Source organism: Tinamus guttatus, unplaced genomic scaffold (genome assembly GCF_059628265.1).
Source record: "Tinamus guttatus ecotype Peru unplaced genomic scaffold, ASM5962826v1 Tinamus_guttatus_pri_ptg000274l, whole genome shotgun sequence".
In the NCBI taxonomy this organism is placed as follows: domain Eukaryota; kingdom Metazoa; phylum Chordata; class Aves; order Tinamiformes; family Tinamidae; genus Tinamus; species Tinamus guttatus.
The window spans coordinates 312,703-373,650 of record NW_028288808.1 but is presented as its reverse complement, the minus strand read 5'-3'; the positions used below and the strand labels follow the sequence as shown (position 1 = coordinate 373,650).

The window sequence follows — 60,948 nt, the reverse complement described above, 5'->3', positions numbered from 1 at the left end:
TACAGACATACATATACATGTTAGCTGCGATAAAACAGAGCATGAGGACAAGGTGGCACTGACTGTACTATTATAATTTCTGGTTGGAAGGAGACTGAAATGAACAATCCTGTTGATTTCCTTGTCTGCATGGAAAAATTAACTAGCATGATTGCAGTAACAACCTAGAATTATCTTAGTCCTCAGGTGGACACTTTGTTCCAATTTTACTTGCAAATAATTACTCTCAAAGCAGAGCAATTTTCTGCAACAACCATATCTTGCTCTGAAAGAGCATCTGTCTTTACAGCTTCCACTGAATGCAGCCACGGCCCCGCTCTTTGCCTTGCATGGGCAAAGCCCGAGAGGGAATACATGTTGCCCATGTTCCCACTGCAACATATTGCAGCAAATAAGAGACTGAAAAGGCTGAATGGGAGAATTCTCCAAAAAGTTGGATGAAGCCACACACAGAATATAAAAAACATTGCAATGTTTCTTATACGATGACTTTGCAATGGCTTTAGTTTGTGTCAGCTGTTGCAAATGGGCACAACAAAAAGAAATAGTGGTGTGGATCCAACCCTTTTTATGCCGTCTTTTGTAGTCCATCTGCATCTTCACAGCAAAGGAAAAATGAGCTAATAGCTATGGATCTATCAGCAGAGATTTGTCTCCATTTACACCCTTCTCCCTGCATTTAACTGCTGGCCTTGCTATGATGCAGAGTTCCCCAGACACCATGGATTTCTCTCAGAGCCCCGAAGCAGGTCGCCACTAGGAACTTCTTAGTTTAAACTGGCATCAAACTTAAAAGAGCAACTTATCATCTGCCCCAGACAGATCAAGCAGATGGTAGTGGGTGGGGGAAGATCCAAAAATGCTGCTATCAACAAGATCTGAACTTTAAAGTGAAAAAATATACACCTGGACATTTTTACTGAAAATGCCTTGTGGATACTATCCATTAAATTATTAATCATCTGCTGCAAAAATCTGAGTTACATACTCTGCATAAGTATTACCTTAACAGACTAAAATAAGTCAATGGTAACAACTTCAGTGTTTCTGATTTAAACATTCAGCTATCTCTCTTCACACAAACATTCGTTTTCCAAGCTCCTCAGAATAAAAACCTCTCCAAGATTATTTTACAACATCAACAAGATACGATTCTCTAAAATATCTCATAGAATCATAGAATCGTAGAATGCTCAAGGTTGGAAGGGACCTCTAGAGCTCATCTAGTCCAACCCCCCTGCACACGCAGGGTCACCTAGAGCACGTGGCACAGGACTGCATCCAAGCGAGTTTTGAAGATCTCCAGAGAAGGAGACTCCACAACCTCTCTGGGCAGCCTGTTCCAGTGCTCTGTCACCCTCACTGTTAAGAAATTTTTCTTTAAGTTCCTGTGGAACTTTTGGTGTTTCAGTTTGTGGCCATTACCTCTAGTTCTGTCGGTGGCCACCACTGAAAAGAGACCAGCACCATCCTCCTCACTGCCTCCCTTGAGGTACTTATAGACACTGATTAGATCCCCTCTCAGCCTTCTCTTCTCCAGGCTGAACAGGCCCAGCTCCCTCAGCCTCTCCTCATAGGGCAGATGTTCCAGGCCCCTGATCATCCTTGTAGCCCTGTGCTGGACTCTCTCCAGCAGCTCCACATCCCTCTTGTACTGTGGAGCCCAGAACTGGACACAGTACTCCAGATGCGGCCTCACCAGGGCTGAGTAGAGGGGCAGGATCACCTCCCTCGACCTGCTGGAAATGCTCTTCTTAATGCACCCCAGGATTCCATTGGCCTTCTTGGCCACAAGGGCACACTGCTGCCTCATGGTCAACTTGTCGTCCACCATGATGCCCAGGTCCCTCTCTGCAGAGCTGCTCTCCAGAAGGTCCGTCCCCAGCCTGTACTGGTGTCTGAGGTTATTCCTCCCCAGGTGCAGAATCTTGCACTTGGCCTTTTTCATCTTGGCCATCTCTTCAATATGCCTTCCAAAGTCATCACATGCCTGGATTTCAGCAGTCTAGGATATGTTAGATCAAATTTACCTATTAAAAACAATTGCCTGTAGGTATATTTGCAGAAACCAAACAGTTTGCAAGATATAGGTATGAAAAATCTAAGGTGGGTTTTAATGATCTTCATAGAGCTTCTCATCAAAACCTGCTTTTTCCCCCGATTTCTTTAGCAAGTCAGTCATTCTACACTTTATATTACTATACACCTATCACTATATATGTGAAATTATTCTCACACACCTGCTCCGATGCTTATTATTTTTCTTTGCTGGAATAATTTTTGGAATTCTTGGATTTCTATTTTTAGGTTGTCAGTCCGCATCATTCTCCTCTCTGCCTATAGCAGAGCTCCTCTGTAGTTTATAATTGATGAGATTTCATTGTTAAGTACTTGGGTACATGCACAGCATCATTTACTAAAGCACCTTTTAAAGCTGAACATGATTTTTGCACAAAAATCCGTATCTGCACATGCCTTTTGGAGAAAGCAGCATATTTTATTTACAGTGATTGTTGAATTCTCTGTGTGCTGTCTCAACAGGATAGTAAGAAAGGCGCTGAAGAAAGCTTTTCTTGCAGAAAGCTGGCACCAAGGACTTATAAAAATCTGTATAAAATCTGTGCAATAGATATCAAGTGCTGCTTTAAGGATACTTGTTTTCAAAGGAAGAAGGCCAATGTCACGCCAGTCTTCAAAAAAGGCAAGAAGGAGGACCCAGGCAACTACAGGCCAGTCAGCCTCACCTCCGTCCCCGGAAAAGTGATGGAACGGCTCATACTGGCTGTTGTCTCCAGGCACATGGAGGACAAGAAGGTGCTCAAGAGTAGTCAGCATGGATTCACCAAGGGAAAATCTTGCCTGACTAACCTGATAGCCTTCTATGATGAAATGACCGGCTGGATAGACGAGGGGAGAGCGGTGGATGTCGTCTATCTCGACTTCACCAAGGCTTTTGACACCGTCCCTCACAACATCCTCCTGGGCAAGCTCCGGAAGTGTGGGATAGATGAGTGGACAGTGAGATGGATTAGGAACTGGCTGGATGGCAGGGCCCAGAGAGTGGTGATCAGCGGTGCAGAGTCTAGTTGGAGGCCTGTGGCTAGTGGGGTCCCCCAGGGGTCAGTCCTTGGTCCAGTCCTGTTCAATTTATTCATCAATGACCTGGATGAAGGCACAGAGTGCTCCCTCAGCAAGTTTGCTGATGATACCAAACTGGGAGGAGTAGCCGATACCCCAGAGGGCTGTGCTGCCATCCAGAGGGACCTGGACAGACTGGACAACTGGGCGGTGAAAAACCTCATGCAGTTCAACAAGGCCAAGTGCAAGGTCCTGCACCTGGGGAGGAATAACCCCAGACACCAGTACAGGCTGGGGACCGACCTTGTGGAGAGCAGCTCTGCGGAGAAAGACCTGGGTGTCATGGTGGACGACAAGTTGACCATGAGGCAGCAGTGTGCCCTCGTGGCCAAGAAGGCCAATGGGATCCTGGGGTGCATTAAGAAGAGCGTCTCCAGCAGGTCGAGGGAGGTGATCCTGCCCCTCTACTCCGCCCTGGTGAGGCCGCATCTGGAGTACTGTGTCCAGTTCTGGGCTCCACAGTACAAGAGGGATGTGGAGCTGCTGGAGAGAGTCCAGCGCAGGGCTACAAGGATGATCAGGGGCCTGGAACATCTGCCCTATGAGGAGAGGCTGAGGGAGCTGGGCCTGTTCAGCCTGGAGAAGAGAAGGCTGAGAGGGGATCTAATCAGTGTATATAAATACCTCAAGGGAGGGAGTGCAGAGGACGGTCATGGTCTCTTTTCAGTGGTGGCCACTGATAGGACTAGAGGAAATGGCCGGAAACTGAAACATCAAAAATTCCATAGGAACTTAAGGAAAAATTTCTTAACAGTGAGGGTGACAGAGCACTGGAACAGGCTGCCCAGAGAGGTTGTGGAGTCTCCTTCTCTGGAGATCTTCAAAACCCGCTTGGATGCAGTCCTGTGCCACGTGCTTTAGGTGTCCCTGCGTATGCAGGGGGGTTGGACTAGATGATCTCTAGAGGTCCCTTCCAACCCTAAGCATTCTATGATTCTATGATTCTATGAAAGCAATCCATCTTCAGAGAGGCACTCACATCTATAATACACAAATAGCAGAGGTAGGCAAATCAGCATCTTGTCAGTATTATATTAATTATGGGCTGCACAAAAATAAGTTTTTTAAAGATTAGACAGGTTTTTGAGAAATTCTGCCACACAACTTGCCAGGTGCCAACACTGCCCGGTGTTGGGGTACCAGCAGCATTCTTGCTTTCCCCAACATAAGGCCATATTCAGAGACTGCCAGAAAAAAGGGGCATCAACCTAATTTCAGAATTACTGAATTAGATCAGGGTCACCCTAATCTTTTACAGCACTGACGTGCAGCCAGGGAAAAACCAAACCCCAACTTCCATGTTCTCTCCTCTCTGGAACAGGAACCACTTGCTGCAGACAAAGAAATCCATAAAGAGCCTACTCCTTTCTTTTGTTAAAAAACCTTGACACATTTGTTATTCATGATAATCTTTTGCAGTCAGACAGCAGTGTTCATATGAGGAGCTAAATTTGTAAAATTTACCTTGAGTCTGGCCTGGCCTCTGCTACCAAGTATACTTTGACTTGAGAATTATGTCCAAACTTTGCCTTCAATTGTTTGGGTGTGCATGTGGATCTGTGGATGGAAGAGAAAAATTCAGAAAAAAAAAAGGAAGATGTATTTTATTCCTTTTTCTCATAGTGAGTAACCGTTTCTCAGCATATTCAGGCAGCTTTTTGAAAGAAGGATAGTGTTTCCAAAATCAGATCTAGTCATTAAGTTCTAGTCATTAAGTTCCTGACTTTTTTACCACCTGATATACTGGACAATAAGATGTGTGGAATAAGACAATAAGATCTAGATAGTACCTGTGTGCAGTTGCTTGCAGTTGCTTTCTCTGTTTTTAAGGGATCTCGGATGCACTGTACCAAAAAAAGGCAATGTAATATTGTTAAGTGATGGCCAGGGATAATGAAGTGCAATGGTTAGAATATCTTTGTGGCTCATGAGGTCTCTTTCTAATGTTGCATACATAGATGAGATATTCAGGAGAGACTTTTCATTCCATGTGTCGGCTTTTGCCACAACGATGTGTGCAGCACCTTTCTTTTTCCCCTAAAGGTGCTCAAGTTTCTATCCAAGTTCTATTTGTTGTGCTTGAAAATTCTTCGTCAGAAGAATTCTCTGAGAAAAAAATATCCCTAGTTGTGCCACTGTCAGTGTTTCTTTGTGGTCACATATCTATTGCACTACCCACAGGAGCCTGTTCTAAATGCCTTTACCTTTAGGCTTTCACTCTGTGATTTTTCCTTTTCTATTACTTATTTAAAAGAGATACAAAGGTAAGAAAATACAAGCTGGCTAACATAAAAATACTGCACATCTGAATATTTGTAGTCCTACAGAGCATGTAGTCTTCAAAGGCCTGAGGAGCAACAAAATGTTCTCCTGTAGGTACCTTAGTGGCCACCTTAAAGCACTCAAAGTCCAGTTTCTTATTCTGAGTTGCTGGTGTTATTCACCTCAAAGTACCTGGGGTCTGGGATTCTGAATAAGCTAAGAAAAAAGTTTTCCATGCAGTTCTATTTTTATATCAAGTCCAAAGCACCGCGAGCCAAAACTGTTACTTCAAATGAAAAATTTTTGTGTCATTGAGACATAGATGCATTGTAGCAAAGCAGAGGAAATCCAGAGGCCCAGTGAATCAAATAAATAACTAGAAGTCCTGATAGAAAGACAGAGACAAAGAGACAGACCTAGAAAATTAAAGTGTTAAGCTGTCCTTAAAGAATTGCAATTTATAGCAGTTAAAAAAAAAGAAAGAAAAACCTTTAAAGTAACATCACTGAAAACTTCTCAGAACTGAAATGTCAAATACTAATGCAGTTCAGCTAAATATCTCATCATATAAATCCCACTTCTGTGACATTAAAGAGTCAGAACAGAGAGAATTACCGTCCAGGGAGCCTGGTACCGGGGTGGAGGAGGTGGAGATGCACCCAAGGAGACGAGGATGCAGTGACGGGCCAGACTCAGCAGCCTCTTACATTCCCAGTCTGGTGAACTCGCACACGGAAATGAGTCAGTGCCAGAGCTGTGGATACTCCTGTTTCTCTCCAAGGCTGGTAAATGATCAAGCCTTTGCTCTGCTGTGGATCCGGGGGATTTAATGGAAGAGGTGCCCCGGTTTGGGGGTAATTTCCTTGGAGGAAAGACACCAGAACACCAAAACCACCATGAGTATTAAAGGGCTCTAAGTGAAGCTCAGGTAACTCAAGGGACTGGTGTGTAGTGGGACAAGGCTCACAAATCAGACTGGTGCCAGTCCACACGGAGGAGGCTGCTGGAGCATGGCCTGCGGTGCTGCAGCTGGGCATGGACACTAGGCTGGGTACTGACTCCAGTGTTTCTGAGACTGGAATTACAGAGCTGATGGAGACCTGCTGAGCAAATGCCATTTCTGATGACATCGGCTTGTGCACTTGTGTTGGAGTCACTTCCAACCGCTCCCATCGGTCCTTTTGGTTCTTCTGCCCTTGATGTTCTGCAAAGCGCCAGTGCTCCCTCAAGGCCTCCTCGCCACGCAGCTGCCCACGCGGGCACAGAGCACTCGCCTCCCTGGCCAGGCTGTCTCAGCCTTTCCTGTGCGGTCACCACTCATGCACCCGTTTGAACATCAGTCAAGAGCACGTGTGGCCCCAAGACTATGATTCACCATCTGGGACCAACCCAGATATGCTGATGAGGCGACTGATGGCATTAATTTAAAAATTGCTAATGTGACTACAAACTTGTGGGCAAACTAGGAGTGACTGGGACAGTGAGAGGGCTTCTCAGCTCCATTTCTGCACAGCACTTAGCCCTGGGCAACACTAGTAAGAGACAAGCAGTCTGCTATGGACCACCTGCACGACAACAACACCCTGATTGTTACCAGTCCATCTCTCCCACTCAGCCGAGCTGGAACGGCCAATGTTTCCCAGCGAAACAATGCCATTGTGTCCCACACTACAGCTATTGTTGTGGGCAAATCCATCGGTTACGGCACAGACGTCGCTCCCCAGCAGCTGAAGCGGAGGAGCCCCAGCCTTGCTGTGCCTTTCTCTGCCACTCAGCTTCCTATAATGCAAAGAGCAAGAGGATAGAGGGGTGCTTCTGAAACAGAGAACTTAAGAGGAACTGCTGCTAGACAGCGTCAGTGCTGCCATCCTCCCCCGGCAGCAGGCCTGCCCCCACCTCGCTGCGAGCTCTGCCTCTGCACGGTAGAAATAGCGACTGTGAGATCCTTACAAAGGAGGGAGAACTAATGGGATATTGCTATTTCTGGAGCTGCCCATTAGAGAAGCTGTTCTGTGGTACACAGTATGCCAGGGCTCTCTAAAAAAATAAATAGGAACAGGAATATTAGCAGAGGAAGCATATGTGGCCCCAAGACCGTGACTCATCAGGTTAAATCGACCAGCTGAGGTCAGTGGTTCTATTTATCAGCTTTTAGCTGAGAATATGGTGATGGGGCAGCAATTCTACTACTTAAGTTTTACATGTTGCGTATAATATGGTAGTGATTAATGATCTATAACTTCAGGAGCTAGCTAGCTACCTTCCAAAGTCTAAAAACAGTCCGTCTATTTCAAGGTCAAAAGGTTTGGTTTTCCTCCTAAAGCGGGCTTTTGGCTGATGGAAGTGGTCTTTCTATAGATTTCAGGGTGCTTTTATAGGCATTGAAAGTATTTAGTGCTCTCATCAGCATCTACAAACAGAGCCCAACGGCAGTTTGAGGAGAAAAGCCCAACTAATTGCACTTCCACAGTTGCACATCCTTTGCGCATCCTGGGACGGCGGAAGCATCGGGAGGGCTGCCCGTAAGCCGCTGCCAACCACAAGGCCACTTCAAGAAGTGAGGACAAATGATCCAACAAGGTGTTCTTTTTTGGTTAAAGGCGAGGTGTCCCAAATTTTGATGTAGCGTCTTCCTCTTTGGCTAGCCAGTCTGCTAGGCACTCCTACCTCCGGGGCACACGGCTCGGGTGAGATGATGCCGGTGGGAGGATGGACGGTGGATTTGCTCCTGGACGGCTGCACCGGGGCATGTCTGAGCATGGGCTTAGACGAGCAGATGGCGGGAGACCACCCACTGCAGGGAGATCCACTTAGGCTGCCGGGATGGCGCATGCAAAGTATTAGAGCAGACGCCGGTCACATGAGGTTCCCACTATTTTGTATGCAAGTCGTTACCCTTTTATCAACTTTCATCCGACTGTAAAATTCTGCCATTCCATTTCCACTGTTGATCAGCAATGACCAGCAGCTCTGACAGGAGGACGGTGCCCCCCTCCAGCTGAGGTGGGCCCAGGAGCCTATACACACACCTGGGTACAACGCACTTGCGTGGAAAGACAGACCCTTGTCTACTTAGAGATCTTTTCCCAGGAAATCAATGGAGTATCAACAGGCCAAGCCTTGAGCAGGAGAACAGTTGAGTTATTTCTGTTCTTTCCCCTCCATTTCCCAACAGAGGTAAGGAAACACTGAGCAACTCTGCTCAGCATGATGAGCACGTTGGCATCCCCATGGATGCTCAGGATGCGACCCACCATCTCCTTCCCCCCTATCCCAGACAGATTCCCACATCTGGAGGCTCCAGGAGACGATTTCCAGCCCCTCCCGAGCCCACGGGCACCCAGCAGCCAGGCCAGGCAGGACTTGCTGGGCGAGAACCCCCAGGGCCAGTGTAATTAGTAATTGCCAGAAAGGCGATAACACCTCTGCACAGGCTCAATAGCATCTTCCACTGCGATTCTGCTCCACATCTGTCTGAGCAATGGATTTCATCCGGCTTTGCCCACCCTCCAGCTCTTCAAGTCTTTTCTTAAGCAGACTTCTATACAAGATATAACTGGCTAGGTTTTTCCTCCAAAGCCATTACTAAACGTTGCTCCCAAGGTTCATGCTCATGAATCCCATCATTTCTGATTGAAGTCGCATGTATTCCAGGTCCCTGGAGCATCAAGGAGAGGCGATTTACCTGCTAGTGGCAGAGTGATAATTTTGTGCTCAGGTTTGGAGGCATCCTCTGCGGCTGTTTCCTCACTAAGTGCTTGGCCTCTTGAATATTTCATGGCTAAGACAACTATGACTAAATCCAGAAAGATTTTTTTTTCTTTTTAAATACAGGTTAGCTTCTCTTTTATTTGATTTGTGTGGGTGTTATTTCACTCAACAATTCAGTGGCTTGTGACCCACTTACAGGCTGGAACAGGCTCTGGTGAACTTTCATGTCTTGGTATTCAGGTTGCTCTTAATATTAAAACAAAAAACAAAAACAAACAAAAAAAAAAAGAAGAAGAAATGGAGGCAACTATATCCCTGAGCTCTAGATCCAGGATTGCTGTCCAGCTGAAAGAGGTCTGAAAATATCTTATCAAGTCACATGAGCTATAATGGGCCAAGTGGAGTCTAAACTGGACACTGACTGGGCACTGAGTTGCCATGAACTTTCTTTTAACTCTTGTCCTGCATCCAATCAGGCTGAGGACTCTCCAAGGCTGACTCCTGACTTGTACCCAGAGCAAAGCTGCTGAGGAGGCTCTGGGGGGGGGTCCCTCAGCCACCCCAAAGATCCTTCAGAGCTGAGGTCCCTTTAGAAGAAGTTGCAGAATTAAAAAGCTTTTGTGTCCCAGCACGAAGCTGTCCTTGTGAAGAGCTCAAATGGCAGCTGCCGCTTCATTTCACAGGGATATTTGGGCCTGTATAGTGTCTGCTCCTCTCTACTGACAAGGCATCGGTTTGTTTTTGAAAAGGCTGCAGAGGGACTTGGTTACATTATCAGTGCACCTTCTCAGGGGAAACTTCACAATATATCAGCTGGGAGTTTCTGTCAAAATACCAAACCTAAGACACAGCATTAATGCCAGGTTAATCCTATTTAGTGAATATTAGCTAAATATGAAGCAAAGAAGTGAAAGGTAGGCAGTCTCTTTTTAGCTTCACATCAGTGTCTTATAAATGATAGTATCAAGGCACACAGGGGTACAGCATAAACTGTTATTCCCTCTGGGGATCTCTCTTATTGTGCCATTTGCTCCTCTCAAATTTACACCATGATTTTCAGCATCAACTCTTAGCATCTTTTATATGTTGCTCTCTATTATAAAGATGTCTTAATAGAAATCCCAATTTAGCCAAAACCTGGGATGCACCCAGTGGGAAACAGATATAGCCTTGGGCCAGGAGACTGGACCAGTGTTGCTAGCAGCCTCACAGGCTAGCATCTCACAGCAGCAGGTGGGGACCTTTAAAAACACCTTAATTAACAGCCATTTTACTAGCTTTTACAGCTTTAAAGGAGGAATTCAGTTATCTGAGAGCAAGACAAGTGAAGAAGATGTAGAAATACATAGAAATATCCTAACGGCCTTCTGTAGCCTGGACTATTTAAGTTACATGTTGTATTGTTCATTTTATTTTTTATTTTTTATTTTTTCCAAGAAAAATAAATAAAAGACACTTGAATCTGATGTGCAAGGAGCACCAAAAGACAATGTCTCTCATATAGAGTTTAAAAAGACCAGTTCAAGCATCAGGAAACTCAACAGGCATGCAACTCACCTATACTGTGGCTGAGAAGCAGGAGAACTTGCATCAACATAAGCAGAGGCTGTAAAAACACCACCTGACTTCCCAAAGCACTTAGAGAGTTGTTGGCTTCCGAGGATGCCATGGATCTGAACTCACCACCACATTCCTCCTCACCTGTCTGAAGCAGCTGAGGAGGTGACCATGTGCCCAGAAATTCTGTGTAGAGGGAAGCTCTTCCACTATCAATCAGCCGCAAATCATGATTTACACCACATCTGACACTTGCTTTGAATCTTTTCCCTTCTTTTTCCCAAGTTTTAATGGTCTTTATCAAGGTTGCTTCACATCTGTGATTCAAAGCCGACAGGGCATAAGACTGAAAGCGATTTGTGATTTCTGAAGAAATCCCAAGAAATGTCTCATACTTTTTAATTACTTACCAATGTATGTACTTAATTAAATTAAAAAACAATTATCATTCACCACAACTGATGATATGAATCAACTCTTCAGCAAACTGAATTTGCACATGGTTTTCTCCACCCCCCACAGCTTCTGTTTATATAAATGATTCTGGTTAATGTTTTGTTGTTGTTGTTGTTGTATCAGAGAACTGAAAGGCTGTGATCCTGCTGGTGCTCCAGGTGTTCAGCTAGAAGTGATACTAACTTCATTGCTATCTAGTGGGAGGTCAGGTGGAGGTGGCATCTGAAGACTGAGATGCTAAGACTCTCTCTGAAAAACATGGTGTTAAATTAGAGAGGAATAAATAGACAGTGGGATAAAGAGAGAGTCTACCTATGGAATAAAAGTTCATGCTGCACCACTGTGTGTCTTGATACTTCCATTTATAAGACATTGATGTGAGGTTAAGAAGAAAGAGGGAAGCTTTAATTTCTGCTTCATACTTAGGTAGTTTTATCTGAATAGGTTTACTTTGGTGTTGATGCTATGTGATTGTCCTATGCCCTGTTTTATATTTTGACTGAAACTTTAGTTTTTCTAAGTGGTTGCCACCCTGGTGCTTTCCCTCTGCTGCCTGTCCCACCCCAAGTTACTGGGACCACACAGAGCTCTAGGAGCAGCCTTCCCGGGAAGGATGAATCCTTCAGTCATTTGCATCTTCTCTGCCACTTGATTGTCCCGAGTTTGGTGACAGCCCCAATTGACTTGCTCTGGGTTGCCCCATTTGCAAGAGGAATAGGTGCATGTCCTGGCAGTCCCACCAAGGTGCCAGTGCTGCATGCGCCGCACGTTTGGGCCTGCAAGCATGGAGCAACCTCTGTTCAGAGAGGAGAAGAGCCTGGTGGGAAGAGCTGCGAGGACAGTCTTGGCTGTTGGCTGCACATCCAAAATCTTCCAGGGGCCAATCTGCAGGATCTGAGTTGCTTTGGGAAGCGGATGTTGGAGGGGAGGACTCATCTGCCCATGCGACCAAAGGGCTGAACACCAGCTTCAAATGCCCTTCATGGGGCAACTCACCTGTTTCTGAAGCCTTTCTGTGCAGCTGGTGGCTGTAACTGAACGACATGCTAAGGGCAGGACAGTCACTAACTGCTCATAGCTTTAGTTATCTTTCAAGCAATTGTCTTCCAAAGATGCACTTCAATTACGGCTCAAATAACGTCTGCCTCTCGCCTTCACCGCACAGAGTAAATGAAAATGTGCCAGACATTTCTGCTGTTCATGGCTCACAAATTCTTACCCCTGATGTTGACTGTCAGCCATATGTGATGTTGGCAGCATGTCCTTTCCATTCTCTACAGAAGAAAGGGAGAGAAAAAGAGGTTATTTTAGTATGATCAGAAGTATTCTTTGCTTCCCAATAAAAAAGAAGAGGCAAGAAGCTAATTTAAATACCAATCTACAAGTGCTGTGCACAAATTCCTCTGTATGTCAGTGCTGCTTGTGCAGAAGGGATTCTGTACGTCTTTGCCCAAATGTCTCTAATTTGAGAATATTAAGTTGTGTATCAATCTTGCACTGGATCTCAGGGGGAAGCTATCAAAAGCTAGTGTCTAACATCTGGCAACATATTCGCAGAAAGCAATTTATTAATTCAGTGGATTCAGCTCCACTTCCCGTTTGCAGCACATCCAACAAAACAGACCTCCATTGTTATTCCAAACGTGTGCACACTTCCGTTTTTATTTCAGGCCTGTTTTATTTGTACATATTCTTGGTTAAAGAAGGTCACAGGCACTCCCCAGGTTTAAGCACAACTGTCCCGTCACATGGTGTTTTCCCGTCTGGCTGAAACCTCTGTGAAGAGCTGACTGCCGCACAGGCATGAACACAGAGCGGATTCTTCTGCAGTGCCTTGGCTGCAGGAGGGAGAGCTCCCTGAGTTCAGCTCTGCCGTTCTTGCTCAGCGAGTCTTTGCTACCCTACAGGGTCCTTGGCATGATCGGGGCAGGTTCCCTGGGACAGAAGTTTCCAGGGAAGGACGCCCAGCTCCACCAGACTGCTCCCACGGTGCAGAGCCTGCCTGGACAGAGCCGTACCCACACGGCCTGGGGAGCAGCAAGTCTTCCCAACCTCTGGCCCACTGCCAGCTCCGCTTTCCTAAGGGGAGAAAAAAGAGTAATAAAATATATATCTTTACAACATCTTTCTGAAATGTCATAACAGTATTGCATAAGATTAACTGTATCAGGAATCTCAGACCTTTTCAGGAGAGGGAACCTTCTTGGACCACTTCTTGCTCAGACATCAGGGTGTATCTCCATAAGAGCTCTGCCACCTGACGCAGCTGAGGTGGGTTCCTGTGAGCGTGGCTTGCAGAGGTGACCTGGTTCTGCTAATTTTCTTCTGCAAGGGCTCTGAATACAAGACCTGAGATATTTAATGATGTGTAGGCGTTGCTCTATTTAGGATTGCAAAACTTTCATGACTTAGCTCAATCTTATCTTCAGAAGTGACTGAGGTCCTTGGGAGCTTGGAGAGTCATAGAAGGATTTTAAAAACTGGTTGTAACATGATTTGGTTTCACTTGCACAGGCAGAAATGTCTATAAGGGCTCTTCGCTGTTTATGGACCTTGCTAATATTCATAGCTCTGTTTTGTGCTGCCATGTGGGACACGTTCAGCATCTGACACAAAGCCCCAAGATACCTGCCCCAAGAAAGCTGCCCACAGAACGGACTAATTCTCGACAGGACCTCCAATGTATTTCATGGGACAGTTATCAGCCAGCTGGAGGACACCAATCTTGTTGCATGGTACTTTACAATAAACCAAAGCTGCCTTATAGCATTTGCTTTCAAGATCCATCCTAGGGAAAAGGGAAAGAAACCCACAGACTTGAAGGAATACTTAAGAGGAAGGGGTAGAGAATGTCTACACACCCTAAATCCTCACAGACTAGAGCATTAGCTGATGGCAAAGCCTATCCAAGCAGACACCAGATGGGAAGGAGCTGAGTGATGTACTGGGAGTCGAAAGCAAAAGGGAAAAAGCAAAACATTTTACTCTATTTTGCCAGGAAAAATGGAGTTTATATAATCACTTTGTAAGTATATCTGTGCTTCTTTCTTTTTCCCACTTCTCCCCTTTTAATCAAAATGAAGGAACTTTCCAAATCACTGACATCTCCATAACTTCAATAAAAATAGATGGCCAAGTGGAGAAGATGCTCTTCAGAGCTGCAGCACAAACATTTTTTTTCTTAGCAAAGAACTCAGAAGGAAAATTAATCCTGTAGAAATGCCCTCACTAGAGGAAAAGTTCCAGTAGGAGAGAGCAAGTTCTTTGAGCACTGACACTGGGCAAGATCTGCTTACAGGAGACCACTGGCAAAATCATTATCCTCCACTGTACACCCACCCTGCAGCGGGATAACAGCTCTGCTTTTGAAAGATACAGACAGCAGTTTCAAGGTAAATCAGCATCAGCTCCTGTTCATCCTAACAAAATGTGTGTTATAAGCCATAGCAGAGACACAGATTCTTTACGTCAGTCAAAACCGGCAGAATATCAAATTTCAGTTTCAGTTGGTATTGGTATTAAAAAAATATTTGCTGAAGAAGAGTTGGTTCCTTGAGGCAACAGCAGGGAATTAGAGAACAGAAGGGAAAGTGACTTGAGAAGACGGCAGTTGAGTTGAGTGACTGTAAAAGTGAAGGAAGAAAAAAGTTAGTAACAAAGATGCAAGAGTGGAAATAGCCAAGCAGCAATAGAGAATCAACAGAGAATCAGCAGAGATTGTTTATGAGCGTGAAAAGAGGAAATCACCAAGATATGAAATAGGGAAAAGACAAGAAATGAAGATGACCAGGGGCCAAAGTTCAGAGTGAAAACAAATAAACAAAAAAGAAAAAAAAAGAAAAAAAAAAGAAGAAGAAAAAAAGAATCGTTTGGAGGCTACTTCTCATAATTTCCTTGCCAATCCTTTCTGCTTTGGAGCAAGCTTTTCTCATCACCATTTCTAGAAAAGCTCTTTCTGCTGAATCAAAAGGCATTTATTCTCCTTGACTTTCCATGGTACTTAGTGTTGCTGCTTTGTAGGTGCAAGAAAACAAGATTCAAAAGGAGGAAACTCACACATTATTCAGAGATGAACTTGGGCAGTTCACAAGGGTTCTGGTCTGGAGCCTCTTTGCCACCCAAAGAGCCTCCCCTCCTACACGTACCTGAAGGCACACATCTATATCTGGCACTTACACAGTATTTGAAAACACCTGATTTCCCAAGTAATTAAACTGTTGTAAACATTGCCACAGAATAAATGTTTCTGCTTTTGGAAAGCATCTGTGTTCCTCTCAGTCTGGAAGCATACTTTCATACAGAAAGACAGATGGACACGACAGGGGAAACAAGGATGTAACAGACTTTGACTAGTCAAACTGCTTGAAGCCATTTCAGACAGAAATTAGGCTTGATGGAATTCTTTAGCTCTGTTCCCCAGGGAAGTGTAGACCAGAACCTTACGAAAAATACTTGGAAATCACTTGGCAGATGAATCCTTCAGCTATTCTATGCACGTGACACACACTAACCATTTGCAGCTTGTTAACATGAAAGGGTGCTTTATTTTGTTTCATTACAGATTCAGTCCAGTTCACAGAGAACAGCTTAGTTAATACATATCTTCACTTTGTAGGAGAAATGGGCATGAACACATGAGCACTCAGTCTCCAGTCCTTTACAGCCAATTTACGCCATTTTCACCTGGAAGCAGATGCAGATCTCAAAAACATCATGCATGGCACAGAGTTTTCATGAACATTTCGAATAGCAGCACTGTCATGTCATTGCTGCAAACACAGGAAAGGAGGATAAAAATCTCAAGGACTGTAAAATTTGGGGAAAAAATGGATTTATGTTTTGAATCCCATTTTTGACATAAGCGGAAATTTTGGTTAAAAAAAAAAAAAAAAACCCAACCTAAAGCGTGTTTTTCCTCGAGACACCAGTCCGAGCTCAGTGTATGGAGGCAGCCCTCGCCCTCAGCTGACATAGGGAGAGACAGCCGAAGACTCGGAGCGCCCAGAGCCGCCTCCAGCTGGAGGGAAAAGCAATCCCAGCCCAGCAGAGCTCCTACGTTAAACCTTCCTAAACTTCCTTTTTTGCAACAGCAACCAGTGAGGAAGGCGAGGGTGTCTGCAGCTCACCCTGGCAGCGCGGCCAGCACCCCTTCGCTGTGGGCACCCCGGGGCGGTAGCGCCGGCCAGGCCTCCCAGCGGGGCCTCGCGGTGCCCCCAGTGCCCGGCAGCTCCCTGCTCCCTCCGCAGCCCCAGCAGGGTGCAGGGAGCGCGGCGAGCGCAGCGTCGCCCAGCGCCAACGCTCCCATCGCACACGGGCACCCGCTACTCTTCCCTCCGCTCAAAGAGCTACGGAAAACGAAAAAACGCAACACGGGTGAGAGAGATGGACAACAAGAGCAACCGGTTAATTTAATCTACAAGGTACAGAGAATATTCTGCAACCTGTGAAATGCAAGCGCAACACAGCAAATTCCATTAGCCTCCACACATAAAGTGATTACATTTTGAAAAAGTTTTGAAGAAATGTCCAACGTTCATGCCCAAGCTCCTCAAAGTTTTCAACACAGCATCTTACAACTGAGAAAACACTGTTTTAACTTTTTATTTGTAAACCAGATTCAAAATACTTTGCAATATACCTTTTATTTTAAAGAAACAGCATTTAAGAACTGAAAGAACAGCATGGTGTTAAATGTTAAGGACTGTAGTTTTTTAAAAAACTTTGATTTAAAAAAAAAAAAAAAAAAAAAAAAGGTTATAGAGGTACGATGAATTTAAGTTGCATTTTAAAGTCAGCTACTTGGGCACCTAAGTGTTTTTACATGAGGTGGAAGTCCGGTCACAGCTGGGCTGCGCTCAGGGGGAAGGAGGTTCTGCCCTGGCAGCCACAGCCACAAACTCTCCAACCTCCACAGGAATCCTGCACGTCCGAGCGCACCCGAGGAGGTCGGCTTGATCCACCTCACACAAACCCTCCCTTTCTGGTAAGAAGGATATTAACTAAAGCTTTCTGTTAAGCAATAAATCCTTTCTAATTAGCAACCCAAAATAAAAATGACATGTTCGCTCTGTTTCAGGCACTTTCAAGATCATAGTTTATTTACTGTAGGTAAAAAGCTAGTATACAGATTAGGGGATCCCTTAAATTTCAACTCTACAGTTATACACCATCTAAGTATTCTTGCTTTGTATAGTAACCAAAAAAGTTGCTAGACACCTGTAAGCCCCGCTATAAATCTGTGCTGTTATGAGGAAAAAAATAGATAAACCAATGCTTAATTTGTTCAATGCATAATATTTACATTGTGAAACAAGAGAAAGATAATAACAAGCAGTGGTAAAGAGGCAATAAATTTTAAAAAGCCGAAGTTTTTATATATATATATATTTTTACAATAGTGTGCTAATCAACATAATTGTATATAAAAAATTAAAATATAGTAGAGCATCCCGTTACAGAAATGTTAATCACCTGAACTGCAGTCATTACTTGCTAACCATTTACATGCAACACCGGCTAGGACTGACTTTTTGTTTTTGAAGTGTAAAACAGATTATGACACTTAGGAGACAAACATTAACTCATGTACAAACAAAATTAAAAACTGCACTCAAGAATTGTACTGGTCACAAGCCTCTTCCATATGGGAGAAAAAAAAAAATTGCAAATGATGATAGAAAGTGGTCTCTTTCCATACACTAATTATCGAAGGCAATGCATAGAGTGAAAGTACCCGGATAGCAAACGCTGCAGACCCTGGAAATAAACAGCTTTCACACAGAGGCTCTTTATAAGAGGCCTTTCCTTCCACCAAATGGTGACGACAGAGCGAGTAAAGGGGCACCAGGTGTACAACTAAGTAAATCTTGCAAAATACTAAGATGGGGGAGGTTGTTAATATACATTTTGAACTATATATACAACATAATGGAATGTATCCCATCCCAAAATTGTTTTATGAAACAACTGGACCTCTCTACACTAGCCTTATGACTCAGTTATAGTTCTAATGAAAGCATAAGTACACAGGAGATTTACACGTAAAGTGAAATTCACGGGGCGTTTAACAAGAACTATTGACAAAGCTGCTTAATGGCATTTCTGCTTTCAAAGTCATTTTGTTAAGTACAATTGAAACTTTATCTGTGCACGGTGTCCTCACAGACACTTCAATATGGAACTTTGGTGATTTAAGAAGGCCCTTTTCTGAACTGCTATGAACTGTACTGCAGACCTGTTGATGCAGACACACATCTGCGTCAGCTAAGACTAGTGATCCAACTGCATGCACACTTCCTCCTCGAGGTGCTTCCCAAGTTAAACCACTGCAATAACAAAAACATGAAAAATGGATTAAGCCAAGTATTTCAGATAACTGCAATTTAATAGAAGTGAAATGCCAATATGGCAGTAAAACGATTTTCTGTTGCTTTTAAACAGGAAGGTCTCTTGTACCAGCAGAATCCTGTATACAGATACACAGAGAAGGAGGGAATATACCACTTACAATTCCCAAGAAATAAGAGCCAATTCATCATGTGAGAAGGTACAAATTACAGAAAACATGAATAGTCAATAGAAGAGAAACAACTGGTTTACATGTAAGAAGAGAGAACACTTCAGTCTGATTGCAGTTACTTTGTGAAAGCTGCTACTACAGCCCACAGAACCTCATTCGTGTTGGCTTTCATACATTCAACCTCAGGGTCTAAATCCAGAAGCTGTCGCACTCTCTTGGTGGCTAAATCATACTGCTCATCCAAAAGGGGGGCAAAAGCGTTCTCCAGCACATCCGAAGCATGGGCTAAGTACACGAGCGCCAACAAGCGCTTGTCCATGCGGTGAGGGTCGTTCACCCATTTCTCAAGAACTGCTTCTTGCACCTTCTTGATGAGGCGTTGCTTGATGTTGTTGTTGGTGAGGGGGTGCGTGGTCATGTCAAAAAGGAGGAAGTTCTGTTTCTCTGTTGTCAGTACGCCTTTTTCCACTAGATTTTTAGCTAACCGCTCACGGACATTCCGCAATTGGTAGTGCAACTTTAACGGGTTCCACGTTTCACCTAAAAAAGCAAACAGAAAGAAAGCCAGTCAGGCCAAGTTTAATCTGTACTGTTATTTTTTTTTATTATTATTATTCCCCATCCCTGTGGTGCAAAATAAGCTGTCAAAATCATATAGCTGAAAACAGGTTGCTGTGCTCGTGTCAGCATTTCTCTGGTCGTCTCAGACACACATGCACAGGGAGCCCCTAAGAGCATCTCTGAGGAGCCTCAGTGCACATGTAAATTTTGGACAAAAAGGCCAGCTATGTCATGTCCTTCTTAAGAATATGGCAAATATACTGAAGGAAACAGATAACAGTCATGAAGGAAGAGATTTTTTTGGTTGTTTTTAGATAAGAAACAAAGAATATCCTCCAAGCCTGACCATTTGCCTCTTCCCAGCCTGCATCACTTCAGGGACTGGATGAGGTGTCACTGCCATCTTCTCAGCCACAAGGACGAGCTCATGCTCACCTGCCCCACATGTCCTTCTCTCTTCTTTATGCTTTTTCAGATTTACATTCTTCTCTCTCTAAGCTACTGTGTAGATGGGGAGTGAGGGCTTCAATGTTTCTACAGAAATTATTTTTACTGTTTTTTGTTAAGGCAGAAGAACCAGGCGCATGCGTATGTGCGTGCTCACATGTGCGTGTGCAGGAGGGAAACACAAAACAATATAGTGTGTGTGCTTCTGATAAAGCAGAAGTTGTTAATCACTTGGACAAACCTACCTTTGGTTAAAGTTTACATAGCAAGCCAAGTGCTTATCATAAACATTAAAATCCACCCCTGATAAAAGGTAACTTACATTTTAAGATGCAAGAGATAACAAAATATTTCTTATGTAGGTGGCTTTTTCCATAAGAGATCTGAGAATTTCTGTAGCATTTGTTTTGTAGCTGGAAAGTCTTTAAAAGATCATATTCATAACAATCACAAAAAAAGAACTCTGAAATTAGTTAAGGTTTCTCCCATTGCGATGGAAGTTGATATGCAACATATTTAATAAAAAATTCAAGTTCAGTAAGTAAATAAAGTGACACGGATTGCAGAGTGAAAGGCAAAAACTCTGTGAAACCATCCAGGCCCATTTAGCACACTGAACTATACAAGTTTCTGTATGACCCACACTGTACTGAATATGATTCCCCACACTGACCATGAACAAAGCTTTTTAGATCGAATCTAAGAAGTGAAATGTAATAAAAGCAGATTTTGTAGGGTAGTGATTATTTCCTAGATGTGATTTTTTTTTTTTTTAAATTTGTTAGGTTGCTATTTCTATATGCTAAAAAAAAAAAAAAAGAAAGAAAAGAAAAAAATTGTAGTGTGGTGACACCTTGTGACCATTCCCCTCAATTACACATAAATTTGCTTGTGGATATATACACAGATGTTTGTTACATTTACAGAAAGACCTGACATTCTGACCCGAATTTCAATACTCCCAGCTTGGGCAGCAGACCGGGGGGGAGGAAATCAGCCTGGCAAATGTAGCCTTAAACATCTGTGCAAATATTTCCATGCATGCAGTGTAATCTTAAGCAGTATCTTAAGCAGTATCACTGACAGTTAGATGGAGTAGCTATCTACCAGGATCAGGCTCTTAGCTAAAATTCTAAGTATTTTTTCAGTGTAGTCTATCAAAGCCCAATATAAAATACCAAAATATTTTTCTTGAAAGGGCATCTGTCTAAGTCGTGGGAAATGCAGAGGTTCCTAACCCCAACTAAGAAATAAATAAGAAAAGAGGACTGATCCAGATCTCAGCTACAGCACGAGAGATAAATACCTACCCAGAGCCAAAGCTTGGCAGCATCAGGCCTCAAGACAAACCTACAGCTTTGCTGTTCATTTGCTGACCTTCTCCTGACTTGGCACTTACCTGATGTGCTCCGCACTGGGAGAAAGGTGGAATGTCAGCACAGATTGTGTCGGGGGGTAAGAATCACGCAGTGCTTTTGCAAGCTGCAAACCCGTGGCGGTTGGGCCACACGTCCTTGCTGTCATGGAGCACCTTGTTCTCCCTTCTTCCTGGCTCTCCTCGCTCTGCCCGACACACAGCGGGGAGGAAGAGGCAGAGGATGGCCAGGACATGAATGAGGAACCAAAGTGGTGGGAGGGCTGGCTCCAGTGGCACAGGGTGAATGGGAAGAACACAATCAAAACAGGAAGGCAGGAGAAATTTTGTTGGTCTTTGAAACTCTCGGGTTGTTACATTGTTAAACACAGAACATAAATTCAGGCAGACAACTTCAAACTTGTGACCCCTCACCTAGTGAAGTCACCTTGTTGACAAAACGGTGTTTTTCTTCCCTGTACAACAGCTCTGAACTAGTCTAGGGAAGCTGTATGTGGTGTGTTTTGTAAACCCGGGTAATGAGCCTATACTCAAAAAAACAATAAAAGCCCAATGATTAGTGGACAATGGATGTTGTTCATTTCAGTTTAACTTACATATCCCAAGAATACAACCATGGTAGAAGAATATGGAAAATGTTAACTACAACGATAAAGATGAAGTCTGTCTTTTCATCTTTTTGGCAACAATTTATTAGCACTTACCAGAACAACTGCATGCAAAGCACCCATCATGAAGCCTTTGGTTTGAACATCGATTCAAAAATACCACTCACATTTCATATCAGAACTGTGAGTTCCTCCTTATCAACGAAGCTGAGTACTGAGGACACGCAGCTGTACCCTGAACTTTCACTTCCACTAGCCCTTCTTTGCAATAGAGAGGGTTAGTGAGATGGAGAGCCACGTCTCCAGGGTACAGGCCTGGTTTACTTGGGGCTCAGCCAAGATGCCTCCTTCAGAGTTGAGATGTTCTCCAGCGCCTCCATTTAAATCCTCTCCATACCCAAGTTGAAGCCAAAAGTGATGGTTATTTCTATTCAATTAAAAGCTACAGTCAACAAGAGACTACTCTAGAGGAAAGACTAATGAAGTGTTTATTTCTCCGCCCAACTCATGCAGCATACTCTCTAGTGATGCCAGATAATTAGTTTTACTGCAAGGGAAAAAAAATACACACACGAAAAGCAAATGCATTGTGTCTGAGTCTTACCACTGAGCAGCTCAATCCAATTTTGTACAGTTTCAGGAGGCTGGGTCTCTTTTATGTGTTTCAGAGCTTCATCAAGTAGAACATCCCCAGTAGGAGCATCTGACTTACAAATCACCTGAGGCAGAATAAAAAGCAGTCAATAATTTGACTTAATCTACATGCTGTAATCACTCAGCATTTAAGGATTAGAAAAATCTACCTGTTATCAAAACCAAGAAGAATTTAAAAGTTCTCCTTTAAGGATGCGTAAGTTCTAAAAATATCTGATAGTTAAAAAAAAAAAAAAAAAAAAAGGCCTTGGTTACAGAGGCTACCTTTCGTCTTAAGTTACATGTAACCCCTTAATCAACTAAAACATAGCACAAATGCACCCTTAACACCTATTTTTTAAGGAAGATAATCCACTAATGTTCCTCGCTTTCCCCTTAAAGGTCAGTACAGGGCAGCATTAAATTGCTTTCTGACAGCAGTCATCTATTGTACAGCTTCAAAACAATTTTTTCAAAGACTACATTTAAACAACTAGGTCACATGAAGCTGAGAAACCAATTAAAACCAAAAATGCAGGAAGCTGGTTTTCTTCTTCCATGATTTATGGATAAAAGCAGGTTCAAGAAAACAGCTTGGAGCTTTGCAGCTCTGAAGAACACACTGACCAGCAACACTACATTCCATTTGCTAACAGATAAGACACAAGTATTAGGCAAAATATTTATGTCATTTTATTTGTTTCCATAATTTTTTTATATATGATGGATGCTTAAGTTTATTATTTAATAACTCCTAAAAATGATTTAATTGAATGCTTTCTCCCAGAGAAAACAGAAGGAATTTTTTTTCTCCGTAATAAAATAAGAAAAAGGAATAACTATTTGTTTACCAATAAAAGTAGTTATATAAAAGATATACAAATACTGCTTTCTCCTGGTTAGAACAGTACCAAAGCAAAACTTACTGGTTTAACAAGCAGAAGTCAGTACGTCAGTATGTTTTAATAATAACAAAACAACTCTTGCTTCTTTAGGAAAATTACTAGATATTCAAGGTTACTTGGGAAAATAATGATTAAACTTTGCAACTGAAGTACCCTTATGAGTTAGTGAAAGATAGGTTAAAAAAAGATAACAGACAACTTAAAAAGATTCAGAATAATTCAATTTGCAAAGGAGAAGCAGCAGGTGAAAGATCTGGAATTAAATTCATCTTCCAAGGAGATGAAAAGGCGTATGCCACCAGCCTGGAAAAGTATTACATGTCCTTTTGGAACATGTTTCAGCTTTATATTTGTTCTATAATTCTAGAAATTTTTAAATACTAACAATAGGGCAATAGAACATCTCCTAAAGGGATCTGTAGACGACACTCAACTGAGAGGAGCAGGAGGCTACAACAGTTTGATAATGGCACCATTACTCTAAACAGGAGCCAGGTCTGAAGTCCGTGAGAGAAAATCAAAAAGAAATGTAAAGTCACATTGTTAGAATGCAAAAATAGAAGACAAATATAAAATAAATGATAACAAGTACACAGTTCAAAATGACAGTAAAAAAAGATCTAGCAGTTACAGTAAATGACTATGAACTCAAAAGCCAAGTCCTTTGGTAGAGAGATATAATATTCAGAAAAATTTATCAACAGTAGTATTATATAATTCTTTCTGAACAACAGATAAATGTTGAAAGATTACGTCCAACTCAGTAGATATAAAAGCAAAGAAACTAAAATTTTAGTAAAACCATCAAGAATTAAACACAATGATGCAGTGGAAGATTAAAAAGTAGGTTTGTTTAGTTCTCAAAATAAAACCTATAAGATTTTTATACCAAGATATCAACCACTAGCTAAGGGTGCCTAGCTAGGAAAAAATATTAGCTTATTTTGGAAGTATGGAAGACATAGGATATATATTGCCAAGCACTTCACAGTGAGGCTTCTGAATTGTATTCAGTGGAGATTTTTAAGATATACATCTGCCAGGGAGAGACCAGAGAAATCTGATTTTCGGTTACTGCAATAAGATTAGACTGTTAAGATACAGTCCAGATCCACACTTCTGGGAGCTGGAGATCACTGCAACCATAGAACTCTGATATTTGGTTTTAGAAACACAATTACATTCTAATCCAGACAATCCCTACTTAAAACTCAATATACAACAATTTATATTTCTTTAGTTTTATATTTTCTTTATATTTTGATTTATATTTCCAATTGACAAAGTTGTAACATGGCTGCACTCAAAACCGCTATTAACTACCTAAAAGAATATTATCTATCTTCAAGTTCTATATGAAGATATCAAGTTTCTCCTAATTATACAGGAGCATACTTGCTTCAGGCAGGACTTTCAAGTCACTAGATTCAGCTCTATCCATACCCTTCCTTTCAGATTCTTTCTTAATATGAAAATACTCCAACAAACTTATCTTCCCTTCTTTTTAAAATGGACATTCTGGCAAACAAATATATTTTCATATCTTTGAATTGCCTCATATGATTAATTTCACAGCAAACCTTAGTCACTGTGGATATCTTCACTCTGCTGCAGCTAGTAACCTCTTATGTATCACCCAGCTTAAAGAGATAAGATGTGAAATCATTTTATAGATCTGTTTTTATATGTCTATACAAAAAAGACTCACTTTGAAGAAATCTAACCTAGGCTTCAGAGCATTTTTGAAATAATAGGTTTAAAAAAAAAAGTTTAAAATAGCTTTCCTTGCTTTTTTTAATGGGTTCTTCGAGATTTTTTTTTATTATCACTGGAAAGAAAGTTTAAACAGATGGTTTGAAAATAATCCAGAAAGACTGCATGGGTCTAAACACACACATGTTCAGAGCAAAGAGCTGTAAGAAATATAGACTTCCATTCAACTCATCCTTTGCCTCAAACTAACTTGGATCACACATTCATGACATTCCTCTTCCCCTTCCTCTCCCCATACTCCCTTCCATGGGGAAGGGCAGCAGGGGAGACCCAGCCACCTTTCAGTGCTCACAGCTCTGCCTGTTCCAGAAGGAGGATTTACTGACCCTCCCTGCTGCATACTTCTCTCCAGAGTTTTGACACCAGAAGTCACAGTTTCCTTGTCCTTCTTGTGTTAAGGGGGTTGAGGACCTCATGAACTGAATCATCACAGAGGACCAAGCATCCACAACGATGGATTTTTTTTTTTTTAAATAGATGAGCTAAGGTAGAAAAAGCAGCTAAAAAGCTGATTGTGAGATGATGGTGCTCAGCCCTACTGCAAACAAACAAGAAAAACAAAAACTTTACTTATTCTAATTTTTCAGTGATCTATAATGTGCTAGATTTGCCTTGTTTCCAACTGCTGAGGATATTTCAACTATACAGAGTATTTAATTTGCAGATTCTACCATGCAGCTTTGCAATTAAGTGATGCTAATGATTAAGCACCTCCTGTGTTGGTTTTTATTTAAATGAGCTCTCTGCTGTTTAGCTTTAATAACCCCAAAATTAACTCAAGCACGAATCACTCAAAATTGCCAGCTAGCCCAAGGGCTTTTTCTTTTCTTTTCTTTTTTTTTTTTTAAGCTTTAATTATTGAGTTGTTTTCTCTGTAGGGCAGAACACTCTTTTCCATCTTCAGCACCTCCATTCTTAATTACTTTATTTACACGGAATTCTCAACTTTTACTTGTTTCCAGAAGTGCTACCAGTAGGTAGAACTACGGGAGTGATGCTCTACGCTCAGGATAAATACACAAAGATGCTGTAACATAAACCACGCCTTGTGACATTTTTACAAGCTTCAGAAAAGTTCACCACTACCTTCTCTGCCAGTTTCTCATTGTCTCATTTGCATCCTGTGACATTCAGGCATGGATTTAATCTGTCCTGACTACTTCTGAAGCTATACCTTTGAAACTGCAACAAATAATTGGTAACATCTGTTTGATTTAAGGCTTGAAAAGGAAATTCTCGTAGCTGGCAAGTTTCTAAGTCAACTAAGGCCACAGATAGATGCCTGCTGTAACTGGCTAGAAATCCAAATTTCTCCCTAAAAATGGAACCTTCTCTTCTAGTTCTCACCCATCCCCTTGTGCAGCAGTCTCCCCTAGCTACCACCTTAGGACAACATCAAGGAAAAGACTTAACTCAAAACTAAACTCATCACAGAACAAACACGGAATGAGCAGTCAGCCAGAATACTCACCTGATCGACTACATGGCTGCACAAACACTAGTAAAAACTCAAAAGGCTCCAAAACCAGATAAACGTCTTTGCAATATCAGAAGACTGGAGAGAGACAGGACAACCCTTCTCAGCTGCACCACAGTTCAAGTGACCAACGCCTATACTGCTTCTTACAGCCTGTGCCTTGAGGATGTGGAGTTCTGAGCAACAACTGCTGCTTGAAGGAGCTCCTACCCACCAAGTCCCAGCAAGGGTTAGGAGGGGAGCAGAGGAAGCCTAGCTTGAGAGGCCAAAGCTGTAGAAAACAATACTGAAGTTCCCTCCTCACTGAGCGTGGGATACAACTGGGCACCTCATTCCACTCAATGAGCACAACATTTAACTCAAAGAGAAAGCTGAGGGCAAGGTAAACAATGCCTGCAAATTCCCTTAAAAGGGGGTAGAGGGAACTTGATAGTTGAGACACTAAAATTTAACAAGCAAAGAAAGAAAGAAAAAATAAAAGATTGAAATTTGGTGTTACACAATGCAAAACTTCAAGTAACATACATAACAGTGGGAGTCGTCCCCGAGAATGATTTCTCAAACGAAGGGTTGGGAGGAGATAGGGAAAAGACACATTGTATATATCAGTATCGGGGATTTTATTTGCAGGCAATTCTTTAAGCATAAATCGATCTTAATTTGGTTTTCATATTAAGTCTTTTTCATAGAACTCTTCTGCCTGTAAAAGGAAAATTCAAGATAGTCGTAACAGCAGAAGGGAAAGTGTCTAACATTGTGTCGCGTTTAACTCCTTAAACCAACCAAAAAACAACCCACTTGTAATAAATTTTTTAGAATGCAAGACAAGCTTGGCTTTTATTCTTCATTGGAGATAGGCACATATTATTTTTCCATTTTATTAAAAAGCATAGTTAAAATTTCAGTTAGACTGATCTGACAGGGTTTGTGTAGAATGAAAATAACGGCTGAAGAACATTCCTGAATGCTTAAGGAGCCAAAAGCTTTGGAGGAAAAATTTCTGTGCAAACTAATCAAAGCTGAATTACTCAAATGAAACTAGGAGCTGTTTGTCTGAACAGAGGTTCAATTCTTCAGAGCGGGTTGGAGAATTTTCAAACTTTCCATTAAAAAAATTAGCAAAAGGTAATATTGACAGGGAAGTCTGCCATAGAAATAAATTTGTTTGTGGTGAACAGGCAATACTCAACCATGTTTTTTCAATAAATCTATTTCAGAGTATCCACTAATGCCAATGAAGTAAAGACTTGCTAGTGTGACCTTTAAATATTTTACACTAAGGAAAAATCCATCTGCAGAAGAAACAAATTAAAGCCTCCAGTCTTCAGCCTATTTGCAAAAGGAATCTTAAAAATATGCTCATGCTAACATTAGTTATACAGAGCACATTTAAACCCCCAGTCCCATGAGCAAAGCAGACCCGGGCTGGCGGTCTCCGGGGCGCAATGCTCACGGGCTGCTGCCTTCGCAGGCTGCAGCTCAGCCACGTGCAGCAGCCAGGACCTCAGCTGGGCACGACTGGTGCTCCCGGCTACGGGCAACTGCGGCTGCACCCTGCCGCTTGGGCAAGGATCCCAACAGCAACTGGAGGCACTGCTCATGATCCTTATCCCCGTAAAAACAAAGGGGAAATAAAGATCTTTTCCTTACAAGTGCTTGTAAGTTACTGTATTGCCTGGAGCATTTTGTGTGACCGTTTTTTCTCTGCTTACCTTTCTTGTTAAGAGGCTTTTGCGCCTCATTCCACAAGCCTCCAGCTGGAGACGCCCCCGCAGTGCCAACTCGATTAACATACAGCCACGCAACCCCGAGGAGATGCAGTCATTCCAAAAGGATGTGTAACCCTGGGAAGGACAAAAGAGAGTAAGAGATTTCCCCCTACAGACGAAAATAGGTGAAAAGGACTTAGTGCCTTTTCTGCAGCCACCTTCATTAACGTGTCCTTAACACCCTAACTCAATCTGAAGCAGCACAGGTAGCCGACCATCATGTTTACTGAAAACAAAAAGGAGAAACAGACCCATTCCCAATTACTTTTAACACAGACCTTCAGAAAAGTGATACAAATTAGTACAGCAAGGTATCAGCAACTGCTAGATATTAAGTGCAGCTTATAAGTAATTAAAATAGCACAATCACATTTCTCGGACCTCAAGTGTTTGACACTTCCAGCATCACACAGGTTTATCTGTATTTCTTGAGAAATACTGAAATTATTTTACATTCATAAACAATCTGGCACCGATGAAGCAATAATAATCTGAAAACAGGATCAAGTAAAATCTATAACATACTGTAAATTATTAGAAAACTCAATCAGAAAAGTGGCAAGCAGGACAATGTACAAAACAGATTTTTCAGCTTGACTGTAATAAAACCAAAAGACAATGAAACTTTTTCAATAAAATATTTAAAAAGCCACCATATGCCTATCATTTTGTCATTTAAATATCTAATATAATTAATATATTTTGGAAACTTAATGCAGACTGCTCTTATGTAAACTGCAGAACTACAAGCCCGATCTACTCTGTGAACCACAGCACATCTAACATGCTTTATCTGTATTTCTATGTTGAGGATATCTGCTCGAAGGGCAAAGCAGAGTATTTGACTCAATAATTCTATTCAATATCTAGAAACACATTTATTGACTTCTGTACTTTATTTCTTGAAAACTGTGAGGAAGTATGGTCAGTTTTAAAACTCACTTTTCAATTTAAGGGAAGCTTAATGTTCCTAAAACACTGTGACAAAAGACAAATTTATTTACAAAATAAAGGAGAGCTGAAGCTTTCACTTGCATTGGGAAGAGAACTTCTATTATGGAGTAGAAAACATTCAACAAAAGAAAGTTACTGATACAAGAACTGTATTCAAGACAAAAAAAATTTGAGAATTGATTTGTCTTAAATGATTACGGACACACCAGGTGTGATACAGAAAGGCCTCCTAAAACCCTCCTAGCGACGGCATCTTGTCTGTAAAAACACCTACCTCGAGATGCTCTAGGGAAAGCGGCATGAAATAAGAAAAGGAGAACTTTGCCTTTCACAGGATTCTCACCCTAACCACGAATAAAGACTAGCCTGAATCATAAGCAATGCCATTCAATATACTTGCAAATAAAGGCTGCCCATGTACGGAGATACCTCAAGTATATACATCTCAAATCTCCTCAATATGTTTAGATGAATAAATCAGCCACGAAGAAATGCATGTCCTTAAATCTGCATTTCTAGGAACATGATGGTGTTGGCTTCCACATAGCAGCTAGCTGTTTGAGAACTGCATTATTAAAAATCCAGTACTCCTGATATTGTACAAAAGCTCTGTATGTCTAGAAAGTCATTAGCAAAATACATCACAAATAATCTATCTAGAAGACTGTAAATACAGGATTGGAAAGGTGGTTAAGAGGTTTCCCACTCAGCTCTCTATTCGAAGTGTTTGTTATATTGTTATTCAAACCATTTGAATGGAATTTATTATGGAGTTTATGGAATTTATTGGAATTTATTTGGACATTTATGGAATTTATTTCCTTGTGTAGTAACGAAAATTTGCAATCTTGAAGGAAATGGAAACAAATGATCTTGAAGAGATTACGGTCTTCATAAATACACTGTGCTTGCACTAGTGAGTTAGATGACAAAATCAGGAGAACGTTTACTGACTTTTTGTTTACTAGTTTTTCACCAAAGTTTGGGGATTTGCAGCTGGATCGAGAAGAGAAGGGACACCACCAATTTTAAAACACAGAGATTATACTGCTATTACCATGGTGAGGGAAAAGATATTTTGTGACAGAAAGCATCATCCTGAACATTTCTCAAACCATTAAATTGTCAGAACTATCTGGAAAGACCAAAGGAACTGATCATTTTCATCACTTTTTGCAAACACCTCAGATAACTGCAGGAGCTTCCACAGAAGGTTAGTTTGGCACACAACAGACTACCAAAATAATTCCTAAATTATCTCAAACCTCTTAGTGTAACTGAAAAAGGACATAAGACATTTATCTTCAATACTGCAAGCAGCGTCTTGTCACCTATCTCAAATGCACATAGTGTTAACTAGAAGACTACAGAAAAACAAGACCACTCAGCAATACAATATTACTGCTTATAAATGCTATTGATGGGCAGTGAAAAAAGAGAGGGGCAAACATGGGTAGATTGACATGTGTATAGAGTGAGAGAACAAGAAAAAGAAGTAGCTTTCTTTATTATTAATTTCTTGAATTCTTGAAGTAAGAATTCAACTGTTTCTACAGAGAAGCAAAAGAAAGTTACAAAATATGAGTTAAATTCATAACAGATTGACAACAAGGTTTGCTAGGCAGTAATGACAGGGTAAGCCAAGTACGGTTTGGGCAGCCCCTTCGCCCCCGCTGGGAAGACAGAGGAGTCACTCTGAGCAAGCCCTTTTGCCAGGTATTCCTTAGTTGGTAACAGGATATAGGAAACAGACCAGCAAACTGGTCAACACCATTCTTGTATTGTTCACAGGCATTGTATTTAGGCATTCAAATGCCTAAAACTCTTCAAACAATGTCCTGTGGACAACAAAGATGACTACTTAGAGATGCAAGTCATCCTACTATTAAATGCTACTGCACAGCACTAGTGTTCCCACCCACATAACACCAGATAGTTCTGCTTTAGCAATCTTCCTACGTGCTGTTATGATCTTGTAAACATCCCAACTGAATAAAATACTTATTTCATTAAAATTGAAGGGCAGCAGGAAGGAAAAGGATCTTACAAGGTAGAGAGTTATTTTCATCTGACAGCAGCCACATTAGAATAGCACTTTAAGATAGGAATAGCTCACAAAACATTAAATCTATGTTGATTCAAAGATCATAATAATGTTTACAACTGTCATGTTTATTTACACAAACACATCACAAAGCATTTCTTCTTCAAAGTAGACCTAGAAATTCTAAAATAAAAGCAAATTTTGCTAGAGAATAATAATGTGAAACAAAAATAAAAAGTTCATAATTGGTATTTGTTACACTATAACTTTGAAAACTCAGGCAAGCATGGCAAAGAATTAAGAGAATCACTTTCTGCCTACAGTTATTCAAAATCCATGTTCATTAGAGCATGTTTCCCACCATCTCTTGCAGCATTTATTCCCCTTCCCTGCTTCTCACACCCAATCCACAGCTCATCCAGGTTTTCTTTCAGATCTGCAGAGAGGGACCTGGGTGTCATGGTGGATGACAAGTAGGCCATGAGGCAGCAGTGTGCCCTCGTGGCCAAGAAGGCCAATGGGACCCTGGGGTGGATTAAGAAGAGCGTCTCCAGCAGGTCGAGGGAGGTGATCCTGCCCCTCTACTCAGCCCTGGTGAGGCCACATCTGGAGTATTGTGTCCAGTTCTGGGCTCCACAGTACAAGAGGGATGTGGAGCTGCTGGAGAGAGTCCAGCGCAGGGCTACAAGGATGATCAGGGGCCTGGAACATCTGCCCTATGAGGAGAGGCTGAGGGAGCTGGGCCTGTTCAGCCTGGAGAAGAGAAGGCTGAGAGGGGACCTGATCAGAGTCTATAAGTACCTCAAGGGAGGCAGTGAGGAGGATGGTGCTGGTCTCTTTTCAGTGGTGGCCACCAACAGAACTAGAGGTAATGGCCACAAACTGAAACACCAAAAGTTCCACAGGAACTTAAGGACATTTTCTTAACAGTGAGGGTGACAGAGCACTAGCACAGGCTGCCCAGAGAGGTTGTGGAGTCTCCTTCTCTGGAGATCTTCCAAACCCGCTTGGACGCAGTCCTGTGCCACGTGCTCTAGGTGACCCTGCGTGTGCAGGGGGGTTGGACTAGATGATCTCTAGAGGTCCCTTCCAACCTTAAGCATTCTATGATTCTTCTTCAGAAAACAGCTAGTCACTTAAAATACATGACTCCCACTTTTACATCTGGTCTGTCTCCTAACCATGGCCATGTGCCTCACCACGACCACTACCTACCTTGTCTTTCTCTCCCTGCTTTTACCTCTCCAATGTTTTTACCTCTCCAACTGCATTTCCCCACCATCCACCATAACCTCTGCCCGCACAGAGGCTCGTTTCCCCACATCATGTTACTGCGACACATTATGAAGCTTCCAGACATAAAAAGACTGGAATTTTTGTGACCCTCAGGAATTCCTTTATCTCTGCTTGCACAGGTGTGGCACAGGAGACTGCACACTAATGCTATTTAAGTATTTATACTGCATGCAGTGAGCAGGCATCTTGTTCTTGATCTGCTCTCAGAGGGGAAGAAAAAGCCACATGATCCACACATATGCAGGCAAGTCCTTTCCAGAGGCTGGGTCTAGTTTTGCCAGGCTAAGGGCACTTTTTTGCAGTTTCTTTGTCCTTGCTGTAAGGAAATACAAGTGGAGATCTGCACACAAACCACAGGGTAAGCACGTACCACGCACTGGTCTCCTACAGACACCGCACACAGAGCGTGGCAGGAAGCATGGTTTATGCAGGGAAGGGAAGAACAGGACTGGAAAGGTGCTACCAATGGCCTCAAACCTTTAGTTTAAGCTATTTCCTAGCACCTATCCCTCACTTACCCTCCAAGACCCCAGCTCGTGAGCCCCCAGAACCACTGCAGTAAAGACCACTGTAATTCAGTACGTGTGTAAAGAATCAGTAAGTCTCTGAAACAATCAGCCCATCCGTACGGGCTTGGCAGGGAGCAGTGTGCTGGATATTTCTGGATATTTATCCACACAGCGGATGCTGCTTGAATAACTTATGAAACCTGAAATAGTTTTGCTTAAGCTCAAAACAGTCAACAGATTCCTATTACTTCATTCAGCTTCCAGGCAACAGTCAAGCTACCTTATAAAAATAAAATAAAAAAGAAAGAAAAGTTCACTGTCTTCTCCACCACAAATACAAACTAAAGTCACCCAGTGGTAGCAATGCAAAAATTAAATTAAGTTGCTGGTGCCAATGGTGCTATTTCACATTCACAGACGTTACCTCAAACTATTTACTGTGGAAGTATCCTTAATGGATTACAGAGTGAGGGTTATGAACATTTTCATAAAGATGAGGATAAAAGACTTGCACACACCATATAATTAATGTCTTATTTCAGAATACTCTATTATTTGTTTTTTACCCATAACATTTAATTACTAAAATTCTCTTCCAGCCACAAAATCAGAGATTACCACATCAGCCACAGATCAGAAAAGCATGAGGAAGAGGGGAAAAATCTGAAAATATCAAATTAAAAAAAAAAAACAAAAAACAAAAAAACCCACTTTGGCACAACTCCAATCCTGAAGTCTCAAGATTCACATAGGGTAATTAAAAATACTGTGTTTAATTTACTTGTCAAAGGCTACCAATTGAGCACTCTCTACAAAACAACATAGACTGTGGCTACCAACATGTTCCCTGATCTGAGCCTGTGAGTCTCAAGCTATTACACATTACTTTGCAGTTATGGCAAATGAGTATCAGCCCTATAAGCCTTTTAATTAAAAACATCATAAAGCCATGAAAATAGAGGGTGACAATGGCCTGCTTAGACAAAAAAAATTGGGAACAGACCCCTCGGGCCATCCGCAGATGCTCACACGCTCATTTCCCTGTTAGGGGTCAGTGCCAGGTCCAAGTTTTGGCACTGGCTCAGCCTCAATTTACCACATTTGAAGCACAGAGGTAGCGCTTTGCTGCAACAAGGCAGGTAAGCCATCTTAATCTGACCTTCTCTTTCTGTAAGTCTTTTCATATTATATTCAGGCTTATAGTATCCTTTCAACTTTACTTAGTACCCTCGACACAAAAGCAAAGCAAAAGATTTCTTGAAATGAAATAAATAATCAAGGGGGAGCCAGAAGCAGAACCATCATTAGAGTTGCACAAAAACTGAAACTCCTGTTCACAGGAAATTCCAAGCTTAAATTGTATTATAACAAAACAGAAAGACAGACTCGAAAATTTACCAAAGAATGTAATTTCTGAAGTGCCATTTAGAGGGAGCCAGAAGAAAAATTTTAACTCCTTTTAAGCAAGGTAGCTCCATCAAAAGGGAAGCTGTCAAATGGGGAAGGCAGCAGAAAGCCAAGATAACCAACAACCAGAGCACCTGAGGAGTTTGCAAGTCCTGGCTCCAGGGCCCTACATCTGACAAGGGCCTTATGTCTTCGTGGCAGCTTGACTTCAGGATTCCTCAGCTAAAAGGCACAACCTCGGTTAACGAAAGCTTTCCTTTTCACGGACAGTAAATTCTGAATTTAAGGAAGCCTGTTTTCCATTACTCTGCTGGAGATCCTGTCATTACTTTCACATGGGCAGCATTCAAATACTGTGTCAATGGTGACAATATAAAAGCACCACGACTAAACTTATGCTTCAGCATAAACAAATATCTAGCCTTCCTAAACAATGGTTTCTTTCTTTCTGTTCCTTCTGATGTGTGACAGACTATTTTTATGGTATGCTCTCAGCAATTACTGAGGGCAAACATCCTGGAGAACCTCCCATGCCCGCTGGCATCAGGGAAAGTCACTGAGGTCTATGAGCTCCAAGTTGGCTTCACCATCCTCACCAAAATTTACACAGCAGCATTAGAGAGCATGAAGGGGAGAAAAAAAAAATGGCCACAGTTCTGGACACAAAACCTATAAAGGTTTAGTTCCGCTTTTAAAAGACAAAAATAGTTGTCACCTGCTACATTGTCTGATACGGCCTGACTAAAATAAATGTGGAGCCTGGGGGAATTTTGAAAGTCAGTTTTTGTTATTTGTAGGACTGGGCTAAGCAAATGCAGTAGATGGTGCTACAGATGTTGTGTAGAACTGGCCTGCATGTTGCATGGCAAAACTGGCAAAGAGCCTACTTGCTTTTAAAATTCCTATAGCAGGGTATATCATGAAGCAAGAATACCCAGATGCTCATCTTCAACAGTTACCTCAATACCAAGATAAATACTCATGTTTTGTATGATCGTTAATTCAGATACTATTTAAATAGAGGCACTTCAAGTGGCAGACAGAAACACACAAAGGGAAAAAAAAAAAAGGCAGGAAAAACACTGAGGACACCACAGCATCCCAGAGTTTAACTGGTTCTCCAGCACAGGCATCTCTTTTGAACCACTACCTTCAACAGCATGGTAGCATTAACCCTTCTCCACAATTTCAATTACTCTTCCTTCAAGAGAGCCATTTCAATTCTACTGACCTTTCAAATCAACGTCAGCTCTCCACAGTGTTTCATTTTAACCTTTCACAAAATCGGGTAACTTGAGAAGGTGAATCCTCCCATGTCTTCCTGTCCTGCCAGTTGAGGGCTAACCCTGCAAATGCAGCCCAGTAAAGTGCAAGTTTCTGTTTAAGAGGTACCAATTTTTCCTGCTCCTCACTGCTCATCGCAGCCACATCTCGTGAGCCCACAGCTGGATTAGAGCAATGTGGCCACAAGCTAATGGCCAGTCCACTCACCTGATCCACTGGGCAGCTGAAAGAGCAGTGGTGGCAACATGAGGAAGGGAAGCAACGTGTCCAGGACACGGGAAAAAGCAAGAGCAGCCTGTCAGTGACCTCAGTAACGATTACTCTGATCATAATAAATTTGAAGTTATATTATTTAAATCTGACGGGACAACGATCACATCTTTTTCTGCTTCTCTGAAGCATTAGCAAGTTCTTTCAGAGGTGGCTACAAGCCTATTATTTGCCAGCACAAAGCACAGACAGAACATAATAATCCAAACTCACCATCCGCCACCCATTCAAAACCTCCAGCAAAGACAAGCAGGAACAACTTATCTTGAAACAGGAGCTCTGGGGAGCTGTATTTCATAAGGAACTTGATCACAATTGCAACAGTTCCTGTCTTAAACAAGAATTTCTGTATCTTCAGGAGGAGAGCTGGGCAGGGGAGGGAAATAAGTGTACACTGTGCACACGCACGGTGACTGTAACAGGGACTTTGATCTGCCACAGCTTTCACAGTGATGAAAGGCTGCTACCTTACTCTTGAATCACAACCCCAATAGCAGAATTTGCTGCCAATAACTTTACAACTAGAGTGCTATGCATGCTGATGACAAACACTGTTTTTAAGTTAATTAAAGAATTTTATCGGAGAGTATTGGCAGACTCAGGAGAACTAGGCTATCATAAGGATAGGAGAAGAAATCAACACAATCAATGTAATTTATACTCAGTGTGAAATAGATTTATAAAATATTTGTCCAACAAGTGTAATAATTTGCTTTTCGAACATTCAGACTTCAAGCACATCTTCAGAGAGCAGGAAATTCTTTCACTGGAATAATCAAAGAATTCAAAAAGTTTACATAGGGTTATTCTTCCAACATCTTTTCTTAAGAAGCTTCTCAACATAAAAATAAGCAAACAGGTTTTTTTTCTTTTTTTTTTTTAAAAAAAGAACAACAAATAACTTTTCCAACTTCTTAATGACAGAGATAGAGAAGCTGATCAATATTAAAATAAAACTGCACATTTACTCTGATGATCTGAATCACTAAGACCAATGTTTCCCAAACTGAGTTCTATTTTGCCACACAAGTGACATAGGTAAACTATCTGTCAGATCTGTTCCCCAGCATAAATTGAACAACTCAGGTGTTCTGCATCACATAATACAGGACCACATGGAAGACAAACGTGACTTTTTTCCTATAAGAGGATAAGGAACTGTTAATGTGAATCACAGAATGGATGAGATTGGAAGGGGCCTCTGCAGATCCTCTAGTTCACCCCCCCCCAGCTCAAATGGGGTCTCCAAAAGCAAGCTGCTCAGTCTCCATCACAGGCAAGAAGTTCAGACGATTTCCTGCAGTTCAGCTTGTGTCCACTGCCTCTTGATCTGCCAGTGGCACCACAAACTTGCTGAGGGTGCACTCTGTCCCTCAGCCCACTGAGAAGTAACTTGACCCAGGATAGAGCCCTGGGGACGCTGCTAGCTACAGACTTCCAACTGCACTTTGTGCTGCTGATCAAATCCTTTGAGTGCTCTCGATCACCCCACTATCTATTTGCCTGTGAGGATGTTACGGGAGACAGTGTCAAAAGCCTTCCTGGAGCCAAGGCAAATAACATCCACGGCTTTCCCCTCATCTACTCAGTCTTCCTGTCACAGATGGCTACTAGGTTGGTTACATGATTCCCCCTTTGTGAATTCCTGCCAACTACTCCTGATCACCTCCTTGTCCTTCATGTCCTTGGAAATGGTATACAGGATTAGCTGCACCATAACCCTCCCAGGGATCACCGTGGAGCTGACTGGCCTGGATCCTTCTTAGCTTTTCTGAAAACCACAGTTACTTGTCTAAACACAGAAACACCAGAAATGCAGATCCAGAGGTTCTGAAAATTAAGCTGTTACAGCTACCGTTTCAAGAACATTGTAAACCTGCTGTTCACATCTCTGATCTGCCCAAATACTGAAATGGATATAACAGTAGTTGACATATTAGGTAACACATGCTGCTTTTCAGATCTCATTATTGCATAAAACCATACATTTCCCTAAGCTGCTAATTACATTTTAATCTTCTAACAAATATTCTGAATTACTCTTTTGTATATTACATAGGCTGCTAAAGCAGCATCATTTAATCCTGGACAACCAGCAAAACAGGAAATGGTTTTTATCAGCCTGCAGAGGCAAAGCATACTGAATAATGCTAAAATATAGGAAGTTTCTATAAACTATGGGCACACTGCAGGCCTGGGAGACCTAATAGTAGCATAATAGGCAATTCTGCACTAGCTCAACTCAATTCATCTCATGCAGTTGTCCCGTGTGTATCGTTCTACATCTAGTTCCTTATGTGAACTTCAGTAAAGCTCACTATTCTTGTCCAGCTATTTGAGTGACCTCAGAGAGGATGCAAACGCGCAGCACAACAAACCCCAGTGAGAACCAACTCAAAGTCTTATTATCAGCATGTAACTAGCCACATTCATAAGAAACTAGAGGGGAAAATGGAAACAAGAGAAAATGATGATGGAAGATGACGACAAAAGAAAAATCTCAACAGGATTTGAGCTGAAAACAGGTTGGACTGTTCAAAATTATTTGCACCCCTAAGGTAATATTGGGGTAAAGTAATATCCTCTCACTACAGACACCTTTTACTATATGAATTAATCCATTTTCAGCTTCCAGTGATCAAAGAAAAACCTTTTTTATCCTCTCTTTCCAGTGCAGGTTATTGTAATTGAATCTACCTGAAGATGAGCATAATCACAGCAGCGAAGCAGCAGCTGGGAGGAAAAAAGTCTCAGATAAGAAAAGCTGACATGATTAAACTCTGTATGTCCTTTAATGACCTACAGAATCTCTGCTACTTTCTAAGAAATATTCAAACTTCATACAGTCGTCCAGAAGTCTAACAACTGGTGGTATAGTTACCTTAAAGAAAATTTTATTCCCCGTGACAGTATAATACTGCATTATGCCAGGCAGGGTGTCTGTGGCAGTTCCCTCTGGTCAGCAAGACCCAAGCTGATTTTCTTTGGCAAGGAACTGTGTAGTGTGGTTGCATCCAATTTATATTGACCTGAAAATATAATGTTCAGGATTATGCTCTTTCAAATAACTCTTCAGTAATAACTTGCCTTTTCTCCTTTCCTTATTTATCATTTCCCTCTTCTAGTACCCTAAAACAAACAAACAAATATGAGAACAGAATAAAAGCCTCCACAACTCTGGGACTGTGAATTCACTCCCCACTCTTCATTTTTCTTACATATATTTCTTAAATATATTATTATATTGTATATTATTCTCACAACTACTGTCTGCCAGTTCTTATTTTAACTGTTTTTCTGGATCAATCTATTTTGAAATGACAGGACCCAGCTTCTCCCAACAAGAATGCATTCAGAGAAGTGCTACTTTCTATACAGTCTATATTTTTAATAACCAAACCCCTACGGTTCAATTCTCAGATTGCTCTTTCCAGTGAATACAAAATTTCAGATCCAGTAAAAGAAAGTGTGCTATGTAATTGGAAAAAAAAAATAAAGATATTTTCCTGAAGGCAAAATAATATGAATATATTATCATTCCTCTTACCAGACATCTCAAAAATAGAAATAAAGAAATGTGTCCAGAATTGGTGATTTTTTAAAATATTCAAAGAAGACTCTTCTACAGTAACAGGATTTTTTTTCATAAATTAATGGGAAAAAATCTAGTTTCTAGTCTAGACATCTAATTTGTAGCTAAAAAGAAACCTGAATTCCTCTTCATGCGCTTCACAGTAGGATACATGTCTATAGCAACCTATACCTTGTTAGATCTTAGTTGCAAATCTGATTTTTCAAGTCAGTCATTGCCTTTAACAGTGCAGGAACATTTAGTGATATATCCGAGCCTATATCCTTAAAAACAAATTTGTGAATTAAGAAAAGAAAATGAAAAGAAAAAGAGAGAGAGAAAAAAAAAAGCAGTCTCAATTGCAGAACCCTTTTTTATTTGAAAACTACAATTTGGGGATGTTGATGCCTGACTGCGGTCTTGCTGTCCCTCTTTTTCAAGTTCTGATGCATTTTAAATCATAACTATTTTCCTGGAACACACATTACAGTCTGGTTAGAAACAGAAAGGAAGTTAGTGAGGAAAATCTCTGAAGTGTTCTGACACTCCAGGAAAGCATGCATATTCCACATAGTGCTGTATTCTTGACAGGAAACTTGTCAGGCATTTGATTAACCTGCCACTGCATTTGAAAATAAATAACAAACAGCAACTGCTATCAGCTACTGACAGCACTGGAATCAAATACTACGGCCCAGCATTTTAAGCATGTGCACGGGCATGCATTATATAGGCACATCTCTTTGCTAAAATTCAAAATATCTTAAAAAGTGCAACTTTACTGAAGTGGAGGAAACTAATATGTGCATAGTGCTGAACACTTAAGAAAGCCCTGAACAAAACAACTTTTAGGAGCCTAATTTGTCATTTAGGTATCAAAATGCTAACTTAGAAATGTCACTTTCAGCATGATTAGGCATGATCTGCACATGCAGATCAAACTTGTGCAGTTCTTGCGAGGCCACCTTCCCTCAGGGTCCAATCTTTATTCTCCATAGTTTCATAGGATGGCTAAGATCCATGATTAATGGTCTAATCCAAACCCCTGCTCAAGAATGGTCACCTAGGGCAGACTGGCTAGGACCCTGCCCAGACATTTTTTGAGTATCTCCAAGGATGGGGACTCCATAAAATCTCCGGGCAACCTGTTTTAGTGCTTAGCCTCCCCCACTATAAAGAAGTTTTCCCCTCATGTTCAGACAGAACTGTCTCAGTGGGTGTCTGTTGCCTCTTGACCTGTCACGGGGGCACTACTGGAAAGTCTGATGTTATCCTTTTTATATCCTCCCTTCAACTATTTATACACATTGATAAGATCCCCCCTTAGCCTTCTCTCCTCTTGGCTGAACAGGCTCATCTCTCTCAGCCTTTCCTCATAGCAGAGATGCTCCATCCCTTCACCACCTTAGTAGCCTCTGCTGGACTCTCTCCAGTAGCTCCATGCCTCCCTCATACTGGGAAGCCCAGCCCTGGATGCAGCACTTCCAGATGTGGCCTCACCTGGGCTCATCATAAGGGGGAGATCAGCTCCCTCAACCAGCCGGGGACTCATCCTAACCCTGCCAACGATTCCATGGGCCTCCTGGCCCCAGGGGCACATTGCAGGCTCACTGTCACCTCGCTGCCCACCAGGACCACAGTCCTTCTCTGCTCAACTGCTCTCCAGCTCTTTTTGAGAGCCGGAGTAACAGGAGCTTTCCTCCAGCCCTCAGGAACCTCACCTGTTCTCCATGTCCTTTCAAAGATGGTTCAGAGTAGTCTAACAATAATGTCCATCAGCAACCTCAGCAGCCCAGAAAGGCCCATGGACTTGTGCCTGTGCAGTTCACCTGAGTTTACCTGTAACCAGCAAATGAACTCTTGTGTTACCAGCTCTTGAGCATGAAGTCTGACATGTATTTGTAAAAAAGAAAAAAAAAAAAAAAAAAAGTGGTGCTCAAATCCTCCACATTACATATTTCACTTCTTACTAGAAGTGAACTAGAAACACATCTTACTAAAGCAGTAAATATGGCAGGGTCAGAAAAACAGCTCCCATCCTGCTTAGGCACAAGTTTATCCACCATAAGCATACAACAGAAACTTGCAAATGATTGCACGTCTCACCTTAAAAATAGTAATGAATCTAGTGTGCCTTTCTAACGCAGACCAAGCATATCTAACATTGGCTGACTAAATAATAGGTCAGTTTAATTGATTTTTGACCGCAACAGGCAGCATTAAAACTACGGTTCCCTCCTCAGGGCCTAAGAACACGCTGTAGCTGTTCCCAGATATAAGAGTGATTAGCCTCTCCTTCTCTTCCACAGCTGTCACAACCTAAAACATTAAATAGAGCAATGTGTTATTTCTAACTGGGGAGCAGTAAAAGGTTTCATTTTGAGGAATTTGCATCACTTTACACATCACTAATGAGGATGGGTTTCCAGAATAAAGATTTTTTTTTAAAACAAGACATGCACCATACTAGATAGGGTTCCTCCTATTTCCCCTCTTTCATCAACAGTTGCTTTTTGGTATGTTATTTTCAGAATATGTCTATCAATTGTTTCACTCAGGCAGGTGCAAAAAAAAATGCAAGAATCTTAAGTTATATCATAAAAATGCCACATCAAGAGATTTTCACTATGAGATAAAAAAAAAAAAATCCATCCATGTCACACTGTTCTCACAATTAAGGAAAAGTTTCTTCTGTTTAAGATGTACTAATTATCAGTTTACAGTTTTAGACAATGGCTGCAACTGCAGTCAAAAGCAGAAGCCACATTTAAACATCCAACACAGGCAAAGCAGCTGTAAGCAGCACATAACTGATGAGTGTAGGCTGAACAAATATCTGGCTAAGCAGTATAGGCTAAACAACATCTATCTCAACCAATAACTGTTACACCTGCCTTCTCCATTATATAATGCAGAATACAGACTAAAACGTCAACCTGTTGTGTGTCAAAAGCTTCTCTCACAGCAGAGACTGCTGAGCAAGAGTAAGAGAGTGCCAGTGTAAAATCAAGTGCCTGCTGAAGTAGAGTCCTGCATTGCGCAAAAGTGATTTGCTAAAGAAAAAACCCACAGTATAATACAGGCCTGCGCACAAGAGACACCCCAACCAACAGCTGCAATGGACTGCATAACCACTTTATTACCTTAGGGTCCACTGCAAATAATAAAAAACTTTGGAAAAAAAAAAAAGGCTTAGTTTCAGTGCAATTCAGCATGATGCATAATATCTCAGTGACAGGACACCCACCCATTTGCTCCTATTCACTCAGGCTTATATGCTCTGCACTTCAGCCGAAGAGAACAGCTGTGCTTGACTTCAGGTGTAACTGTCAGAAATCTGTGACTGTTCAACTATCCACAGTAATATTTCATTAATATTTCTGCATGGAAAGAAAGTTAGTTGACATAAAAACTCTTGGCAAGCAGATTAGTCACGAAAATTCTAGTTATGTGCCACATAGGTTGATTGTTATTTCATTTTCTTTCTTTGTTAAAGAGTTATGGCAAAACAGATCGAAATCATTGTGTATGAAACTGAGCTGCACCATTATTTCAGCCTGACTCCCCTTCCCTCAGTAACATGACATAGAAGCAACAACACGCTGCAATAATTACTTCTTCTGCAAGTGCCAAAATCGTTCTACCATACACTATGTGTAACAGTCATGGTCACCTCAGCCATGCAAAGAAGCCCTATTACATATCATTTAACCAAGATCAAAGCAGGAAATACAAAAGAAGAAAACACACACACACAAATCCTGAAATGTAAGTAGTACAGCTTTTCTTTGATCTAAAATTTTAATTTTCAGTTTCCTGATTACTTCACTCCCAGTAATTAATCAGTAATACTTTCTCATATACTTCAGGCAAAAATTTTAATGAAGATAACTTGCTACTGGAAAGAGTGCACTGTTTTTAAAAGCATTTAGAAAAACAAACAGAAAAGTGTGACGAGGAATGCTCTGACAAAGAGTATTTGTTCTACTTGCCTATGCTAGAGAGCTTGATATGAAAAAAAAAAAAAAAAAGGAATTACACTACAGGCCAAGTTATCCCTGAATATCACAGAGATTACAGATTAACGCTACTGTAGGAGCACAGATAACCACATTGGCTTCATTTAGAAGTATTAAAAATAAACACCATTTGAATACATGGACCGAAACTGGATCTATGATGTTGCTTCAAAAGCAACACATGCTCATAAGAACCCAGAGGAGGGGCAGCCCTTGGTATACAGAACTTGGGGCTCTCCTTCCCTATGTCACATATCTTCTCCCAGGCTATAATTTATGTATGGACACTAAATAAAAAAGGAGCAAAAAGGTAGGCAAGTGTGAAGAAAATAATTTTTAACCTCAGACATTACACACTTTGTTGTTACTAGGCCCTGAACATTCAAGAAAAAGCAAGTCTTTGTCAAGGATTCAAGACATTCATACATCATTCCTCAAGTGAAATGTGAATACCTGTAGACACTTCTTCATGTTTCACTTATTTGTCCCAGAAATTTTCCAGCAAAACTTGGGAGCATGCAAATTGAAATTCAGATACCAGGGCGAGTTCTCAAAACTGGATTACTTGCCACACATACAAAAAGACAGACTTCTGTATCCTTATTAAAATTTCACAAAGTCAAATCTTAAGTTCTGAGAATCACCACCTATCATAGAATCCCAGAATGCTTAAGGTTGGAAGGGACCTCTAGAGCTCATCTAGTCCAACCCCCCTGCACACGCAGGGTCACCTAGAGCACGTGGCACAGGACTGCGTCCAAGCGGGTTTGGAAGATCTCCAGAGAAGGAGACTCCACAACCTCTCTGGGCAGCCTGTTCCAGTGCTCTGTCACTCTCATAGTAAAGAAGTTCTTCCTCACACAGAAATGGAGTATTTCAAATAGATTTAAAATTATATCTTCACCCCTTGAAAAACAAAATGAGAAATCTCATGAGGATTAAAATCCAAAATTCAGCCACAGGGCCTACTACTCAGCTTCAGAGCAAAAAAGAAGAAACTGCATTTTAGCACCAATTTGATCAACAAGTGTAGTGCGGCAGAACACTAGTTTTGAAGCTGGCAAACTAGATGCCTAATAGTTATTTTATCTTAATACAATGAAAAATATTACAAACTGGAGACCTTCACATATTTACACAGAAAGCTATACTGTACACTAAAATTGCCTTAAAACTTCATCAACAGATGAAGCTTTTGAATGGTGAACACAAGTAGTCGAGATCTAAGACAGCTTCTGTATTTCAGTGATTTAACATTACTTTTCTCTCACAAAAGACATTTCAGTTTTCAGCAAAGGCTAAAAACAAACAAACAAAAATTTATTAATGTAGCAGATTGTAGTACATGACTGTTATTTCATCATACATTAGCTATCTTCCAGAAAATAAGGAATTGGTTACAGAGCAAATTAGTACCTTATTAACTATAATTATTTGAACTAGAGAGGCAGGTGAGATGCCCTTGTATCTGATTCCGTTTGCTCAGTGGTACCACGTTTGCTGAATACAGCAGCAGCTGGGTGCTTTGCTCTATTCCAACAGGTCCCCAACTTCTACCAAGCGACTTCCAAGAGAAAAAGAATCCCAAGCACAGAAAAGATAAATGGAGCAACAGTTATTAGCACAGCCAGCTAGCAACCTTTCAGTTTTTTATGAGACTGAGATACAAGATGTCTGTAAAGGCTGTAGCGAACAAACTGGCCTATTCTTATCTTTTAGCTGTTGCTTTAAAAATGAGCTAATATCTATGGCTCCATCCCTTTGGGAAGTGTTAGCTTTAGATGCTTTAGTGGGTCTGTAGGGTAACCTCCCCCCTTTCTGTGGCTTTGCTCTATCCTTTTGCAGTATTATTTTTAATTTAAGAGAGCAAGGTATTTCAGTGACTTTCTTATATTCCTATAGCAACAGGCTAGTGCACTACTTGAAATGGACGAGTAGCACTCCCTTTACTAGCTTTGTTTCTGAAGAGTTTCCAAATGAGTTGCAAATGTTCTTGTGATGTTCCCTGAACTACCCTAGTCATGTATTTGACTCCAGTATTTTATCTGCTCTACCAAGGACACCACATCTATCAACTAGAGTTCATCTTTACTCTTCTCTGGGCACATCAAGATATTATTAATGGAAATACGTAACTAATCTGTCGGCCTTGTACATTAAAGACGTGAATTTGTGAGAAGGTTTTAAAAGACTTCAGAGTAAAATGATGTATGTATTCAAAAGACAGATATCTATTTAATACTTATTTTTCAAGGGAGTGTAGGTGTACCCCTAATGGAAAGCTAGTCAAAAGCAGGGTAGAGACACTGCAGTAATTAAACACTTGCCCTGGAAATTTTGCATATTAGTTCAAATATTAACACAAGAGCACACGCATGTATTCTCCTGTAGGCCTCCTCTTTTGCCTTTTGACATATGAAGTGCATTGTGAGTCTATAACGCCCCATTTCTACATCACTATAAGATATGCAAAAAATCAGGTGGTTTTAGTCTCTCATTCCACTTTCCGATATAGTTACCATAAAACACATGACCATTACAAACAAACAAAAACGCAAGTTCTCCTCAATTGTGTACTCGATTACACTTGAACAAGTTCCACTTTCAACAAGTACAACCATTATCTTATATATGAGAAAGCATCATGTTTATACAAGTACTATGTATTTCAGCGTATACTCCTCCTTGTAACCTATCTTGACCTTAGAATACAGAAATAACTATGTATACACAGAACATACAAACAGAAGAGGAATAATCAAAGGAAAAAAGAGCAACAGCTGACTCGCATAAATGACATCTGAATAAAGTCAAAGAAAAAAGAAGCATTAACCATGTGAACACGGTTAATTATGCTGGAGTAGTAAGAATGGGACTGCAGAGTGCTGTGTTTGTTTTAAGATAACTGGACATTCACAGCACTGCAAACCAAGGCTGCAGCAACAACCGGACAACAACTTCAAAGTTTTGCTAGAGTTCAGGCATCAAACTGTTCTGAAAGCATGATTCACATCAATACCTAGCAGCCATCGAGAGACGTGGGATGCATCAATCCATCTCTGTGTGCTGAATCTCCCTGAAAAACTCCTACAAGTCAAACTCTGGCTTCTAAACTTACAATTATAAATAGTATCTCCTCAAATGCAAGCCATTTTCATACACAGTTTATATGGCGTAAAGCTACACTGACTGATATTGAATATTAGAACAAATTTCTCCCTCCAAAAATTCAAAGCTAACCTATAAAAGGCAGTTATCAATGCCTTCTCTTGAGAGTGAAAGACGGAGTTTTTAGGGAAATACACTCTTAATCCAGACTCCTGGATTTTTTAATTTTTTTTTCACCCAACACTAAATTATTTTTTTCTGCTGAAATAACCAGATAAGACTGTGAACTTAAAATTTACTGGCTTTCCATTGAGTTTATATCTCATATACCTGTCTCTTCCTTACAATTTATTAAGTTTCACAATTACAATTTACACGCATTTTTTTCTCTGTTAGCAAATCTCACAGAAATATGAGCGAAAATCAAATCTATTGGAGGCAAAAACTTTATAGAAATTATTGCAATTTATTTTGCTTGCTGATCATTAGAACAGTAGAGAACATATTTTAAAAAGAATTTGTAGTTTTAGTGTCAGTTAAAAAAAAAAAAGGAAAGAAAACCTGAAGACAAAAAGATTTAATTAGTATAAAAGAGAGGGGCACAGGTAGACACAAAACCAAAATGCAAACCCTAATAAATCTTGCCTAAGAAACCTCAGAAAATATGCATGCTATCATCTGTGTGCCTAAGACACCTATCTTAGACACGACATTATCATTCTTTCTGTCTGGTCTCTCCACTGCAAGAACTGCAGAAAAGTCATGAATAGCTGAACAACTGTACTCATTTAGTAATTTTTTCCATACAAAGAAAATTAAGATTATCTTTAGTACAAGACATTGTTACTCTCCATAAAACTGGATGATAGGCAAGAGTGATATACACCTGGGCAAAGTAGGATTTGTTTATTCCTCCTTTTAATAATTAAACTTCTTACATACTAGCAACAATCCCACTCTAATACAGTCTTTTTGGGGAGACGGAACACTTGCTAGCTTGAAATCTTTACAGTCTACTGCCCACAAATTCAGCCAATTTAGCACACAATCATGGCAAGGAGGGAGGAGAAGATTCAAGATCATCCAGTCTATCCCATCTTCCTCCGAGCAAGCAATCCTGACAGATATCTGTCTTGCCATGCCTAGCTTACTGTAGTGCAACTAGAGCACAAAAGGGAACGTGCATAAGCATAAACCTTAGAATTTATCTTCACATTCAACAGGCAGAAGCATACAACACTGAGCATCTGTTCACTTTATTAGGATGTCATGCCAAGGTCCATGTGAAAAAATGGGATTACAAGAATATGGCCTCAAAACTGTCTGAAAGAGAAATAAAACGTTATTTTGGCAGCAAGATAGATATAGGTAGACCTACACATACTAATAATGGAATGCCAGGCAGAAAATCCATTCCTCAATTCATTATTAACCAGCAAACTTATTTTAGATGCAATGTACTGTCAAAGAACAGGCAACTTAGCAGTTTTATTTCCCATTATACTGCACTCCTGAACATGCAGAGTTTTAAAATATTTCTTTTCCACCCAAACCAACAAACTGTCTTCACTAGGTTGATTAAAAAATGGAGCAGGTCCCTTAAATAAAGTTAAATTAGAACTCATGGCTAAGATGGAGATCTACCATGCACCATATCAAACTGAGCAGTTTCCTCTGACAGGCCTGGCTTCCTGCCGTGCGCCTGCTTCTTCGAATGGTTACCCCTTCCAAAGGAAACAAAGATCCAGCACACAGGCAGCAATACACCTTCCTCAATGAATGCTATTCACAGGTCTGTAACAAACAATTAAGCTATAAATCAAAATTATGCAACAATGCTATTTTTATATTTGATCCACTTTGTATTGTTCAAGCCCCATTTTTGTCAGATATATCTCAAACATATTTTAAAAGAGGTTCAAACACATTTTTCACATGTGCCAGACTGGAAGACTGAGAGTCTCACTGAAGACTTCAATGCAGCTAAGCATCCAAAAGCATTTGAGAATCCTATAAATACAGGATAGTTGTGTCTGACTAAACACATGGAAGTGGTCTAGTCTCCCACATAGGAGCCACAAATCAGTTGCAGGAGTAAAAATATCACTGGTTGGTCCAAACCTCCACTCCTGTGTGGAGATCCTTGGCCTCCTATCTAGGGATCTGTTTTTCCCCAAAATCAAAGTTCCCTTCCTTGAGATGCTACAAACATTGACCCCTCTGAAACCCCACAACTGATGGGCAATTCAGCCCTCCCTCTCCCCCAAAATCTCAGTGTCTTTCCCCCTCACCCCAAATCCCAGGCCTGCTCTAACAGGCCTGCAGCAACATCGCAGTATTCCTGCCTGCAGCAGCATCGCTGTCCCCAACCCCAGCAATGCCTCTGTCCCAACACAACGCCATGACAACCTTCCCTACCTGCACCCCACGCACCCCTTCCACATTGGTAATGCCCAAGAGCTCCCCTGGGCATAAACACTCTCAACAAGACCGCGTCCTTTCAGGCGCCCTTTCCCCAGCGTCCCCACCACCACCAGTGCCCCCACTACTCCCAAGGCCTCCTCCAGCACCATGCCCCTGATGTCCCCTCCACCACCTCTTCCTGTGTCCCCACCACCTCCACCTTCTCATCCAGCACCTCTCTCCCATGAGCCCACCACCAGTGTCCCCAACACCTCTGAGACCCCCTCTCCCTAACGTCCCCACCACCACTAGCACGGCCTTGGGTGTCTCCAACACCTACTCCAACACCCTCTCAGCAGTGTCCCCAGCACCTTTTCGGGCTCCCTCTCCCAGTGTCCCCACCACGTCCAGCACCTCCTTGGCTGTCCCCACGGCAGCCGCTGCCCCCCGAGCCCTGCGATGCCCCCGCACCTCGCGGTCCTTGAGGCCCAGCAGCAGCACCTCCTCCATGAGCGTGAGCCGTGTTTCCTTGGAATCGCCCTTCTCGTCGTCGCCCGGCTCATCCCGGCGCCCCTCGTCCTCCGGGCCGCCGCCGGCGCCCCGCTCCTTGTCGGCGGCGGCGGCGCTGCGGGAGGCCTCGGTGCGGCGCTGCACCAGGCCCGAGCTGCGCTGGGTCAGGGAAGTCATGGCTGGCGGCGGGGCAGCGGCGCGGGCGGGAGGAGGAAGAGGAGGAGAAGAGGAAGGAAAAGCGACGGGTCCGCTCCCGCCTCTGCCCTATCGGCGCCCGGGCTGCGGCGGCCCGGGGGGAGGCATGGGGAGCAGGCCCGGCCGCGGCGGCGGAGCAGCAGGAGGAGGAGGAAGAGGAGGAGGAGGAAGAGGAAGAGAGGAGGAAGCCCGGGGCCGGTGTCCTCCCCCTGGGGCGGCCGAGCTGGCGGCGGCGCTTCGCCTCCAATATGGCGGCGCGGGCTGATGTCAGCGGAGGATGTGGCAGCGGCGGCAGGGGGAGGGCACCGGAAAGGGCCGCGGGCGGCTGGGCCGGGCCGGGCCGGGCCGCGCCGGGGCGGGCGGGACGGAGGGAGCGGGAGCGGCTGCCGCCGCCGGCGGGGGTCGCGGCTCCCCTCGGGAGTGCCTCGTCCCCGTGAGCGCGGAGGCGCCCGCAGCGCCTTCCCGGGCAGCGCCGCGGGGCGCTGCGTTGTGTCCGCCCGGCCTCCGGGCAAAACGTCAGAGAAAACGGCAAAACACACGCGGAAAACAGCAACAAACAAGAGAAGCAGGGGCTGCGGAGGCGACGGGCGGCAGCGAGCTGCCCTGCAGGCGCCGCGGAGGCCTCCCCGGCTCATCCCCGCACTGAGGGGCTTGTTGACACGTCCCCAAATAACCCCCCCAAATCTAGCGAGGGAGGAACTAGGGAGCCCCGTAACCCGCTGCACGTTGATGCAGAGGCGGCAGCCGCACTGCAGGAAGGCTGTAAGTGCCTTCTCTGCCTCCTCAGGGCTGCTCAGCTTCAGTTCCTGCCTCCAGGCCGCTGGGGGTGAATCTGTGCAGGCACATCATGACCAAGATCCAACTCAGTGCGGGTGGCCACAGGCCCAGCATGGCTCTGCAAGGCGCCTTTCTCAACCTTTAATGGTCACTGGAAGCTCTTTCTGAGCACTGTCTAATGCCAGCCATTTGCACAGAGTGGTGGCACCAAAGGGACGTTTGTGTTGGAGGCAACGCGGCCTCTTCTTCCACTCGCTTTTCTGCAGTCGAAGAACACACTAGTTCGCTTGAAGAGAGACCTCATAACGTATGGAATTCCATACGTGTTTCCTTGTGTGTTTTATGTCACGATGAAGGTGCTTATGATGCAGGCATGGCCTGTGCTTTGTGTCCTGGATTTGGATTTTACTCTTGGCTGTATGCAGATGTGTATATATATACTTATATATATACACTACACAATTGTACTCTGTTTAGCAAGAGCTCCAAGTCATCTTGTAAGTGACGTTAGCATCTGTTATTTACTGTCTTCCCAATTCATCCAAAATCTGCTCATGTGACTTTCTTCAGGATCAAATGGTGAAGGTGCTCAGCAGAGAGTCTAGAATTGATGCCCTGGAGCGCCTGAATCACTGACACAGGAGTCACGGGAGTCAGTTCTGCAAAAATAGCTTTTTAAAAGCAGTAGCTATATGCATTTTTATATATTTCTATATAAATATAATACACACTTTTTATGTGCTTTTTATTTCAGAAGTGATCAAGCTCAGATCACTTGTAGATTAACTAGAATTTTTAATTTTGTTGATCAATTTTATTTTTTAAATTTCATTTTATTAAGATGAGGTGTACTATTTGACACAATGCGTACATTAGAAAGTAGTCATTTTTATGACTTAGAGTCTCACATGTAATTTTAATACTGACAGTCTGAGATTTCCAGCCTCTCACTGAGATTACAGTTCTCAGTAATAACTTGGCTTTTTTCCCTCAGCATATTACAGATGGTTGTTTAATGGCAATCATCTTTTCATATAATGCAGTTTGGAAACCTAAACCTGTAAAATGCCATGAATTATCTTTTCTGTTTTATAAGTTGAAGAATGGACCAATTCAATCTCTAAATACATAATGGATTTGTAGACTTTACAGTTGGGTGTTAGATACTTACATGTGCATATATACACTAAACATATTAGTGATACTGCTGATGGTACCTGTGTTAATGATCCAAATAAAAGTAATATGGTGCATTATAGTGCACTTCCAGATGCCAGGTTTGTATTTTTTGGAAAAAAAAATCCTAATGCCACAAATATTGTGTAAAATAGGGATTATTCCTTCTATTTAATGAGAACTGAATCTATCTAATCTCTCAATGTAACTTATTGTGTCATTTTGTAAAAAATTAAAGATTAAAAATTATACAACATATGCATAAGTACAGCTAAATTATATTCAAAAATGTATTGTCGTTTTTAGAATTGCATGAGTTTGACTAATTGTGTCTGACTTCAGACTAGTACAATTTTTCATTACTAATTAGAATTCTGATTCTTTATTGTTAAGCTAAACTAATAAATTCAGTGTGAATCAAATTAAGAATGCTTATAATTGAATTTCGAGCCAATTACTGTTTTTTTTTTTTTAATATCATGCAGCCCTGACAGACAGAGCCAACAGAGCCAACAGAGCATCAAAAGGAGAGCAGACCTGCGCTGGCATCAAGTTTCACTAGTGTTCATCCTTTGCACAATACTGAGAGCTGCTGTTTTATTAAACTCCACCTAATTTACTGAATCTCTACTTAAGGAATCCCTATGCACTGTCACAACCTGTGCATTTTATTTTGCAATGCCAAGTTGTATTTTAAAAATATTTCTGAGTCATAGGTGGCTTTACGAGGAGCTTAGAAGGCTGTAGCCCCTCTGCCCTTTGATTGAGCGGAGACTGGTGCTTTGTATCCGCTGTGTCATTTGAGTTGTCACTGGACACCATGTGCTAAATTCGCTTCCTCCCCCATCACAATTACAATGCCATCCAGCCTGGGTGTGATGGGCAAATCTTTGAGATATTGTATGAAGACACAATAATGTATAAAGAAGGGCTGGAGTCCATAGAAAGTCTTTGCTGGACTTGCTGGACTTTGTAGCATCCCCTCACTTAGATTCAAGTCTCCAGTATCTGGCAGAATTTCTGTAACAGTGGCTGATGAGACTTAAATTATCTTCACTAGATGCTGTAAACTTCAAAAGTCTGTAAGTCTTTTAACTGCCGGTATTCTCAGTGAGTGGAAATAAAAGGGAAAAGATGAAGACTTCAATCTCAGTCTGTTCCCTTGGCTTGTGGTAGCTCTATGTCTTGGGGTTTACTTAGCAGTGGAAGCAGAGGTTGCTGCTGCACTTAACAGCCTACATGGAAACTCAGGTGTATTGGGATTAACCCCTAAAGCAGCTATTAACAAGTGTTGTAATTTGAATGTCACAGCTATTTCTGATGAAGGCTAGAGTGTGTAAAAGTCTCAACCTAATAGATGTTCCCTTCTCTGAAACTTGAGCAATAGTGGGCAAATCCTAGTTCTGCTGCCACAGAATCATAACAAGATGCTGCTAGGAAGGTTGCTCCCAGGAAGGATGATTCGATTAATTCCTTGTGGATGTTTTGAAGTTGATAGCAAGAAAACAATTTCTGTTTTCTGAAGGAAGCAGAAGCTAGAAAGCTGCTAACTCTAAAACAACTTCACCACTCACTGGTTTCACCACTAAGGCTTGTTTACATTCCTACCTGTGCTTCACATTCCCTTTCAGTGCAAGAATTTGGCACTCCCAATTATGCCACTACAAACAAGTGTCAGGTGGAGCAGTTGCCTATATCCCTGAGAGGATGTCAGTTAAAAATAACAGTCCAAAAGAAATGTTATTTTTAATCTGTATTATTCTGGTGATTCGTTCAACAGGGATAGTATCATTAGTGAAGGAGCATTGAGCAAAATGTAGAAACCGGTGGCCAAAAGCAAGTGACACAGGAATTCCTCAAGATCAAACAATGGTATCGTGAAACTTCCTGATTTTCCTGGTTAGAACCGTGCTGCTTAAGAGCTAGAGTAGACATTAATGATAGAAATTCTTTTGAAGGAACTAAATACCTTGAGATTTGTTCTGTCCAATATTATCAATGTGCTTGCCATGAACAGGAAATGAAAATTCTTCCATGAGGTCTCAAGACAAGGAGTATGGAATGTGACAGAAAGAAGAAAAAAAAGATTATTCGGAAGGGAAGTGACTAGACCTTAACATTATAAGCAAAGAGAAATTAAAAATAATTGTAATCTATTGAAATTGTGTCTAATTCACAAAATATTCTCTAGCCTTTTCTCTCGTTTGGTTTCAGCCATACCCGTTTTACCTGTCCTGTTGTTCCGGTTACCACATATATCGGTTACTGGCTGTTCAGTCCTTTTATTGGTAATTTTAGGACTGAAGTTTCCAAAACTATCAACAAATATTTCAAGTAAAAATGACCCAATGAAATGTCTCTTTCTGTCCATACAGCAAAGAGCTACTTTCACAGTTTTTATTGCCCAGTAGTTAAACATTAAGTAACCACTTTACAGAACAGAAATTTGGTAATACCTATCTTCTCATAAGTCTCTTCTTTGGGATGATTTAAGGATGATGTTTTAGGCCTCTCAGAAATACTAGGAGTTATTCCATATTTGAACTAGATTGGTTCAGGATAATATGAAGTTGCAAATTACTTTCAATGGCACAGTGCCAGTTGTTAACCCGTAGCTCATTAAAAAACAAACAAACAAATAAACAACAACAAAAAAAACAGTTAACAGCCACTAATTCTGTATTTTTTTTTCTTTTAACTTCAAGGGGCTTTGAGCTGAAATTTCACTGCAGCCTTTAATTTTTAAACATAATCTTTTTTTTTTTAGAGAGAGAATGGCAGACATTTTCAGAAAACAAAAAACAAGCAAAGGTGCTATTCATATTTGTTCATTTCAAAAAGCTTTCCTTTTATATCAAGTATTTCTAGATCCTATCATTTTCTTATCACCTGCTGAGTTCAGATGATTGCTAGTTCCTGTAATCTTTGTATTTTAATAGCATCCTCCTCCCTGTATAGCTATCATCTGAGTGATACTGTTCAATAGCAAGAATCTGTACTTGCAATTTTAATATTACAAGTACCATGCTAAAATCATGAGGACAAAAAAAAACAGTTACAGTGCTGTTTGTTACAAAGATGTTTCCATTTCTGCATAGCAGGTCAATTCAATCAGCATCACTAGGAAAAATGTGCAGCCTTCCTGACACAGGTTTATTTAGTAAAATGAGGTGGAAGCCTCATGATGTGAAACCACCACCAAAACGGCATGTCACTGGTGTTCGACAGCCTCTTTTCCAATGTTCTCAATGTCATGAACTTTATATAAATGCAGTTTTGAAAAATCTTTGCTTCAGTTCCTAATGTAACAAGCTCTTCCTTATCTATTCCTTTTAAAGTATATAAATACTCACCAAATCATTAAAAAGATACATATATCCAGATGGACAGAATAAAATGTTTTGGCAGAGTTGTAATTCATAGGATAAATAGTGATTAGAACAGTAGGGATTTTTTTTTTCCATCTTAATTAGAGAGAACTTTGGTTCGTTCACAAGTGTATGTATGATAAATGCCCTTTGCTTTTAGTGTGCTTTCTTCCTTTCCCTATGACTCCTGTGTTTTCAGCACAAAGAGAGCCAAATAATCAGTCGTAATTTTAGAGCACAGTAAATGTGAGGCAAACAGAGACATGGGGTTGAGCAGGGAGAAAAGCATAAGACTGTAAGAAGTAGTGGTAATATTAACTCAGCAAAGGTGGGTGAGCAGTTGGGAGAGGAGAAATGGAAGAAAAATATGGAAATACTTTGCAGCAGTCGTCTCCAGGCCTCCAGGAGGTTGTCATCACACCTCACTCCTGCGGGAGAGTTTCTGATTAGGAATCTGTGAATCCTTGTGAAGTTTGGCACAGACGGTAATGCTTTCCATAATATCTGCTATCCAGGTGGCTCAAGCCTGTGACAGCCATGCATAGATAAAGCATTTGCATGTGTCTGGCTTCTCACTGATTAACACTTTACCATTGAAGTAATCCTTTATTAATGCATTTGATGGCAGAGAACTGTTGTTCAAACTGCAGGCTCTTTGGAGAGGCTTTACAAGGCATATTTAAATGTAACCTCTTCTTAGTTTCATAAGAATTTGAATAGCTCAGGCAAAGGCAACCTAGGATGTTATCTACATGCTATATAGACTGGAGAGCATTTTGAACATCAATTGAACATCAAGCATAACCTAGTCCTTGAGGCTGGCCAGTTATTCAAAGAATGTCACTGTCCACTTGAATAAATAAATTTTATGAATAAATGAATACTGGCTGCATTGTTAGGAGTTCATTAATGACCTACAGAAATGTACAGTCCCCTCCTCTGTACTTGGACAGCACCCAGAACAAGCGACTACCTGCACGCAACCTAAGTAAAGAAGATATGTGGTATTTGATCATGAGATAGGAGGGAATGTGATTATGGAGTTTCTGAATTTTTTTTTAATTCTAGTGCTTGTAGCAATCATGGTGGATTAGATCAGAGCAAAAATCTGACTAGCAAAGAAGAATTATCTGAAAACTCACAGCAAAACAATAATGATACAATCAAACTTGTGTGTCTCCCCTGTTCAGATATTTTTAGTAGTTCTTCCTAAAAATTAGATTGAGGAAGAAAAGAGGGGACTTGGGGCTTCATTCTGAAACCTGGAAGAGCTAAGAAGACCATCAGAAACGGAAAATACAGCTGGGAAAGATGGACAAGGGTGATGTGCCTTTTTCCTCGACATCCTGTCCAGCTTTGACACATGCATGTCATCTAGGAGTAAAATACTGATGCAAAACATGCTTCCTCCATGTGCTTCCTGATCATTGCCATCTCTCAAACTCTGACCTAGAAATCAGGTGGGTCTCTGAGCAGGAGGTTTGAGAATGCTGCACAGGCATTCAGGCAGTAGCACTGCACTTCCAGATGTAAAGGAAGCCCTACAGGGCAGATATATACATGATCCAGGGGGCTTTCCTGAGATGGGGAAGGGGGAAGTCTCGCTGACTCTTGAATGAATCAGCAGCTTATTGCATCTCCCTGCATGCCCAGATGTGCACAGCAGAGAGGCAGTGCCCCTGACATGGAACAGCCTTGGAAACCCTCTCATGAGAAATGCTCCCCCAAATACTTTTTCATTGTTGGGTGCGAGAGGAGAGACAGCCTGTAAGAGTATTTACATTGCTTGTTCAGTTACATGAACTGCTGTCTTACTGCTGGCCACTTTTGCATTTTGTTTTATTTTGAAAGGTACTCAACTGTTGCAAAAGTGACCTTTGAACAGGTTGGAAGAGGCTTTCCTGTTCTCTTGAATTCATCCACTATTAGTCAAACAACCTCAGGGCAGGGTATTTACACCTGTCTGTCTCTGAGCTTGTGCTGGTACAAACTGGTGGCAAGTGACCATCAGACGCTGCTGCAGGTCGGTCAAATGCAGCAAACCTTTTGGGCCTCCTGAAAATCTGCTTCCCAGCCTTGGTCTGGAGCTCATGGTGAGGATTACATTAATGAAGGCAGAATTAGACTGTCAGGACTCCAGTGACTTCCTTGGGGATGAGGGAGAGAAAAGGACCAGCAGCTGAATTAACATCATTCACAAATCAGGGGAAGTTTTAAGGAAAAACTGAGTGGAGAAGCTCACTTAATGACTACTAACGGAGATGCAATTAGCAGCATAAGAGGAAGGTCCAGACGTGGTCCAGGAACCTCCCAGCACCACTGGTGCATCTGTGAGGGGAGCCCTTGGCCTGCAGCAAGGATTGAGAGGGAAGCTGCACAGCATAACAGCATTTTCACCCACATGGAGAGTTTATGCAGATCCCCGTCTGGTTTTGAAGGCAAATTTGTAAGCTAAAATAAATTCCCTGTTGCTCTTGCTGAGATACAAAAGTGACATATGAACTTTCCATATTTAAAACAGAGTAACTCATGCTGATGAGTCAGCCATCTGTATCACGGCGTCCTACTTTGGCATGCGTAGGCTTTTCTCACTAAATGTTTTCACTAACCTTTACTTATGCATGAAAACTAGCCTAATTCTTCTTGCCGGAAGTTAAAACAATGATTATTATATCTATCACCTGCTTAATACACAGCAAGTTATTCAGAGAAAAAAAATCTTAAAAACCTCCCAAAACTAAAAATAATCTCATCATTCATATCCTACACTATGAAGCACCTCAAGCAGTTCTCATGTTGCTGGAAAATATGCACATAGGCAGAAGACACTTTAGCTTTTACCAGCCTTACGCCTCAAAACGCACCTGAGGGGAGAGTTACGAGGATGTAGCTTAAATGCAGAGAGGGGATCTTGCATGGCCAGTGTTGCTGTAGGAGTGCAGGAGCAGGCACTGTGCCAAGGAAAAGAAAGCACTCCTTATCCTGGAAGGTTGGTCCCACTCGGAAAAACAACTCTGTAGAAGTAACTTTTGGAAATTCCCTCTTGTTTAAATCAAACGGTCTCTGTTTTCCAAACTCTGCCTGAAACTGGGGAACCAGCTTGGCACTTCCACATCAGGCATAAACATCCTGCATTAGAAACCAAGCACTACTTACATCTGCACAAGCCCAGATTACAAATTGGTCTCAGATATGAACGTCATGTTTGAATACATGTTCACTGGTTATTGTTAATATAAGATTAAGACAAGGTGTTTAACCTTCTGCTTTCTGGCACATTTCTAGTGCTTGACAAGGCCCCTTTGGTCTTATCTATATCACTGCAACTGAAATAAAGGCTTTTGCAAATGATTTATATGAAGGTGTTCCCTTGTCTGGAGTGTTGATGGTAGCAAGGACTTATTTTTACCATTGGCATCAGGAAATTCAGCAGAGAATATACAGAAGACGCAAAACTGGCAAGTAAGAAAATGCCATTTTTATCTAGCCACTTTCCATTCGCAAGATCTTATTTGGAGGATACTGCTGTCCAGTGAACATTTTCAGATATGAAAATGCCACTTAATTGTGTGCAATAGTCACAAAACACGCAATTGTTTTGTTTAATAAAGGTGCTTTGAAAATTATCTACCAATCAAAGTGGAAAACTCTGTTTCAAATATTTTGAAAGTGAAATAATCTCAGCAGTGATTACGTAGCAGGGTGGAGTATCGTGATCTCTTCTTATGTTTGATACTGTACAAATGCATAGATAAAATTACTGCAAAGTAAACTTTCTTAATACGTCTTTAGCACAGCTGATTAAAAAAAAAAAGAATTCAGAAAAAAGAAAAAAAAAAGAAAACAAGAATTCTTAAATATACTGCATTTGTCAGTTCCCCTGCTGCAGGAAAGGATCTTTCTTGACCTGGGCAGTCGGCCAGTTCAGAGTCATGTAGGTTATTCCAGTTAGGAATAAAGCATCTTTCATGCAGTGTAGTTTATTTACAGAAATGTACAGCCTTGCTTCTTGGAGCACTCTACAAATCAAACAACTGAGTACAATCTCTTTAAACACAGCTCTTTCAGTCAACACCCTGATTCAAAAGCCGTTTTTCAAGGTTTCTGCCACCAGTTCTCCAGACAACAATAAATTTTCTACATATCTAGTACTTTTAAAAATCTGGTCTAATTGTGAGACGAAAGCTGTGGTGTCTCATTACGCTCCAACGTGGGGAGGCTGCTTGGCTCCCGCAGCTCAGCACAGAGATTTGTTGGGAGCCAAGCAGAGGTTACTCACTCATTAATGCAGGTCTCTCACCTTCTTACAGGAATCCAATGTAGGCCTTTGGGAGACCTTGGAAGTCTGAAGCCGGGAGGGTATTTCAACTGACCAAGATTTCCAGTAAATGCATCTCTCTGCATGGTACCTATTGGCAAACCAATAGAAGCATAGAATCGTCATGGTTGGAAGGGACCTCTAGAGGTCATCTAGTCCAACCCCCCTGCACACGCAGGGTCACCGAGAGCACGTGGCACAGGACTGTGTCCAAGCGGGTTTTGAAGATCTCCAGAGAAGGAGACTACAACCTCTGTGGGCAGCCTGTTCCAGTGCTCTGTCACCCTCCCTGTTAAGAAATTTTTCCCTAAGTTCCTGTGGAACTTTTGGTGCTTCAGTCTCTGGCTGTTTCCTCTTCATAGAATCATAGAATCATAGAATGCTTAGGGTTGGAAGGGACCTCTAGAGATCATCTAGTCCAACCCCCCTGCACACACAGGGACACCTAGAGCACGTGGCACAGGACTGCATCCAAGCGGGTTTGGAAGATCTCCAGAGAAGGAGACTCCACAACCTCTCTGGGCAGCCTGTTCCAGTGCTCTGTCACCCTCACTGTTAACTTATCCTATTGGTGGCCACTACTGAAAAGAGGCCAGCCCCGTCCTCCTCACTCCCTCCCTTGAGGTATTTATATACCTCAAGGTATATATTAGATTTCCTCTCAGCCCTCTCTTCCCCAGGCTGAACAGGCCCAGCTCCCTCAGCCTCTCCTCATAGGACAGATGTTCCAGGCCCCTGATCATCCTTGTGGCCCTGCGCTGGACTCTCTCCAGCAGCTCCACATCCCTCTTGTACTGTGGAGCCCAGAACTGGACACAATACTCCAGATGTGGCCTCAGCAGGGCTGAGTAGAGGGGCAGGATCACCTCCCTCGACCTGCTGGAGACGCTCTTCTTAATGCAGCCCAGGATCCCATTGGCCTTCTTGGCCACGAGGGCACACTGCTGCCTCATGGTCAACTTGTCCTCCACCTTCTCTGCAGTACTGAAGTAGTTAAATGAATTTAACAAAAACTAGGATAGATGCATGAAATAATACATTCTCTACACCTTGATAATTCAGCCATATCTAAAAGGATTTTACTACAGACTAAAAATCCCACCAACTAAAAACTTTCTGCAAACTCACACAACTGAAGAAATAGTGTTAAAGGACACAACTATTTGTTTCCTTTCCCCATATGTCCTTCACAAATCGTTGTTTCTTCACTCTTTTTTTTTTTTAAAAAAAAAAAGCTCAAGTGTACTAAAGAATTTGTTTCTAGTCCTGTGATTAAATTCATCTTTTCAACTCCAAGTCAGCACATTGGAAATGATTTAGCTAACTGAAAGTAACTCTTCCAAAGGAAAAAAAAAAGCTATCTTGAAAGGGGCATAGAGCTATATGTAATACTATTCTGACAAATATGAAGACGTAAGTCAGCTTTTCCCCATGGGTGCATATTTCACTTGGAAAGACACTTGCCTTCTGAGGGTAGATTTGGTATGCAGCACACTGCATATTGAGAGCTGAAGGAAAAAACAAAAACAAGATCAAGAAGAGGAAGGA

General features: G+C 41.7%; 1 protein-coding gene across 1 annotated transcript; it reads right to left on the bottom strand.

The window, feature by feature from the left end:
- Positions 1-17,194: 17,194 nt before the first annotated feature.
- On the bottom strand, positions 17,195-49,914 carry GOLPH3 (golgi phosphoprotein 3). The gene is made up of 4 exons (XM_088527287.1): positions 49,528-49,914; positions 28,135-28,266; positions 22,239-22,353; positions 17,195-19,183 (listed from the first exon to the last, which is right to left on the bottom strand). Exons 1-4 carry the CDS (start codon positions 49,741-49,743, stop codon positions 18,759-18,761), a joined length of 888 nt encoding a protein of 295 aa, XP_088383413.1. The 5' UTR covers positions 49,744-49,914; the 3' UTR covers positions 17,195-18,758.
- Positions 49,915-60,948: the final 11,034 nt, after the last annotated feature.

What these genes read in the sequence shown, in the direction of transcription:
- GOLPH3 (XM_088527287.1), bottom strand. Translation starts at nt 49,743, where the DNA reads ATGACTTCCCTGACCCAGCGCAGCTCGGGCCTGGTGCAGCGCCGCACC. An exon ending in TGGGCCTCAAGGACCGCGAG is followed by an intron (nt 28,267 to 49,527) that starts GTGCGGGGGCAT and finishes TGTCCTTCCCAG; the next exon opens with GGTTACACATCCTTTTGGAA. An exon ending in AAAGCCTCTTAACAAGAAAG is followed by an intron (nt 22,354 to 28,134) that starts GTAAGCAGAGAA and finishes ATTCTGCCTCAG; the next exon opens with GTGATTTGTAAGTCAGATGC.